The sequence below is a fragment of the Rhinoraja longicauda genome, unplaced genomic scaffold, assembly GCF_053455715.1.
Source record: "Rhinoraja longicauda isolate Sanriku21f unplaced genomic scaffold, sRhiLon1.1 Scf000439, whole genome shotgun sequence".
Classification (NCBI taxonomy): Eukaryota; Metazoa; Chordata; class Chondrichthyes; order Rajiformes; family Arhynchobatidae; genus Rhinoraja; species Rhinoraja longicauda.
The window spans coordinates 5,432-77,520 of record NW_027601656.1 but is presented as its reverse complement, the minus strand read 5'-3'; the positions used below and the strand labels follow the sequence as shown (position 1 = coordinate 77,520).

Here is a 72,089-nt window from a genome sequence, read left to right as displayed (position 1 = left end):
GACCGTCCTGTTTGTACTGGTCCCACCTCCCCCAGAACTGGTTCCAATGTCCTAGAAATTTGAATCCCTCCCCCTTGCACCATTTTTCTAGCCACGTATTCATCTGTAATATCCTCCTATTTCTACTCTGACCAGCACGTGGCACTGGTAGTAATCCAGAGATTATTACCTTTAGGGTCCTACTTTTAAGTTTATCGCCTAGCTCCTAAATTCACCTTGTAGGACCTCATCCCGCTGTTCACCCTCCCCCTCCAGAATGTTCTGCAGCCGGGCTGAGACATCCCTGACCATTGCACCAGGGAGGCAACATACCATCCTGGAGTCTCGTTTGCGACCGCCGAAACACATATCTATTCCCCTTACAATTGAATCCCCTATCACTATAGCCCTTCCACTCTTTTTCCTCCCCTCTTTTGCTGCAGAGCCACCCACGTGCCATGAACTTGGCTGCTGCTGCCTTCCCCTGATGAGCCATCTCCCCCAACAGTATCCAACATGGTATATTTGTTTAGGAGGGAGATGACTGCAGGGGACTCCTGCACTACCTTCTTAATGCTACGCTGGCTGGTGGCCACCCGTTCCCTTTTTGTCTGCTTAACCTTTACCTGTCGTGTGGCCAACTCACTGTACGTGCTATTCACGACTTTCTCAGCATCGTGGATGCTCCAGAATGAATCCAACCACAGCTCCAACCGTTCAATGCGGTCTACCATGAGCTGCAGCTGGACACATTTCCTGCACACGTAGTCATCAGGGACACCAACAATATCCCTGATCTCCCACATGCTACAGGATGAGCACTCCACGGGGCCGATCTCAGCTGACATGGCTTACCCTTTATTTAAATCAATCCCTTAAATTAAATCAAATCAAATCAGCACACTCCCTATTTAAAAACCGTGATCCTTTGAAGCTGTACCTTTAACTAAAAAACTAAAAAGAAAACCCAGAACCCTTAACTCAAAGTGCTATCAGAAAGCAGAAATACAAACCTGGGGTTACTCACCAATCAGCTGCTCCCTCCAGTCCGCGTTACTTTTTCAAGTGTGACGCGCTAATGGAACGTTGCAGAGTGGTACGTTCCCACCTCTCCAACGGCTCCTGGGCCTCTGTTAAACAAAAGCCTCGCGCTTGGTTTTAAACTCACCGCACGGACGCTGTACCAGTCGCTCCCACCTCTCCAACGGCTCCTAAGATCTCTCTTCATCCTCCTGCGCTCCAGGGAATAGAATCCGAGCCTGTTCAACCTCTCCCTATTGTCTGAAGAAGGGTCTCGACCCGAAATGTCACCATTCCTTCTCTCCAGAGATGCTGCCTGTCCCGCTAAGTTACTCCAGCTTTTTGTGTCTACACAATTACAATAGTGCCGTCCACAGTGTACGCATACAAGATAAGGGAATAACGTTGAGTGCAAGAAAAAGCCAGTAAAGTCCGATCAAAGATAGTAAAATAGTAGTTCAGGACTGCTCTCTGGGTAGTGGTAGGATCATTCAGTTGCCTGTTAACAACTGGGAAAGAAACTGTCCCTGAATCTGGAGGTGTGCGTTTTCAAACTTCTGTACCTCTTGCCTGATGGGAGAGGGGAGAAGAGGGAGTGACCGGGGGTGAGACTGGTCCTTGATTATGCTGCTGGCCTTGCCAAGGCAGCGTGAGGTGTAGATGGAGTCAACCGGCCAACATGCCCCATCTACACAAGTCCCATCTGCCCGCGTTTGGCCCATATCCCTCCAAACCTGTCCTATCCATGTACCTGTCCAAATGTTCCTTAAACGTTGGGATAGTCCCAGACTCAACCACCTCCTCCGGCAGCTCGTTCCATACACCCACCACCCTCTGTGTGGGAAAAAGTAACCCATCAGGTTCCATTAAATCTTTTCACCTTCAGCCTCTGTCCTCTGGTCCTCAATTCCCCTACTCTGGGCAAGAATCTCTGTACGTCTACCCGATCAATTCCCACCATGATTTTGTACAGCTCTGTAAGATCACCCCTCATTCTCCTGCACTCCAAGGAATAGAATCCCAGCCTGCCCAGAAAGACTGGGCTTGTATTCACTGGAGTTTAGAAGGATGAGAGGGGATCTTATAGAGACGTATAAAATTATGAAAGGACTAGATGCAGGAAAAATGTTCCCAATGTTGGGGTCCAGAACCAGGGGCCACACACACAGTCTAAGAATAAAGGGGAGGCCATTTAAAACTGAGGTGAAAAGAAACCTTTTCACCCAAAGAGTTGTGAATTTGTGGAATTCTCTGCCACAGAGGGCAGTGGAGGCCAAATCACTGGATGGATTTAAGAGAGAGTTGGATAGAGCTCTGGGGTCTAGTGGAATCAAGGGATATGGGGAGAAGGCAGGCACGGGTTACTGATTGTGGACGATCAGCTGTGATCACAATGAATGGCGGTGCTGGCTCGAAGGGCCAAATGGCCTCCTGCACCTATTTTCTATGTTTCTATGCCCCAACCTCTCCCTGTAGCTCAGGCTTTCAATCCTGAAAGACAAGGGAAGGTGACGTTTCAGGTGAGGGACGTCTTTTATTTACTGTCGTCCTCATGATTATCATTGCCTGTATAGCTCGTTATCACCTACCCCAGAGCCAACAATGGACCATTGTGCGCTTCACATTTTACCTGATCAACGTTGCTTTCGCATATCTTTCATTCATTTGTGCCGTCTATATCTCTCGTTTCCCAGTCCCCGGCTCTCAGTTTGAAGAAGGGTCTCGACCCGAAACGCCACCTATTCCTTTTCTCCGGAGACCCTGACTGACCCGCTGGGTTACTCCAGCACTTTGTACCTGTCCACGTTCTCCAGAGACGCTGACTGACCCGCTGAGATACTCCAGCACTTTGTACCTGTCCACGTTCTCCAGAGACGCTGACTGACCCGCTGAGTTACTCCAGCATTTTGTACCTGTCCACGTTCTCCAGAGATGCTGACTGATCCGCTGAGTTACTCCAGCACTTTGTACCTGTCCACATTCTCCAGAGACGCTGACTGACCCGCTGAGTTACTCCAGCACTTTGTACCTGTCCACGTTCTCCAGAGACGCTGACTGACCCGTTGAGTTACTGCAGCACTTTGTACTCAGCCCATCTGGCCAATCGATCAAGATCCTGCTGCAATCTTTCACAAGATTGCAGTTCTGCCACATCCTGCTCCCTCTCTGTGATGCCTCCTGCTCTCCGATCTGACATTCATTGTTCTTTATCTCTCTACACCATCGTCTTTATCTCTCGTTTACCTTCTCCCTCACCAGTCTAAAGAAGGGCCTCGACCCGAAACGTCCTCTGGTCCTCGATTCCCCTACTCTGGGCAAGAGTTTAATACAGAGAAATGTGAGGTGTTGCATTTTGGGACGTCTAACAAGAGCAGGACTTACACAGTGAATGTTAGGCCTCTGGGGAGTGTTGTGGAGCAGAGGGATCTGGGAGTGCAGGTGCGTGGTTCCTTGAAGGTTGAGTTGCAGGCAGATAAGGTGGCCACAAAGGCTTTTGTCACATTGGCCTTCATCAATCAGAGTATTGAGTAGAGAAGTTGGCAGATCATGTTGCAGTTGTACAAGACGTTGGTGAGATCGCATTTAGAATATTGTGTAAAGTTCTGGGCACCATGTTGTAGGAAAGATATTGTCAAGCTTGAAAGGGTTCAGAGAATATTTACGAGGATGTTGCCAGCACTTGAGGGTGTGAGCTATAGGGAGTGGTTGAGTCGGCTGGGTCACTATTCCTTGGAGCGCAGATGAGGGGGGATCTTATAGAGGCATATAAGATCACGAGGGGAATAGATCACGTAGATGCACAGAGTCTCTTGCCGAGAGTAGGGGAATCGTGGACCAGAGGACATAGGAACAAGGTGAAGGGGAAAAGATTGAATAGGAATCTGAGGGGTGACTTTTTCATACAAAGGGTAGTTGGTGTATTGAACAAGCTGCCAGAGGATGTAGTTGAGGCAGGAACTATCCCAACGTTTAAGAAACAGTTGGACAGGTACATGGATAGGACAGGTTTGGAGGGATATGGGTCAATGCGGGCAGGTGGGACGAGTGCAGATGGGGCCTGTTGGCTGTGTGGGCAAGTTGGGCAGAAGGGCCTGTTTCCAAACTATCACCCTATGACTCTAACTCTCGTCGGAAAGAGGAGGAGAACTTCCTCAAAGTAGACATTCCTTGCGGAGATTTCACAGTGGAGCAGATTAAATGTGTAGGAAGGAACTGCAGACGTGGTTTAAACCGAAGATAGACACAAAATGCTGGAGTAACTCAGCGGGTCGGGCAGCATCTCCGCAGAACATGAACAGGTACAAAGTGCCGGAGTAACTCAGCGGATCGGGCAGCATCTCTGGAGAGAAGGAATGGGTGACGTTTCGGGTCCAGACCCTTCGTCAGACTGGTTACATTTGTATTTCAATCGAGCCATTTACAGTGTATTGATACATAATAAGGGAATAACGTTTAGTGCACGGTAAAGCCAGCAAAGTCCAATCAAGGATAGTCCGAGGGTCACCAATGAGGTGGATAGTAGTTCAGGACCGCTCTCTGGTTGTGGTAGGATGGTTCAAAGTGTTCAAGGTTTATAGACACAAAGTGCTGGAGTAACTCAGCGGGTCAGGCAGATCTCTGGAGAACACGGATAGGTGCAAAGTGCTGGAGTAACTCAGCGGGTCAGACAGCATCTCTGGAGAACGTGGACAGGTACAAAGTGCTGGAGTAACTCAGCGGGTCAGACAGCATCTCTGGAGAACGTGGACAGGTACATAGTGCTGGAGTAACTCAGTGGGCCAGGCAGCATCTGTGGAGAGAAGGAATGGGTGACTTTTAGAAACATAAAAACATGGAAAATAGGTGCAGGAGGAGGCCATTTGGCACTTTGAGCCAGCACCGCCATTCATTGTGATCATGGCTGATCATCAACAATCAGTAACCTGTGCCTGCTTTCTCCCCATATGCCTTGATTCCACTAGCCCCTAGAGCTCTATCATAAGGGCCTGTCCCACTTAGGCGATTTTAAGGCGACTACCGGTGACTAGGCTGTCGCCGACAGTTCGCCAGGGTGTCGCGTGCATGATCGTGAGGAGTCTTCCAAGAATCGTAGTGGATCTGAGCGCGTCGCTGGGAAATCATCCAGAGTGAAATTTCTCGGCCACAGCTGGCTTGTCGCCAGGTACCGTTGCTTATTGCGGGCGCTGTCGCATGCTGTCCCCAGGTTTGCTAGTTTCTCCTAGATGCATTTAGAAGCACATAATATTAAAATCATTTCAAGTAAAGTTATTTCAAGATACCATAAAATGCTTGTGTTTAACCAATTTATTTACCGTCAGGACATTTGACAGGTAGATTGGAGGCGACAGTTTGACGGTCAGGTAAGCGTGGGAATTTTCGCAATGTTTATGGCTATCAGCGATCACATTTAAAGTAGGCTCCCAACCCAGATATGCAACCCAGAAACCAGATATGCATCTCTCGTACATTTTCAAAGAATGCTCACACACTTTTCACAAAAATCCATGTAACCACTTTTAAAATTAAATTTCTTAATACCTCCATTAGTAAACTGGAAGTCAATCCAGTTTATGCCTTGTCACCGTGAAGCTTGGTTTTTAAGTAACCCATACAAGATGTTATAGTTCAAAACTCTCAAATACCTACCGACTTGTCAGTGATTTCAGCGAAAATTAGGACGCCGGAGAAGCATTGACAGCGTGGGAATTTTGCGATGTTTCCAAAGACAGTGTAATCTCGACCTGACTCGGCATTGACGTGGTCATTGTCGTCGGGTAAAATAAAATTTTGGCGATCTGCTACGACTTTCACAGTCGCCTAAAAAATTGCCTATGTGGGACATGCCCTTAACTCTCTTTTAAATTCATCCAGTGAATTGGCCCCCACTGCCTTTTGTGGCAGAGAATTCCACAAATTTCTGGGTGAAGAAAGTTTTTTCTCACCTCAGTTTTAAATGGCCTTCCCTTTGTTCTTAGACTTTGTGGCCCCTGGTTCTGGACTCCCCCAACGTTGGGAACATTTTTCCTGCATCTAGCTTGTCCAGTCCTTTTATAATTTTATACGTCTCTATATGATACCTTCTCATCCTTCTAATTTCCAGTGAATACAAGCCTAGTCTTTCCAATCTTTCCTCATATGACAGTCCCGCCATCCCGGGGATTAACCTGGGGAACCTACGCTGCACTCCCTCAATAGCAAGAAAGGTCCTTCCTCAAATTAGGAGACCAAAACTGCGCCCAATACTCCAGATGTGGTCTCACCAGGGCCCTATAAAGGTCAAGACCCTTCATCAGACTGGTTAATTTATTCACAAAATGCTGGAGTAACTCAGCAACTCAGACTGGTTACGTTCGTCCATCTTTTCTCTCCGTATTCTCCTGGTTGGCATGTGGAATTCTGCCGTGTTAACTCAAGTTTAAACCTTTGTTTGCCTTTAGACGCGCCGCAGAATCTCTCAATCACTTCCCCCAGCAACGTGAACAATTCCGGGGTCAGTGTAAAGGAAGGAAACTCTGCAGCATTCCTCTGTTCCGTCCAGAGTTTCCCAGCGTCCAACCTGACCTGGCGACATCTCGGTGTCACGCTGAACACAACACGTTCCAGCAACGAGCTGTGGATGGAGTTCCCTCAGCTGGCACTGCGGGACGCTGGGGTCTATCAGTGTGTGGCACAGAATGAACACGGGACAAGAGAGAGGGATGTGACCCTCACTGTAGAATGTGAGTACACACACACTGACACAACTCTATAACGACAGATGGATTATTGGGCCATCACAGATGATGGAGTTCAACACACACGCACGCACGCACGCACGCACGCACGCACGCACGCACGCACGCACGCACGCACACACACACACACACGGCTGGGTCTAGAATGGCCTGCTCTCTCGTTGGTTCCTCGAAATGTTGGTTTAGAAAACCATCTCGCAAACATTCCAAGAAATCCTCTTCCTCAGCACCCCTGCCAGTTTGGTTCACACAATCTATATGTAGATTGAAGTCACCCATTATAACTGCTGCACCCTTAGTGCACGCATTTCTAATTTCCTGTTTGATGCCATCCCCAACCTCACTACTGCTGTTAGGTGGCTTGTACACAACTCCCATTAGCGTTTTCTGCCCCTTAGTGTTTCGCAGCTCTACCCATATCGATTCCACATCCTCCGAGCTAATGTCCTTCCTTTACATTGCCTTAATCTCCTCTCCAACCAGTAACGCTACCCCACCTCCTTTTCCTTTCTGTCTATCCCGCCTGAATATAGAATATCCCTGGATGTTGAGCTTCCAGCCTTGGTCACCCTGGAGCCATTGTCTCCGTAATCCCAACTATATCATAATCATTAATAACTATCTCCACATTTAATTCATCCACCTTATTCCGAATACTCCTTGCATTGAGACACAAAGCCTTCAGGCTTGTTTTTATAACACTCTTGTCCCTTATATAATTATGTTGCAAAGTGGTCCTTTTTGATTTTTGCCCTGGATTTGTCTGCCTGCCACTTTTACTTTTCACCTTGTTACCTATTGCTTCTACCCTAACTTTATACCTCTCTGTCTCTCTGCTCCTGCTCCCATCCCCCTGCCACATTAGTTTAAATCCTCCCTGACAGCACTAGCAAACACTCCCCCTAGGACATTGGTTCCATTCCAGCTCAGGTGCAGACCGTCCTGTTTGTACTGGTCCCACCTCCCCCAGAACTGGTTCCAATGTCCTAGAAATTTGAATCCCTCCCCCTTGCACCATTTTTCTAGCCACGTATTCATCTGTAATATCCTCCTATTTCTACTCTGACCAGCACGTGGCACTGGTAGTAATCCAGAGATTATTACCTTTAGGGTCCTACTTTTAAGTTTATCGCCTAGCTCCTAAATTCACCTTGTAGGACCTCATCCCGCTGTTCACCCTCCCCCTCCAGAATGTTCTGCAGCCGGGCTGAGACATCCCTGACCATTGCACCAGGGAGGCAACATACCATCCTGGAGTCTCGTTTGCGACCGCCGAAACACATATCTATTCCCCTTACAATTGAATCCCCTATCACTATAGCCCTTCCACTCTTTTTCCTCCCCTCTTTTGCTGCAGAGCCACCCACGTGCCATGAACTTGGCTGCTGCTGCCTTCCCCTGATGAGCCATCTCCCCCAACAGTATCCAACATGGTATATTTGTTTAGGAGGGAGATGACCGCAGGGGACTCCTGCACTACCTTCTTAATGCTACGCTGGCTAGTGGCCACCCGTTCCCTTTTTGTCTGCTTAACCTTTACCTGTCGTGTGGCCAACTCACTGTACGTGCTATTCACGACTTTCTCAGCATCGTGGATGCTCCAGAATGAATCCAACCACAGCTCCAACCGTTCAATGCGGTCTACCATGAGCTGCAGCTGGACACATTTCCTGCACACGTAGTCATCAGGGACACCAACAATATCCCTGATCTCCCACATGCTACAGGATGAGCACTCCACGGGGCCGATCTCAGCTGACATGGCTTACCCTTTATGTTAAATCAATCCCTTAAATTAAATCAAATCAAATCAGCACACTCCCTATTTAAAAACCGTGATCCTTTTAAGCTGTACCTTTAACTAAAAAACTAAAAAGAAAACCCAGAACCCTTAACTCAAAGTGCTATCAGAAAGCAGAAATACAAACCTGGGGTTACTCACCAATCAGCTGCTCCCTCCAGTCCGCGTTACTTTTTCAAGTGTGACGCGCTAATGGAACGTTGCAGAGTGGTACGTTCCCACCTCTCCAACGGCTCCTGGGCCTCTGTTAAACAAAAGCCTCGCGCTTGGTTTTAAACTCACCGCACGGACGCTGTACCAGTCGCTCCCACCTCTCCAACGGCTCCTAAGATCTCTCTTCATCCTCCTGCGCTCCAGGGAATAGAATCCGAGCCTGTTCAACCTCTCCCTATTGTCTGAAGAAGGGTCTCGACCCGAAATGTCACCATTCCTTCTCTCCAGAGATGCTGCCTGTCCCGCTAAGTTACTCCAGCTTTTTGTGTCTACACAATTACAATAGTGCCGTCCACAGTGTACGCATACAAGATAAGGGAATAACGTTGAGTGCAAGAAAAAGCCAGTAAAGTCCGATCAAAGATAGTAAAATAGTAGTTCAGGACTGCTCTCTGGGTAGTGGTAGGATCATTCAGTTGCCTGTTAACAACTGGGAAAGAAACTGTCCCTGAATCTGGAGGTGTGCGTTTTCAAACTTCTGTACCTCTTGCCTGATGGGAGAGGGGAGAAGAGGGAGTGACCGGGGGTGAGACTGGTCCTTGATTATGCTGCTGGCCTTGCCAAGGCAGCGTGAGGTGTAGATGGAGTCAACCGGCCAACATGCCCCATCTACACAAGTCCCATCTGCCCGCGTTTGGCCCATATCCCTCCAAACCTGTCCTATCCATGTACCTGTCCAAATGTTCCTTAAACGTTGGGATAGTCCCAGACTCAACCACCTCCTCCGGCAGCTCGTTCCATACACCCACCACCCTCTGTGTGGGAAAAAGTAACCCATCAGGTTCCATTAAATCTTTTCACCTTCAGCCTCTGTCCTCTGGTCCTCAATTCCCCTACTCTGGGCAAGAATCTCTGTACGTCTACCCGATCAATTCCCACCATGATTTTGTACAGCTCTGTAAGATCACCCCTCATCCTCCTGCACTCCAAGGAATAGAATCCCAGCCTGCCCAGAAAGACTGGGCTTGTATTCACTGGAGTTTAGAAGGATGAGAGGGGATCTTATAGAGACGTATAAAATTATGAAAGGACTAGATGCAGGAAAAATGTTCCCAATGTTGGGGTCCAGAACCAGGGGCCACACACACAGTCTAAGAATAAAGGGGAGGCCATTTAAAACTGAGGTGAAAAGAAACCTTTTCACCCAAAGAGTTGTGAATTTGTGGAATTCTCTGCCACAGAGGGCAGTGGAGGCCAAATCACTGGATGGATTTAAGAGAGAGTTGGATAGAGCTCTGGGGTCTAGTGGAATCAAGGGATATGGGGAGAAGGCAGGCACGGGTTACTGATTGTGGACGATCAGCTGTGATCACAATGAATGGCGGTGCTGGCTCGAAGGGCCAAATGGCCTCCTGCACCTATTTTCTATGTTTCTATGCCCCAACCTCTCCCTGTAGCTCAGGCTTTCAATCCTGAAAGACAAGGGAAGGTGACGTTTCAGGTGAGGGACGTCTTTTATTTACTGTCGTCCTCATGATTATCATTGCCTGTATAGCTCGTTATCACCTACCCCAGAGCCAACAATGGACCATTGTGCGCTCCACATTTTACCTGATCAACGTTGCTTTCGCATATCTTTCATTCATTTGTGCCGTCTATATCTCTCGTTTCCCACTCCCCGGCTCTCAGTTTGAAGAAGGGTCTCGACCCGAAACGCCACCTATTCCTTTTCTCCGGAGACCCTGACTGACCCGCTGGGTTACTCCAGCACTTTGTACCTGTCCACGTTCTCCAGAGACGCTGACTGACCCGCTGGGTTATTCCAGCACTTTGTACCTGTCCACGTTCTCCAGAGACGCTGACTGACCCGCTGAGTTACTCCAGCATTTTGTACCTGTCCACGTTCTCCAGAGATGCTGACTGATCCGCTGAGTTACTCCAGCACTTTGTACCTGTCCACATTCTCCAGAGACGCTGACTGACCCGCTGAGTTACTCCAGCACTTTGTACCTGTCCACGTTCTCCAGAGACGCTGACTGACCCGTTGAGTTACTGCAGCACTTTGTACTCAGCCCATCTGGCCAATCGATCAAGATCCTGCTGCAATCTTTCACAAGATTGCAGTTCTGCCACATCCTGCTCCCTCTCTGTGATGCCTCCTGCTCTCCGATCTGACATTCATTGTTCTTTATCTCTCTACACCATCGTCTTTATCTCTCGTTTATCTTCTCCCCCACCAGTCTAAAGAAGGGCCTCGACCCGAAACGTCCTCTGGTCCTCGATTCCCCTACTCTGGGCAAGAGTTTAATACAGAGAAATGTGAGGTGTTGCATTTTGGGACGTCTAACAAGAGCAGGACTTACACAATGAATGTTAGGCCTCTGGGGAGTGTTGTGGAGCAGAGGGATCTAGGAGTGCAGGTGCATGGTTCCTTGAAGGTTGAGTTGCAGGTAGATAAGGTGGTCACAAAGGCTTTTGTCACATTGGCCTCCATCAGTCAGAGTATCGAGTAGAGAAGTTGGCAGATCATGTTGCAGTTGTACAAGACGTTGGTGAGATCGCATTTAGAATATTGTGTAAAGTTCTGGGCACCATGTTGTAGGAAAGATATTGTCAAGCTTGAAAGGGTTCAGAGAATATTTACGAGGATGTTGCCAGGACTAGAAGGTGTGAGCTATAGGGAGTGGTTGAGTCGGCTGGGTCACTATTCCTTGGAGCGCAGGAGGATGAGGGGGGATCTTATAGAGGCATATAAGATCACGAGGGGAATAGATCGGGTAGATGCACAGAGTCTCTTGCCGAGAGTAGGGGAATCGTGGACCAGAGGACATAGATACAAGGTGAAGGGGAAAAGATTTAATAGGAATCTGAGGGGTGACTTTTTCATACAAAGGGTAGTTGGTGTATTGAACAAGCTGCCAGAGGAGGTAGTTGAGGCAGGGACTATCCCAACGTTTAAGAAACAGTTGGACAGGTACATGGATAGGACAGGTTTGGAGGGATATGGGTCAATGCGGGCAGGTGGAACGAGTGCAGATGGGGCCTGTTGGCTGGTGTGGGCAAGTTGGGCAGAAGGGCCTGTTTCCAAACCATCACCCTATGACTCTAACTCTCGTCGGAAAGAGGAGGAGAACTTCCTCAAAGTAGACATACCTTGCGGAGATTTCACAGTGGAGCAGATTAAATGTGTAGGAAGGAACTGCAGACGTGGTTTAAACCGAAGATAGACACAAAATGCTGGAGTAACTCAGCGGGTCGGGCAGCATCTCCGCAGAACATGAACAGGTACAAAGTGCCGGAGTAACTCAGCGGATCGGGCAGCATCTCTGGAGAGAAGGAATGGGTGACGTTTCGGGTCCAGACCCTTCGTCAGACTGGTTACATTTGTATTTCAATCGAGCCATTTACAGTGTATTGATACATAATAAGGGAATAACGTTTAGTGCAAGGTAAAGCCAGCAAAGTCCAATCAAGGATAGTCCGAGGGTCACCAATGAGGTGGATAGTAGTTCAGGACCGCTCTCTGGTTGTGGTAGGATGGTTCAAAGTGTTCAAGGTTTATAGACACAAAGTGCTGGAGTAACTCAGCGGGTCAGGCAGCATCTCTGGGGAATGTGGACAGGTACAAAGTGCTGGAGTAACTCAGCGGGTCAGGCAGATCTCTGGAGAACACGGATAGGTGCAAAGTGCTGGAGTAACTCAGCGGGTCAGACAGCATCTTTGGAGAACGTGGACAGGTACATAGTGCTGGAGTAACTCAGTGGGCCAGGGAGCATCTGTGGAGAGAAGGAATGGGTGACTTTTAGAAACATGGAAAATAGGTGCAGGAGGAGGCCATTTGGCACTTTGAGCCAGCACCGCCATTCATTGTGATCATGGCTGATCATCAACAATCAGTAACCTGTGCCTGCTTTCTCCCCATATGCCTTGATTCCACTAGCCCCTAGAGCTCTATTGTAAGGGCCTGTCCCACTTAGGCAATTTTAAGGCGACTGCCGGTGACTAGGCTGTCGCCGACAGTTCGCCAGGGTGTCGCGTGCATGATCGTGAAGAGTCTTCCAAGAATCGTAGTGGATCTCAGCGCGTCGCTGGGAAATCATCCAGAGTGAAATTTCTCGGCCACAGCTGGCTTGCCGCCAGGTACCGTTGCTTATTGCGGGCGCTGTCGCATGCTGTCCCCAGGTTTGCTAGTTTCTCCTAGATGCATTTAGAAGCACATAATATTAAAATCATTTCAAGTAAAGTCATTTCAAGATACCATAAAATACTTGTGTTTAACCAATTTATTTACTGTCAGGACATTTGACAGGCAGATTGGAGGCGACAGTTTCACGGTCAGGTAAACGTGGGAATTTTCGCAATGTTTATGGCCATCAGCGATCACATTTAAAGTAGGCTCCCAACCCAGATATGCAACCCAGAAACCAGATATGCATCTCCCGTACATTTTCAAAGAATGCTCACACACTTTTCACAAAAATCCATGTAACCACTGTTAAAATTAAATTTCTTAATACCTCCATTAGTAAACTGGAAGTCAATCCAGTTTATGCCTTGTCACCGTGAAGCTTGGTTTTTAAGTAACCCATACAAGATGTTATAGTTGAAAACTCTCAAGTACTTACCGACTTGTCAGTGATTTCAGCGACAATTAGGACGCCGGAGAAGCACTAACAGCGTGGGAATTTCGCGATGTTTCCAAAGACAGTGTAATCTCGACCTGACTCGGCATTGTCGTGGTCATTGTCGGGTAAAATAAAATTTTGCCGATCTGCTACGACTTTGACAATCGCCTAAAAAATTCCCTAAGTGGGACAGGCCCTTAACTCTCTTTTAAATTCATTCTGTGAATTGGCCTCCACTGCCTTCTGTGGCAGAGAATTCCACAAATTTCTGGGTGAAGAAAGTTTTTTCTCGCCTCAGTTTTAAATGGCCACCCCTTTGTTCTTAGACTTTGTGGCCCCCGGTTCTGGACTCCCCCAACATTGGGAACATTTTTCCTGCATCTAGCTTGTCCAGTCCTTTTATAATTTTATACGTCTCTATATGATACCTTCTCATCCTTCTAAATTCCAGTGAATACAAGCCTAGTCTTTCTAATCTTTCCTCATATGACAGTCCCGCCATCCCGGGGATTAACCTGGGGAACCTACGCTGCACTCCCTCAATAGCAAGAAAGGTCCTTCCTCAAATTAGGAGACCAAAACTGCGCACAATACTCCAGATGTGGTCTCACCAGGGCCCTATAAAGGCCAAGACCCTTCTTCAGACTTCGTACTTCATCTTTTCTCTCCGTATTCTCCTGGTTGGCATGTGGAATTCTGCCGTGTTAACTCAAGTTTAAACCTTTGTTTGCCTTTAGACGCGCCGCAGAATATCTCCATCACTTCCCCCAGCAACGTGAACAATTCCGGGGTCAGTGTAAAGGAAGGAAACTCTGCAGCGATCCTCTGTTCCGTCCAGAGTTTCCCAGCGTCCAACCTGACGTGGCGACATCACGGTGTCACGCTGAGCACAACACGTTCCAGCAACGAGCTGTGGTTGAAAATCCTTCGGGTGACACAGCGGGACGCTGGGAGCTATCAGTGTGTGGCGGAGAATGAATACGGGAAAGAGGAGGGGACTGTGACCCTCGTTGTAGAATGTGAGTTGACACACGGTCATGTCTCTCTGAACATCAATGAGAAGTCAGTGGAATATATCATGTATTGCAGGGACATTATTGTACATCTGCCTCTCTCCCACACTCTCTCTCCTCTTGTAACGTAGAAACATAGAAAACAGGTGCAGGAGGAGGCCATTTGGCCCTTTGAGCCAGCACCGCCATTCATTGTGATCGCGGCTGATCGTCCACAATCAGTAACCCGTGCCTGCCTTCTCCCCATATCCCTTGATTCCGCTAGCCCCTGGAGCTCTATCTAACTCTCTTTTAAATTCATCCAGTGAATCGGCCTCCACTGCCCTCTGTGGCAGAGAATCCCACACATTCACAGCTCTCCAAGTAGAAATGTTTCTTCTCACCTCCATTATAAACGGCCTCCCCTTTATTCTTAGACCGTGTGTGGCCCCTGGTTCTGGACTCCCCCAACATTGCGAATATTTTTTCCGGCATCTAGCTTGTCCAGTCCTTTTACAATTTTATACGTCTCTATAAGATCCCCTCTCATCCTTCTGAACTCCAGTGAATACAAGCCCAGTCTTTCCAATCTTTCCTCGTACGACAATAGACAATAAGTGCAGGAGGAGGCCATTCGGTCCTTCGAGCGAGCACCACCATTCACCATGATCATGGCTGATCATTCACAATCAGTACCCTGTTCCTGCCTTCTCCCCATACCCCCTGACTCCGCTATCATTAAGAGCTCTAACTCGCTCTTGAAAGCATCCAGAGAATTGGCCTCCACTGCCTTCTGAGGCGGAAAATTCCACAGATTTACAACTCTCTGACTGAAAAGGATTTTCCTCATGACAGCCCTGCCATCCCGGGGATTAAACTGGTAAACCTACGCTGCGCTGCCTCAATATTGAGCAAGAATGTCCTTCCTCAAATTAGGAGACCAAAATTAGGAGACCAAATACATTTTGCAGTGTAGGAAAATAACTGCAGATGCTGGTACAAATCGAAGGTATCGCAAAATGCTGGAGTAACTCAGCAGGTCAGGCAGCATCTAGGAGAGATGGAATGGGTGACGTTTCGGGTCGAGACCGTTCTTCAGACTCATAGCTATGCCTCTGGTTTGGAGGAAGTGGGAGGAGTCAAAGGAGAAGTTGTTGAGGGTAAGAACCAGCTCTGCTCGGTGGAGGTGAGCGTTGGTAGATGGGGATTGGCTGGTTCTACAGTCGAGGAAGAAACGGAGGGCTTCGAGACCATCCTTGTGGGGGGTGGAAGTGTAGAGTGACTGGATATCCATGGTAAAGATGAGGGCGTGGGGGCCTGGGAACCGGAAGTTATCGAGGAGATGGAGAGCGTGTGAGGTGTCTTGGACGTAGGTGGGGAGGAATTTGACCAGGGGGGATAGGATGGAGTCGAGGTAGGTGGAAATAAGTTTGGTGGGACATGAACAGGCAGAAACAATGGGTCTGCCGGGACAGTTCTGTTTATGGAGGTAAAATTGGGCCGTGCGGGGCTGGGGAACGATAAGGTTGGAGCGCCGGAATTGATGAGGTCAGTGATGGTGTTGATGATTAAGGTCTGGTGCTCGTCGGTGGGGTCCAAGGATAAGTAGGAAGAGGTATCTGAGAGTTGTCGTCTGGCCTCGAGCACACCAGACTACCACAGCACCTCCCTTGTAAGTGGGTTTGATGACTAAGTCAGGGTGGTTGCAGAGTGAGTGGAGGGCTGAACGTTCAGGAGGGGAGAGGTTAGAGTGAGTTCCAAGGATAAGTAGGAGAAGGTGTCCGAGAATTGTCGGCCAAGGATAAGTAGGAGGAAGAAGGGTCTCGACCCGAAACGTCACCCATTCCCTCTCCTTGATGCTGCCTGACCTGCTGAAATACATTTTGCAGGGACATTAGTGGAGTCAGGGGGTACGGGGAGAGGGCAAGAACGGGGTACTGATTGTGGATGATCAGCCATGATCACATTGAATGGCGGTGCTGGCTCGAAGGGCCGAATGGCCTACTCCTGCACCAATTGTCTATCGTCTATTGTCTATTATTGTATGTGCCTCTCTCCCACACTCCACGTGTAAGATGAAGTGGATTAGCTAGGTTTAGACACAAAATGCTGGAGTAATTCAGCGGGACAGGCAGCATCTCTGGAGAGCAGGAATGGGCGACGTTTCTGGACAAGACCCTTCTTCAGACTGACATCAGGGGAGAGTGGGGTACAGAGATAAGTAAGTCCAAGGTGTGCACACGAGACGAGGAGATGGAGATTGAGGAAAATGGAGAATAGATCAAGATGGCAACGGAGCAAACAGATAAAAAGTGATCGAGGACAGTCAGACTGGTCGGAAAACTGGGAAGAGGGGAGGGGATGAAGAGAGAAGGAGAGGAGGGAAACTCTGCAGCGATCCTCTGTTCCGTCCACAGTTTATCAGCGTCTAACCTGACATGGGGGACATCTCGGTGTCACGCTGAACACAACACGTTCCAGCAACGAGCTGTAGATGGAGTTCCCTCGCGTGACACCGCGGCACGCTGGGATCTATCAGTGTGTGGCGGAGAATGAACACGGGACGGGAGAGGCATGTGACCCTCACTGTAGAATGGGGGTACACACACACTGACACGTCCCTCGAAACGTCATCAGGTCATAAGTGATAGGAGCAGTATTAGCTGGCCGAATGGTCGGGTTGCCAACTTCCTCAGTCCCAAATAAGGGACAAACCTTGACATCACGGCCCCCGCGCCCCTCGTGACCTCACCCAGCCAGTGGCCACGTGCACCCGCTCCACCAATGGCGGCCTTCCAGGCCTTGAGGTGGGTTGCTATGCAACCGCCATTAGGCGGCGCCCGGGCCTACAGTGTCTGGGCATATACTGTCCGGGACTACAGCGTCCGGGCCTACACAGTCCGGGCCTACAGCGTCCAGGCCTACAGTGCCGTCCGGGCCTAATACAGGACAAGGGCGGTCCCGTAAGGGACAAACCAATTTAGCTCAAATTACAGAATGTCCCAGTTAATACGGGACAGTTGGCAACCCTACCGAATGGCCAAGTCTACCCCGCCATTCAATCATGGCTGGTCTATCTCTCCCTCCTAACCCGATTCTCCTGCCTTCTCATAGAGAGCCATAAAGTCATAGTCATATAGAGTCATAGAGTGATACAGCGTGGAAACTGGCCCTTCAGCTCAACTTGCTTTCAACGACCTACGTGTCCCAGCTACATTAGTCCCACCTGCCCACGTTTAGCCCATATCCCTCCAAACCTGTCCCATCCATGTACCTGTCTGTTTCTTAAACGCTGGGATAGTCCCAGCCTCAACCACCTCCTCCGGCAGCTCGTTCCATACATCTACATCCTTTTGTGTGAAAATGTTACCCCTCAGATTCCTATTGAATCTTTGCCGCTTCACCTTGAACCCATGTCCTCTGGTCCTCGATTCCCCTACTCTGGGCAAGAGACTCTGTGCGTCTACCCAATCTATTCCCTTCATGATTTTGTACACCTCTATAAGATCGCCCCTCATCTTCCTGCGCACCAAGGAATAGAGTCCCAGCCTGCCCCAACCTCTCCCTGTAGCTCAGGCCCCTCGAGTCCTGGCAACATCCTCGTAAATCTTCTCTGTACTCTTTCCTGCTTGACGACACCTTTCCTCTATTTCCCCTCTCCCTTTCAAAGATGAGGAAAGTCAGATAAAATTATTTGAAGCATTGTGTGCAGTTCTGGTCACCCCGTTACAGGAAGGATGTGGCGAGGATACAGAATGTTGCCAGGATTAGAAAGTACTAGACCAAGTGGACCGGTTGGGCGCAAACCTCTTCTGCATTGGTGCAGCACCCTCTCCTCCCCCACTCCCACTCCCCCTTCCCCTCTCTCCCCTCCCCCTCCCTTCCTCCCTAGGAGATAGATTTAAACTTTAAAATGTGAATAACTTTAAAAATATAACACCGATTTCAATGAAACCTCTTCCATTAACACCAAAGGGACGAAGGTGAATAAGGTGGGCCTAAAATTGTTGTGCTATCGTGTACCGTTTTGGCTGTAGTTCAGGAACAAACAAACAAACAAACGAGAGTTTTGTTATATAGATTAGCAATAAGGAGTTTTAAGGGCGGCACAGTGGTGCAGCGGGTAGAGTTGCAGCCTCACAGCACCAGAGAGCCTGGTTCGATCCTGACCACGGGTGCTTGTCTGTACGGAGTTTGTAAGTTCACCCCATGACCTACGTGCGTTTGCTCCCGTTTCCTCCCACACTCCAAAGACGCACAGGTGTGCAGGCTAATTGGCTTGGTATATTTGTAAATCGTCCCTAATGTGTACAGAATTCTGTTCGTGTGCGGGGATCGCTGGTCGGCGCGGGCAAGTAGGCCAAAGGGCCTGTTTCCGTGCTGTCTCTAAACTAAACTAAAGAAGAGGTTGGAAAGTTTTGGATTGTTTTCCATTGATAGGTCATGTGATAGGAGCAGAATTTGGCCATTTGGCCCATCAAGTCTACTCCACCATTCAATCACGGCTGATCTATCTCTCCCTCCTAACCCCATTCTCCTGCTTTCTCCCCATAACCCCTGACACCCATACTAATCAAGAATCTATCTGTCTCTACCTATCCACTTGGCCTCCACAGCCATCTGTGGCAAAGAATTCCACAGATTCACCACCCAGTTGAGAGGCTGAGGGGAAACCTGATAGAAATATTATGTGCAGTTTTGGTCTCCTAATTTGAGAAAGGACATCCTTGCTATTAAGGCAGTGCAGCGTAGGTTCACCAGGTTAATCCCTGGGATGGCGGGACTGTCATATGAGGAAAGATTGGAAAGACTGGGCTTGTATTCACTGGAATTTAGGATAGAGGGGATCTTGTAGAAACATATAAAATTATAAAAGGACTGGACAAGCTAGATGCAGGAAAAATGTTCCCAATGTTGGGGGAGTCCAGAACCAGGGGCCACACAGTCCAAGAATAAAGGGGAGGCCATTTAAAACTGAGGTGAGAAAAAACTTTTTCACCCTGAGTTGTGAATTTGTGGAATTCTCTGCCACAGAAGGCAGTGGAGGCCGATTCACTGGATGGATTAAAAGAGAGTTAGATAGAGCCGGAGGGGCTTGCAGAATCAAGGGATATGGGGAGAAGGCAGGCACGGGCTACTGATAGTGGATGATCGGCCGTGATCACATTGAATGGCGGTGTTGGCTCGAAGGGTCAATTGGCTTTCTCCTGCACCTATTTTCTATGTTTCTAAATATGTAAAACTATGAGATGCATAGATAATTTATTCACAAAATGCTGGAGTAACTCAGCAGGTCAGGCAGCATCTCAGGAGAGAAGGAATGGGTGATGTTTCGGGTCGAGACCCTTCTTCAGACTGATGTCAGGGGGGCTGGACAAAGGAAGGATATAGGTGGAGACGGGAAGTTAGAGGGAACTGGGAAGGAGGGGGGGGGGGGAAGAAGAGAGAGGAACTATCTAAAGTTGGAGAAATCAATGTTCATACCGCTGGGCTGCAAGCTGCCCAAGCGAAATATGAGGTGCTGTTCCTCCAATTTCCGGTGGGCCTCACTATGGCACTGGAGGAGGCCCATGACAGAAAGGTCAGACTGGGAATGGGAGGGGGAGTTGAAGTGCTCAACCACCGGGAGATCAGGTTGGTTAAGGCGGACTGAACGAATGTGTTGAGCGAAACGATCGCCGAGCCTGCGTTTGGATTCGCCGATGTAAAGAAGTTGACATCTAGAGCAGCGGATACAATAGATGAGGTTGGAGAAGGTGCAGGTGAACCTCTGTCTCACCTGGAAAGACTGTTTGGGTCCTTGGATGGAGTTGAGGGGGGAGGTAAAGGGACAGGTGTTGCATCTCCTGCGGTTGCAGGGGAAAGTGCCCGGGGTTGGGGTGGTTTGGGTAGGAAGGGACGAGTGGACCAGGGAGTTACGGAGGGAATGGTCTCTGCGGAACGCAAAAAGGGGAGGGGATGGGAAGATATAGCCAGTGGTGGGGTCCCGTTGGAGGTGACGGAAATGTTGGAGGATGATTTGTTGGATACGCTGGCTGATGGGGTGGAAGGTGAGAATGAGGGGGATTCTGTCCTTGTTACGAATGGGGGGAGGGGGAGCAAGAGCGGAGCTGCGGGATATAGAAGAGACCCTAGTGAGAGCCTCATCTATAATGGAAGAGGGGAAGCCCCGTTTCCTGAAGAATGAGGACATCTCTGATGCCCTAGTGTGAAACACCTCATCCCGGGCGCAGATGCAGAATAGATGGAGGAATTGGGAGTAGGGGATAGACCTTTTGCAGGAGACCGGGTGGGATGAAGTGTAGTCCAGATAGCTGTGCGAGTCAGTGGGTTTGTAGTAGATGTCAGTGTCAGGGTTGTTGCGGAGTGAGTGGAGGGCTGCACGTTCAGGAGGGGAGAGGTTAGAGTTAGTCAGGGGAGTGGAGAATTTGAGGCGGTTAATGTCACGCCGGCAGTTGGAGATGAAAAGTTCTAGTGAGGGTAGTTGGCCAACCGGGGGGATGCATAGAGAAGGTAGACGGTCAGAATCTTTATCACATGGTGAAAATGTCAAGATTGAGTGGGCATAGCTTGAAGGTGAAAGGGAAAAATCGTAAAGGAAATGTGTGGGGCGACTTTTACAATACGATACGATATGATAGAACTTTATTTATCCCAGGAGGGAAATTGATCGGCCAACAGTCATAAAAACACAAAATACACAACATACATCTATATACTAAAACTCAAAACACAAAATACATGAAACCTAAAATTAAAGTGACTGGTGGAAAGGCTTGGGGGGATGTGCAAAGATTACATGAGAGACAATAGACAATAGGTGCAGGAGGAGGCCATTCAACCCTTTGAGCCAGCACCGCCATTCAATGTGATCATGGCTGATCATCTAAAATCAGTAACCCGTACCTGCCTTCTCCCCATATCTCTTGACCAGGGTGGTGGGTGGATGGAGCAAGCTGCCGGAGGAGGTAGTTGAGGCTGGGACTATCCCATCGTTTAAGAAACAGTTGGACAGGTACATGGATAGGACAGGTTTGGAGGGTTATGGGCCAAGCGCAGGCAAGTGGGACCAATGTAGCTGGGACATTGTTGTTCAGTGTGGGCAACCTGGGCCGACGGGCCTGATTCCACACTGTATCACTACCCGAAGCGCTAAATCTAACTCTCTTGAATACATCCAGTCAATCGTCCTCCGCTGCCTTCTGTCGCAGAGAATTCCACAGATTCACAACTCTGGGTAAAAACGTTTCTCCTCATCTCAGTCCTAAATGGCCGACCCCTTATGATGATGATAATAATTCCACAGATTCACACTCTCTCGTGTCTTGTTCCTCCCTCCCCAGATGGGCCGGTGATTTTGCCGGATTCGGGGTGCTCCCGCACACCTGAGAGCGTCACCTGTGTGTGTGCGGCCTGGTGCAACCCACCCGGAGAGCTCACCTGGCGCCTGCCCCAGGCCAACTTCAGCGGGAACCAGACCTTCGGACATTTCCAAACCTGGCAGGTGGCAGGCGGGCACCTGGTGAACAGCACCCTCACCCTGAGAGGGCGCGAGGGAGTGGACGTGACGGCCTTGTGTACTGTCCGGAGCCGGCACGGCGAAGCCATGTTAATGGTGTACCTGTCGATGGAAAGTGAGCACACCTCTGGCGGGAGGGATGTCATCAGGGGTTGCCAACTGTCTCACTCCTAAATACAGGACGAAAGGTGACGACACCACCACGCGCCCCACGTGACCTCACCCAACCAGCGGCCACGTGCTCCCGCTCCAACAATGGCGGCCGCCCGTGCCGGGAGGCGGGTTGCTATGCAACCTTCGTCAAGCGGGGCCCGCACCTCCGGGCCTGCACTGTCTGGGTGTAGAGTGTCCCCGCCTACACTGTCCGGGCCTGCAATGTCCGGGCCTACAGTGTTCGGGCTACAGCGCCCCCTGGGCCTAATACGGGACAATGACGGTCCCCTATGGGACAAACCAATTTAGCCCAATATACGGGATGTCCCGGCTAATACGGGACAGTTGGCAACCTTAGAAGTCATAGTCATTGTCATAGTGTGTTGGAAACAACCTTAGTTGTTAAGGAAACAACCTAGTTTAAATCGAAGGTAGACCCAAAATGCTTGAGTAACTCAGCGGGACAGGCAGCATAGAAACATAGACAATAGGTGCAGGAGGGGTCCACTTGGCCCTTCAAGCCAGCAGCGCCATTCATTATGATCATGGCTGATCATCCACAATCAGTAACCTGTGCCTGCCTTCTCCCCATATCCCTTGATTCCACTAACCCCGAGAGCTCTATCTAACTCTTTTAAATTCATCCAGTGAATTGGCCTCCACTGCCCTCTGTGCCAGAGAATTCCACAAATTCACAACTCGGGGTGAAAAAGTTCTTTCTCATATCAGTTTTAAATGGCCTCCCCTTTTTACTTAGACAGTGGCCCCTGGTTCTGGACTCCCCCAACATTGGGAACATTTTTCTAACATCTAGTTTGTCCAGCCCTTTTATATTAATGTTATACCTTTCTATAAGATCCCCTCTCATCCTTTTAAATCCCAGTGAATACAAGCCCAGTCTTTCCAATCTTTCCTCATATGACATTCCTGCCACCCCGGGGATTAACCTGGTGAACCTACGCTGCACTGTCTCAACAGCAAGGATGTCCTTCCTCAAATTAGGAGACCAAAACTGCGCACAGTACTCCAGGTGTGGTCTCACCAGGGCCCTGTACAACCGCAGAAGGACCTCTTTGCTCCTGTACTCAAATCCTCTCGTTATGAAGACCAACATGCCATTAGCTTTCTTCACTTCCGGACCATTCTTCAGACTGATCAGTCTGAAGAAGGGTGTTGTCCCGAAACGTCACCCATTCCTTCTCTCCAGAGATGCTGCCTGTCCCGCTGAGTTACTCCAGCATTTTGTGTCTGCCATAGTCATAGTCATCAAGTCATACAGTGTGGAAACAGGCTCTTCGGCCCGACTTGTCCACACTGGTCAACATGTCCCATCTACACTAGTCCAACTTGCCTGCATTTGGCCCATATCCCTCCAAACCTGTCCTGTCCATGTACCTGTCTATTTCTCGAGTGCTGGCAACATACTCGTGAATCTTCTCTGCCCTCTTTCCAGCTTAACGACGTCCTTCTGAAAGCAGGGTGACTAAAACTGAATGCAATACTCCAAATGCGGCCTCACCACCGTCTTGCACAACAACTAGTTTCTCACCTCTGCGGCACCATTGTCATCGAGTCACATAGCATGCAAGCAGGCTGATACCCCTCTACACATGTCCTCTCATAGTGTCAGAGTGATACAGTGTGGAAACAGGCTCTTCCTCCCAACTTGCCCGCACCGGCCAACATGCCCCATCTACACTAGTCCCACCTGCCCACACCGGCCAACATGCCCCATTTACACTAGTCCCACCTGCCCACACTGGCCAACATGCCCCATCTACACTAGTCCCACCTGCCCACACCGACCAACATGCCCCATCAACACTAGTCCCACCTGCCCGCACCGACCAACATGCCCCATCTACACTAGTCCCACCTCCCCACACCGGCCAACATGCCCCATCAACACTAGTCCCACCTGCCCACACTGGCCAACATGCCCCATCAACACTAGTCCCACCTGCCCACACCGGCCAACATGCCCCAGCTACACTAGTCCCACCTGCCCGCACTGGCCAACATGCCCCATCTACACTAGTCCCACCTGCCCACACCGACCAACATGCCCCAGCTACACTAGTCCCACCTGCCCACACCGACCAACATGCCCCAGCTACCCCCAGCTACACTAGTCCCACCTGCCCACACCGGCCAACATGCCCCAGCTACACTAGTCCCATCTGCCTGCGTTTGGCCCATATCCCTCCAAACCTGCCCTATCCATGTACCTGTCTAACTGTTTCGGAAATATTGGGATAGTCCCAGCCTCATCTACCTCCTCCAGCAGCTCATTCCATACACCTACCACCCTCTGTGTGAAAAAGTTACCCCTCAGGTTCCTATTAAATCTTTTACCCCTCACCTTAAACCTATGTTCTCTGGTCCTCGATTCCCCTACTCTGGGCAAGAGACTCTACCCGATCTAATCTTCTCATGATTTTATACACCACTACAAGACCACGTTACAGTTTAGTTTATTGTCATGTGTACTGAGGTACAGTGAAAAGTTTTTGTTGCGTGCTAACCAGTCAGTGGAAAGGCTACACATGATTACAATCGAGCCATTTACAGTGTTTAGCCACATGTTAAGGGAATAATGTTTAGTGCAAGGTAAAGCCAGCAAAGTCCGGTCAAGGATAGACCGAGGGTCAGCAATAAGGAAAAGCGTAGTTCAGCACTGCTCTCTGGTTGTGGTAGGATGGTTCAAAGTGTAACTGTGGTTAGTTTAGTTCACTTGAGTTTATTGTCACGTGTACCCGAGATACGGTGAAAAGCTTTTGTCGTATGCTAACCGCAAGAAATTGCAGAGAGTTGTGGACACAGCCCAGACCATCACACAAACCAACCTCCCTTCCGTCGATTCCGTCTACACCTCATGCTGCCTCGGCAAGGCCAGCAGCCCAGACTGTCACGCACGCACAAACAAACAAACCGTCGCTCCCCTTCCACCGCCCCCGTCTACACCTCACGCTGCCTCGGCAAGGCCAGCAGCGTAATCAAGGACCAGTCTCACCCCCGGTCACCCCCTCTCCTCCCCTCTCCCATCGGGGCAAGAGGTACAGAAGTGTGGAGACGCATACCTCCAGATTCAGGGGCAGTTTCTTTCCGGCTGTTATCAGGCATCTGAACCATCCTCCCACAACCAGAGAGTGGTCCTGACCTCCTATCTACCTGATTGGTCAAGATCAAGATCAAAGTCAAAGATCAAAGTCAACTTTATTGTCAATTTTCAGTTAGTTTACACAGACAGAAAATCGAAATACCGTTTCCCACATTCCCGAGGAATAAAGTGCATTAAATTAAGTTAAAATTAAAAAGGCACAGCAAACAACAATCAATATGAAATATAGTCACTTCAATGAAAAAAAAGATGAAGTTGAATATATTACAATAAAAAATAATGAACAGTAGTGCAAAGCCTGTCCATAGCAGCGTTAAAAAAAGTGTCTGGTGCTGGATGTGCGTGTGTGTGGGGTGTTAAAGTCCAGGTCCAATGGGGGCAGGGGAGAGAGGAGGGAGGGAGGGGAGAGAGTTCAGCATCCTGACAGCCTGGTGGAACAAACTGTTCTTTAGTCGGGTGGTGCTCGACCTCAGGTTGCGAAACCTTCTCCCTGAAGGCAGGAGGGTGAAGAGGCTATTGGAGGGGTGGGAGGGGTCACCCACAATGCTCAATGCTTTGCGGGTGAGGCGGGTGGTGTAAAGGACCAGGAGTGTTGGGAGTGAGGCGCCAGTGATCCTCTCAGCAGTGTTCACTATGCGCTGCAGGGTCTTACGGCTGGAGGCTGTGCAGCTGCCGAACCACACAGTGATGCAGCTGCTGAGGATACTCTCAATGGCGCCTCAGTAAAAAGTGTACATGATGGGTGTGGGGGCTCCCGCTCTCTTCAGTTTGCGGAGGAAGTAGAGGCGCTGCTGGGCTTTCTTGGTGATGGACGTGGTGTTGTTGCTCCAGGAGAGATCCTCGGTGATGTTCACCCCCAGGAATTTGGTGCTGCTCACCTGCTCCACAGCAGCACCATTGATGGTCAGTGGGTGGGGGTGTTGGGTGTGCATTCTCCTGAAGTCGACAACAATCTCCTTTGTTTTCTCCACATTCAGGAAGAGATTGTTGTCTGTGCACCACGCGGCCAGCTGGTCCACCTCCTTCCTGTAGTGGGTCTCGTCGTTGTTGCTGATGAGACCCACCACTGTTGTGTCATCCGCAAACTTGACGAAGTGGTTGGAGCTGTGGGTGGGTGTGCAGTCGTGGGTCAGCAAGGTGAAGAGCAGGGGGCTTAGCACACATCCTTGTGGGGCCCCCGTACTCAACGTGATGGTGTCCGATGTGTTGCTGCCGACCCGTACAGACTGGGGTCTGGCAGTGAGGAAGTCCAGCAGCCAGTTGCAGAGAAGGGGGCTGAGGCCCAGATTTGTTAGTTTACAAACCAGCTGCCGGGGGATGATGGTGTTGAATGCTGAGCTAAAGTCTATGAACAGCATCCTAACATATGAGTTTTTAGTGTCCAAGTGGGTGAGGGCTGGGTGTAGAGCAGAGGAGATGGCATCCTCAGTGGACCGCTTAGCTCGATATGCAAACTGAAACGGGTCCAGGGAGGGGGGGCGGTTGGATCTGATCTGCTTCATGACCAGTCTCTCGAAGCACTTCATGATGGTTGAAGTCAGCGCTACAGGGCGGTAGTCGTTGAAGCAGGATGGAGAAGACTTCTTGGGCACAGGTATGATGGTGGTTTCTTTGAAGCACGAGGGAACAACAGCCTGGCTCAGGGAGATGTTGAAGATGTTTGTGAGGACATCTGTGAGCTCAGCTGCGCAGAGCTGGAGTAACTCAGTGGGGCAGGCAGCATCTCTAGAGAAGGAATAGGTGACTTTTCAGATCGAGACCCTTCTTCAGACTGAAAGTCACAGGGAAGGGAAACTAGAGATATAGACGATGATGTGGAGAGATAAAGAACAATGAATGAAAGATATGCAAAAAAGCAACGATGAGTTAGATAGAGCTCTGGAGGCTAGCAGAATCAAGGGATATGGGGAGAAGTTGGGCACATGTTACTGATTGTGGATGATCTGCCATGATCACAATGAATGGCGGTGCTGGCTCAAAGGGCCAAATGGCCTGCTCCTGCACCTATTTTCTTTGTTTCTATGTTTCTATAAAGGAACAGCAGGCAGTGAAGAAAGCTAATGGCATGCTGGCCTTCATAACGAGAGAATTTCAGTATAGGTTCTTCTGCAGTTGTATAGGGCCCTGGTAAGACCGGACCTGGAGTATTGTGTACAACTTTGGTATCCTAATTTCAGGAAGGACATCCTTGTAATTGAGACAGTGCAGCGTAGGTTCACGAGATTGATCCCTGGGATGGCGGGACTGTCATATGAGGAAAGATTGAAAAGACTAGGCTTGTATTCACTGGAGTTTAGAAGGATGAGAGGGGACCTTATAGAGACATAAAATTATAAAATGACTGCACAAGCTAGATGCAGGAAAAATGTTCCCAATGTTGGGATCCAGAACCCGGGGCCACTGTCTTAGAATAAAGGGGAGGCCATTTAAAACTGAGGTGAGAAGGAACCGTTTCACCCAGAGAGTTGTAAATTTGTGGAATTCTCTGCCACAGAGGGCAGTGGAGGCCAAATCACTGGATGGATTTAAGAGAGAGTTAGATAGAGCTCTGGGGGCTAGTGGAATCAAAGGATATGGGGAGAAGTTGGGCACATGTTACTGATTGTGGATGATCAGCCATGATCACAACGAATGGCGAGCTGGCTTGAAAGGCTGAATGGCCTCCTCCTGCACCTATTTTTATGTTTCTATGTTCTAGGCCATTGTTAGTTGTTTGTTGGGTGAAAATGAGAAGCTTGTGCGACATGGGTGGGAGAGGGATAGAGAGAGAGAGGGAATGCCGGGGCTACCTGAGGTGAGAGAAATCAATATTCATACCACTGGGCTGTACGCTGCCCAAGTGAAATTATGAGATGCTGATCCTCCAATTTGCATTTTGCCTGTTCAGTTGTAGTCACCCTGCTACAGGAAAGACATCATTAAGCTGGAAAGAGAGCAGAGAAGATTTTCTCTGGAGCACAGGAGACTGAGGGGTGGGTGATCTTAGAGAGGAGAATTAGGATAGGGTGATCGAGAACTAGAAGGTAGAAGGGAATAAATTAATAGGAACCTGAGGGGCAACTTTTTAACAGAAAGGGTGGTTGGTATCTGGGAACGAACTGCCAGAGGATGTAGTTAAAGTTGATACAATAACAACATTTGGACAGATATATGGATAGGAGAGGTTCAGAGATAAATGGACCAAATGGGACTTGCTTAGATGAGATGGGCCGTGCTGTGCCACTGCACGACTCTGAAACAATGAAGGGTTAGGATGGAATGGATGTGGGTGGAGTGTGGGGAAGTGCAGAACTGGAGGCCATCAGCAGTAAACAGCCGTTGGGACCTCAGAGGGAAATGGCTTTGCTCAGGGAGAGGTGAGTGGTGGACTCACTGCTCTCGGTGCGGGTTGAGGGCACAGTAGAAGTAGAATTAGAGGGAGGTGGGACATTCTGAGAGATGAGGAGAGTAGGGACAGCAGGCCAAGATGGGCCGAATGGCCTGTTATGTAATTCCAGTGTAATCCAGTGGAGAGCTGCATGCTGGAGAATCTCTTTCCCTGCTTGGTCTGGGGTTAAGTTGTGGTGTCTGTGTCTCGGAGCTGGGCTTTCACCGACTCCTTTCTCCACCCCTCAGTATGTGGCTGTGACAGGACTGGGAAATACGTCATGGCCGTGATTGTTCTTGCCGTCGTCATCACCGCCGCAATCTTCTGGGCAGCGCGATGTCGCGGCAAACGAGGTCAGAGACGATCTGGAAAATGTCCGAATGTCTTCACTGGCATTTACTCATGAGAGAGAGAGAGAGAGAGAGGGAGGGGAGGTACCCACTGCGTCAGCCTGAAATCAGGGCCCTCTCCAACTAGGGGTGCCAACTATCTCACTCCCAAATAAGGGACAAGGTGACGTCACCGCCCCGCGCCACGCGTGACCTCACCCAGCCAGTGGCCACGTGCTCCCGCTCCATCAATAGCGGCCGTCCGTGACGGAAGGCGGGTTGCTATGGAACCATCGTTAGGTGGCGCCTGGGCCTCCGGACCTACACTGTCCGGACCTACACTGTCCGGACCTATAGCGGCCCAGGCGCCTACACTGTCCGGGGCTACACTGTCCGGACCTACACTGTCCAGACCTATAGCGGCCCAGGCGCCTACACTGTCCGGGCCTACACTGTCCAGGCATACAGTGTCCGGGCCTACACTGTCCAGGCATACAGTGTCCGGGCCTACAGCGTCCGGGCCTACAGCGTCCGGGCCTACAGTTTCCGGGCCTACAGCGCCCCCCGGTCCTAACACGGGACAAGGGCGGTCCCGTACGGGACAAACCAATTTTGCCCAAAATACGGGATGTCCCTGCTAATACAGGACAGTTGGCAACCCTACACATAACCCCCCTCCCCATTGCTACCACTGTGTTTGGAAGAGGGGCAGCACAGATTGCCCAAGTATCCTGGAGCTGATATTTATACCTCATCCACATCAGCATAAACAACATCATCCGGGAACAATCTCAGTGCTGCCCACAATCCCATTCACTCTCATTGTCCACAAGCCCCATGGGCACAAACCCATCCCCATTCACTCCACACTCCCCATGGTAACAAACCCATTCCCATTCACTCCACACTCCCCATGGTAACAAACCCATCCCCATTCACTCCACACTCCCCAAGGTAACAAACCCATCCCCATTCACCCCACACTCCCCATGGTAACAAACCCATCCCCATTCACTCCACACTTCCCACAAACGCAAACCCATCCCCATTCCCTCCCTCCACACTCCCCATGGACACAAACCCCTCCCCATTCACTCCCCACTCCCCATGGACTGAAAATGCCACCCCATTCCCTCTCACTATCCACACTCCCAAGGGACCCATCTCCTCCCCATTCCCTCCCACTACACTGCACATGGACTGAAACTCTCTCCCGCTCCCCACACTCCCAATGGACCCAACCTCCTTCCCATTCCCTCCCACCACCCACAACTTCCCATTCTCTCCCTCTGCCCACACACTCCACAGACCCGAACCCTTCTCTATTCCCTCCCCCACACTCCCCAAGCACCGGCGGTCACGGTGGCTTAGCGGTAGAGTTGCTGCCTTACAGCGAATGCAGCGCCGGAGACCCGGGTTCAATCCCAACTGTAGGTACTCTCTGTGCGGAGTTTGTACGTTCTCCCCGTGACCTGCGTGGGTTCGCTCCGTGATCTTCGGTTTCTTCCCACACTCCAAAGACGTGCAGGTTTGTGGGTAAATTGGTTTGGTAAATGTAAAAATTTGTCACTAGTGTGTATAGGATAGTGTTAATGTGTGGGGATCGCTGGTCGTTAATGGACCCGATGGGCCGAAGGGCCTGTTTCTGCGCTGTATCTCTAAACTAAACCCAAACTCCTCCCCAAACTCTAGCCACTGCTCATCAAACCAAACTCATCAGGAATTTTCTCACTCTGAATAATTACAGTGGGAGAAAAGGTGAATTCGGTCATGTGATAGGAGTAGAAATAGGCCATTTGGCCCATCAAGTCTACTCTGCCATTCAATCATGGCTGATCTATCCCTCCTAACCCCATTTTCCTGCCTTCTCCCCGTAACCTCTGACACCCGCACTGATCAATGGGAAGAGACATGGAAAGGAGGAGAAATAGGGAAATGGAAGGTGTGTGTCAGAGAATTAATGTGGGAGGGAGGGAGGGGATGAGGGAGGGAGGGAGGGAGGGAGGGATTGAGGCGCGATGGTGTGAAAGAGGTTGAATGAGGAAGATGGATACGGGGAAAGAATAATGAAAAGAATGAGGAAGAGTGAGAGGGAGAGAGAAGGATGAATGAAGGAATTCCAGAAGAAAGAGAGATCGGAGACAGGCAAAGAGGAAAGTGAGCGGTCTGAATGAAATTTTGTCTTCCAGAAAGTTCCGTGGCGCAGCCGAAGGAGCAGAAAGTTGAAGATGGGCCGGTGGAGTCGCCCTATCAGGTTGGCACTGTTGTGGCAAAGAGGCAGGTCGGCGTTTGTCTCCTTGTTGTCCCTCCACACCAGCACTGCCCCTCAGATACTAACTCCATGACCGCGGCCATCTGCACCTCACGCTGCCTCGGCAAGGCCAGCAGCATAATCAAGGACCAGTCTCACCCCGGCCACTCCCTCTTCTCCCCTCTCCCATCAGGCAAGAGGTACAGAAGTGTGAAAACGCACACCTCCAGATTCAGGGACAGTTTCTTCCCGGCTGTTATCAGGCAACTGAACCATCCCACCACAACCAGAGAGCAGTGCTGAACTACTATCTACCTCATTGGTGACCCTCGGAGTATCCTTGCTGGCTTTACCTTGCACTAAACGTTATTCCCTTATCATGCGTCTATACACAGTAAATGGCTCGATTGTCATCATGCATTGTCTTTCCGCTGACTGGTTAGCACGAAACAAAAGCCTTTCACCGTACCTCAGTACTCGTGACAATAAACTAAACTGAACTAAATTCTCTCCCCCCTCCCAGTGTCGGGCACCAACCACCTCCCCCACTCCTGCCCACCGAACCCACGCCTCCCAAATCACCGTCCCCACCCCCCCGTCACCGTCTGCCCCAGGATACTGACCCCCGCACCCACCACCACCACACTGAATCCTTACGTCACATCCCACTCTGCCCACTGAGACTGGCCCACGGTGTTCATAAGTGATGGGAGCAGAATTAGTCCATTCGGCCCATCAAGTCCACTCTGCCGTTCAGTCATGGCTGATCTATGTCTCACTCCTAACCCCATTCTCCTGCCTTCTCCCCGTAACCCCTGACACCCGCACTAGTCAAGAAATAATTTATTATGTCCACTTACTTGGCCTCCACAGCCGTCTGAGGCAATTATTCCCACAGATTCACCACCCTCTGACAAAAGAAATTCCTCCTCATCTCGTTCCTGAAGGAACGTCCTTTAATTTTGAGGCTGTGGCCTCTGGTCCCAGACTCCCCCACTAGTGGAAACATCCTCGTACCCCACTCCCCCGCTCCGTCCCGTTCCACGTACTGAACATCACCAACCCTGTCCCTGCCCCACTCCCCCGCAGCTAGAACATTATCCTGTGCCTCCACACCCCAACATTCACTCCTCTGTAAACCTCCCCCCCCCCTTAGCTCAGTGAAAGTCCATCCACCCCCAGACTGTGTAACCAACTCTGTCCCCTACACCCCTCCCTGTCTCTGTAACCCCCTCCCCTCCGGCCCCTACACCCCTCCCTGTCTCTGTAACCCCCTCCCCTCCGGCCCCTACACCCCTCCCTGTCTCTGTAACCCCTTCCCCTCCGTCCCCGACACCGTGGGCTGTTTATTCTGTTCCTGTAACCGGTGTTTCTCTCCTCACAGGAGCTGCTTCTCGGCGAGCGGGATCTGTACAGCGACCTCAACCTCAGACACAAATGAGCCGCTGCTCAACCCCTCTCAGTGTGTACCCTGCCTCCGCCCACTTTTTCTGTTGTTTCTCTCTGCCCATCTCTCTCTCTCTCTCGATTTATTCACAAAATGCTGGAGTAACTCAGCAGGTCAGGCAGCATCTCGGGAGAGAAGGAATGGGTGACGTTTCGGGTCGAGACCCTTCTTCAGTCTGAAGAAGGGTCTCGACCCGAAACGTCACCCATTCCTTCTCTCCCGAGATGCTGCCTGACCTGCTGAGTTACTCCAGCATTTTGTGAATAAATCGATTTGTACCAGCATCTGCAGTTATTTTCTTATATCTCTCTCTCTCTCTCTGTCTCTCTCTCTCTCTCTTCCCTCACTTTCTCCAACCAACCTCCCTTCCATTGACTTAAGGAGACGAACAGGGAAAGTTTTCTTTACACAGAGAGTGGGTGTCCAGAACGTGCTGTCAGGGGGGCATGGTGACGCAGCGGTAGAGTCGCTGCCTTACAGCGAATGCAGCGCCGGAGACCCGGCTTCGATCACAACTAAGGGGGCTGTCTGTATGGAGTTTGTACGTTCTCCCCGTGACCTGTGTAGGTTCTCTCCGGTTTACTCCGACACTCCAAAGACGTACAGGTTTGTAGGTTAATTGCTTGGTAAATGTAAAAAGTGTCCCTAGCGTGTGTATGATAGTGTTAGTGTGTGGGGATCGCTGGTCGGCGCGAACTCGGTGGGCCGAAGGGCCTGTTTCTGCGCTGTATCTATAAACTAAATTAAGCTAAAAGGTGGTGGTGGAAGCAGACACCAGTAGTGACATTTAAGAAGCTTTTTACGTGGATATGGAGGGATACGAGTTGTTCAGGTAGAGATTAGTTTAACTTGGTATCATGTTCAGCACGGGCATTGTGGGCCAAAGGGCCTGTTCCTGTGCGGCACTGTTTTACGTTCTATGAGTGCATGCGTCTCCACAGACGCTGCCTGACCCGCTGAGAGTTGCAGCATTTAGTGTTTTTATTTCAGATTTCCAGAGTCTGCAGTTTGTTGATGTCTGATTTGCATCTTATTCAGAGTTTAATCCCCAGCTGGGCTACACAAGTGGCCCACAGACCGTACCCCATCCAGCAGCGCTCCCTGTTCACACACGGGACGCCAGCCAACACCGCAGAGCCTCAGTGACCCAGATACTGACCCGTCAGGGTGACCGAGAAATCCGTGCCGGGTTATCGCAGTTTCACTGTGAGTGGGAGGGGAAAGGGGCAAGTCAAGAATTTAGGGCCAGAATGATCTGCAAAGTGGCACAGAGTCAGAGAGCATCGTTACTGCTCCCTCCCCGTCTTCCCCCTCTCCCCCGTGTACTGTCACTCCCACTCCCCCTCTCTCTGTGCACTGTTACCCCCACTCGCCCTGTTCTGTTACTCTCACTCCCCCTCTCCCCCTGTACTGTTATTGTGGGAAGAACTGACCTGTTGTGTCTTGTGATGAACATGGGCAGCACGGTACTGTGGGAATAGAGCGGCACGGTGGCTCGGCGGTAGAGTTGCTGCCTCACAGCTTACTTCTGCGGTGAGGAAGAGACCGTGTACCATTTGTACTTACGGTGTGAGAGGTTGCAGCCCGTGTTCGAGTGTCTAAAGGGGCTGCTCCCCAAGTTTTGGCTCCATTTTAGTCCTGTGCTCCTGATTTTTGGGCACCCGGTACAGAGGGGGGGAGGGTCGGGAGGGACGGTAGGGTCTCCCTGTCGGTCTGCACCTGGGCCTGGCCAAGATGGCCATTTGCGGGTCCAGGCAGCGGGTAGTCGACGGCCGCACCGGGGTCGACTGCCTGCCCCTCTTCCGCGCCATCGTCCGTGCCCGCGTGTCCATGGAGAGGGAACACCTGGTGTCCATGGGGCCACTGGAGGCTTTCCGTGAACGCTGGTCGCCAAGGGACGTCGAGTGTATTATTGATAAAGTTGGCGATGTATTAGTTTGATGTTTGTTTGTTTGTAAACTGCCAATATCGGCAGCCTTTGATCGTGTTACCCTTTTGTATGTTTGTTTTGTTTTCTGAATAAAAGCTTTCGTATATATTTTTAAAAAGAGACCCGGGTTTGATCCTGACTACGGGTGCTGTCTGTGCGGGGTTTATACGCTAACTCCGTGACCGCGTGGGTTTTCTCCGGGTGCTCCGGTTTCCTCCCACACTCCAAAAACGTGCAGGTTTGTAGGTTAATTGGCTGCAGTAAATTGTCCCTCATGGTGTAGGATAGTGCTTGTGTGTGGGGTGATACATGGTGATCCCTGGTCCCTGCCTCAACTACCTCCTCTGGCAGCTTGTTCCATCCGTGGGCTGAATGGCCTAATTCTGCTCCTATCACTTATGACCTTTGTCAGCTTGACGGCAGCTGAATCCAATCCCCTCCATTAGAGTCGGAAGACAGGTCCCGACCCCAACCGTCGTCTATCCATGTCCCCCACAGATGCTGCCTGACCCGCTGAGTTACTCCAACGCTGTGTATTTTATTTGTAATCCAGCATCTGCAGTTCCTTGTGTCTCCGCTCCATTTCCTGACGCTGCCCTCGCCCTTCCTCCCGCCCGCACTCACCGGGGTCCCACACACACACACACACGCACTCGTCGCCTAAAGCGGGAACCTCACGGCGGCCGGAGGAGCAGGGACCATGTCACAAGAGCATCGGACACAGACTGGGGAAACAGCTTGTATGAGCCGCGTGTGTATTGATGCAGCGCTGCAGAGGGTGAAGCCGGCCGGCTGAACAAAGAGCATAAATACTGGACGGTGCATGTGTGCAGGCGCTGCAGCGGCAGGGGTGGAGCGCCGAGCGCTGGGAAGCTTTGGTGATGAGGCAGGAGGGGATTACACAGTGACCAGCGCCGTGCGTCCACTGAGCTGCTGCACTTCCCATCAGCAACAACAGGGAACGTGATGCACGGAGCTCCCAGGAGTTGATGCAACCGCCATTAAAAATACTCCAATCACATTGATTCACAACACAATTACTTTAATAACATTAGAATAACATGAACAGATTTAGCTGGGACAACGCGGGTGCTGGTCAATCGCCTCACACAGAAATATTTTAAATACAACGCCGAATAATACAAATTAAAACACATTTCGGGTCTCAAACCTCCGTTAAATAAATTACATCAACCAACACAACCAACGATTCAATTTACAAACTCACCTTCTGTTTATACTTCGAACAACACTTCAAACGTTCAAACTCCAGTGTCAGCATTTTAGGAATCATAGGAATAAAGTGAAACCTGCAGGGACCAGCAGTTTGATCAAAGTAACCGGAGCAATGAGCCCACGGCACAGAACGGTTCTCCTGACTTGCGGCAACAATAAAAGTGGCTGGTTTATCAATCGCAGTGTTGATGAACTCAGTGCGAGAACCAGACTGCATCACAACAGCACAGTCAGAATATCCCAGTGGGGGCAGTCTATCCCAGTCAGAAGATGCAGTCTGGAGGGGGTCGGACATGCGGCAATGATACCTGTCCCTGGTCCCCAATTCACACAGGGAGTGGGAACCACGGACCCATCCCTGACACCCCAGACTTCTCCACACAAAGTATCACCATAAAGAGGGAAATACAGCAAGTGCCAATATTGATACTGACTGGAAACATAAATAATTACTCAACGTAATTCAAAAGGAAATAATTGAAATAATATAAAATAAAATAATATAAAGGAAATGATAACACTGACAATTGGTGAACTTTTACTGTTCTACACAGGCTCTCAGGTGAACAGTGAAAGCTGCTGTGTCCTTAAAAACATTCCCACACACGGGGCACGTTTCACGGCAGGTGTGAGCTTTCTGCTGAGAGAGATTAAAAAAGCTCTTCCCACAGACAGAAGAACATGTGTATGGCCTCTCTCCGGTGTGGGTCCGCTGGTGTCGGTGGAGAGTCCCTGCCCGTGCAAAGCCCTTCCCACAGACAGAACATGTGTATGGCCTCTCTCCGGTGTGGGTCCGCTGGTGTAGGTGGAGAGTCCCTGCCCGTGCAAAGCCCTTCCCACAGACAGAACATGTGTATGGCCTCTCTCCGGTGTGGGTCCGCTGGTGTAGATGGAGAGTCCCTGCCTGTGCAAAGCCCTTCCCACAGACAGAACATGTGTATGGCCTCTCTCCGGTGTGGGTCCGTTGGTGCAGGTGGAGGTTCCCTGAGTATGCAAAGCCCTTCCCACAGACAGAACATGTGAACGGCCTCTCTCCGGTGTGGGTCCGCTGGTGTTGGTGGAGGTTCCCTGCCCACGTGAAACACTTCCCACATTCAGCACATTCATGCCGTCTCTCCGTTATTCGTCCTGGAATATCACCTGACTTCCCTATTGCCCTCCTTCCGTCAGATGGTGTCAACGGACTCTGCTCACGTTTACTTTGTGGATCTGCGTCCACTCTGGGAGTAGAAGGTTGACCAGCTGGCGTTGGTATGGAGGCTTCAGGATGCCTTTTTAAGTGCCTTGTAAGGTACTCCGCCGTGGTGAATGCTATAGTGCAGTGAGGGCAGGGATGACAGTCTCCTTGGGTCACGCCGTCTACCGCTGGAGAAGGAAACAGAAATGATCACATTCAGCAAAAAATCCACGCTCTGATTTGGAAGACAGATTAGTAAATGCTTCAGTGTTAATGGAGCTGCTCGGAGATGTTAATTGAAATAATTTACAGGCGTGACTAGTGAAAGATTGTGGGGAGGAGGGATTTATCAATCACCAGATGATTCTGATAAAGACTCGAGGGGGATGGATTCTGTCTTTGATATCCCCCAAGGAACAAGGTACACGTCAGTAAGTTTTTAAGAATTCTTCTAACCCAGTGTGATAACTGGTTTGTTAAAATGGGCAAGTGAAAAGCAAAGTGCAGATGTCAAATAACATCATGAGCTGGGAGTTGCGGAGGACGACAGCAGGGCAAAGGGGCTGACTGCATCTTTGTAAATGCTCAGTGATTCAGCGTGAGTTGCTCCAAGGATGTTTTGAATAAAATCAGTGCATCCACAAAGTTTTTGTGCTTCTGACACCTGCGACATCATTCAGCACAATTCTCTGCACTTCACTATTCTGCAAATTTCTCATCCTTACTACGACTGCTGCTTTGTTTTTGATCATAGTTTCTGACGTGCCACTTTAAACATCCGTAATTATTTTACAGTAAATTAGTTAAAGTTTGATTGTGTTGAACAATCCCTGTTCCAGGCGTACACTGGCCCTATCCCTGACCTCTATCTCCGTCACATTGACAAGTGCATCGGTACTACCTCCTGCACCCATCCAGAACTCATGGACTTCATTAACTTCACCACCAATTTCCATCCTGCACTCAAATTCACTTGGACCATCTTTGACACCACCCTCGCCTTTCTTGATCTCAGTCTCCATCACAGGCTGACATCTATTACAAACCCACTGACAGTCCACAACTACCTTGTCTACACTTCTTCCCACCCTGCTTACTGCAAAGACTCCATCCCCTATTCCTAATTCCTCCGTCTACGCCACATCAAGATGAGGGGTTCCCTACCAGGACATCTGACATGTCCTCATTCTTTAGGGAATGGAGGTTCCCCTCTCCCATCAGAGATGAGGCCTCACTCCTGTTTCCTCGGTACCCCACAGCTCTGCCTTCCTCCCCCTCTCCCTATTCGTAACAGAGACAGAGTCCGCTAGTCCTTACCTTTCACCCCATCAGCCCTCACATACAACACATAATCCTCCGACATTTTCGCCACCTCCAACGGTATCCCACCACTAGTCACGTCTTCCCATCTCCACCCCTTTCCGCCTTCCACAGAAACCGTTCCCTCCGCAACTCCCTGGTTAATTGGGCCCTTCCCACCCAAACCACCCCCTCCCCAGGTACCTTCCCTTGCAGGAGATGCAACATCTGCCCCAATACCTCCTCCTTCAAATCTGTCCAGGCACCCCAACAGTCCTTTCAGGTTGGGCAGAGGTTCACTTGCACCTCCTCCAACCTCATCTACTGTGTTCAAGATGTGGACTCTTACACATTGGCAAGACCAAACATCGTTTTGCTGAACACCTTCACGCAGTCCGCCTGAACCTACCTGATCTCCTGGTTGCTAAACACTTTAATTCTCCTACCCATTCCCACACTGACCTTTCTGTCCTAAGTCGCCACCATTGCCAGAGTGAGGTTAAACGCAAATTGGAGGAACAGCATCTCATATTTTGCTTGGGCAGCTTGCAGCCCAGTGGTATGAATATTGATTTCTCTAACTTCAAGTAACCTCGGTATTCCCTTTCTCTCTCTCCCTCCCCCACCCAAGTCACACCAGCTTCTTATTTTCACATAAACAAACAGATAACAAAGACCTGTTTCCCTTATTCACAAAATTCTGAAGTAACTCAACAGGTCAGGCAGCATCTCAGGAGAGAAGGAATGGGTGACGTTTCGGGTCGAGACCCTTCTTCAGACTGATGTCAGGGGGGCTGGACAGAGGAAGGATATAAGTGGAGACAGGAAGATAGAGGAAGAACTGGGAAGGGGAAGGGGAAGAGAGGGACAGAGGAATTATCTAAAGTTGAGGTCAATGTTCATTCCGCTGGGCTGCAAGCTGCCCAAGCCAAATATGAGGTCCTGTTCCTCCAATTTCCGGTGGGCCTCACTATGGCATTGGAGGAGGCCCATGACAGAAAGGTCATACTGGAAGTGGAAGGGGAAGTTGAAGTGCTCAGCCACCGGGAGATCAGGTTGGTTAAGGCGGACTGAGTGAAGGTGTTGAACGAAACGATCGCCGAGCCTGCGTTCGGTTTCGCCAATGTAAAGAAATTGACATTTAGAGCAGCGGATGCAATGGATGAGGTTGGAGGAAGTGCAGGTGAACCTCTGTCTCACCTGGAAAGACTGTTTCGGTCCTTGGATGGAGTTGAGGGGGGAGGTAAAGGGATAGGTGTTGCATCTCCTGCGGTTGCAGGGGACAATGCGTGGGGATGGGGTGGTTTGGGTAGGAAGGGACGAGTGGACCAGGGAGTTACGGAGGGAACGGTCTCTGTGGAACGCAGAAAGGGGAGGGGATGGGAAGATGTGGCCAGTAGTGGGGTCCCGTTGGAGGTGACGGAAATGTTGGAGGATGATTTGTTGGATACTCTGGCTGATGGGGTGGGACATCTCTGATGTCCTAGTGTGAAACACCTCATCCCGGGCGCAGATGCAGCGAAGACGGAAGAATTGGGAGTAGGGGATAGACTTTTTGCAGGAGACAGGGTGGGATGAAGTGTAGTCCAGATAGCTGTGCGAGTCAGTGGGTTTATAGTAGATGTCAGTCACTAGTCTGTCTCCTGTGATGGAGATGGTGAGGTCCAGAAACGGTAGGGAGATGTCGGAGATAGTCCAGAAATGGTAGGTTTCCTTTATTATTTTTACTTTTTTGCATATCTTTCATTCATTGTTCTTTATCTCTCCACATTGTTGTTTAATATCTCTCGTTTCCCTCTTCCCTAACTAGTCGGAAGTGTCTCGACCCAAAACATCACCCATCCCTTCTCTCACGAGATGCTGCCTGTCCCCCTGAGTAAATCCAGCATTTTGTGTCTATCTGCAGCATCTGCAGTTCCTTCCCACACAATTAAAGTTGCCTGCAGTTCCCCGATTTGTGCAGAATCCTCACGTTTTGGGTCTTGGTTTGACATCCACATTGTGGTCCATGTGATTCCCAGCTCCTTGGCATAGTCATCACCGTACCAGACCAGCAACTCGCAGTGAGGACGAACCGGCTTGCAGGTCCTGTAGTAAATGTTGCCCCGGTGCTGGAAGGCAACAAGGTTCTGTTCCTCCTCCTTTCTGGCACAGTTCACAAATCTGCAACACAACAAGCACAGATAGAAGGTACAACAGTCACTTAAAATTATAAGTGAACACAGAACGTAAAGTGTATCAGCAAAGTCTGTTGAATGGGAGATGTCCCCAGCCATGGTCCAAATTCAACCTGAAATATTGTACACCCTTTGTCAGCACACTGCTGAAGGAAACTTGAACTTTGTTTCCCTTCCCACAGATGCGGCCTGACCTACGCAGTATTTCCAGTCTTTTCTGTTTTTATGTCTACCTGGTATTACTGTTGTTGGTATTGTATTGATTACTTTCTATTTATCTGCATGTTATTGCGTTAACAGACTTGTTAAGCTGCAGGAAGTTAGAATTTCATTGTGGAACAATTAAACACTGTTGACCCTGGCTGTGTTATTTACAGGGAGGCAAAGACAGAGCAGCTGTGATGCAGCGTGGCGTGAATTGAGTTATTCTTCTCTTGGAATATTGGCTTCACGGAGATACCCCAGATTTTAACATCAAGACCTGATTTTAAACTGTGGCATCAGTCTCCCAGTCACAGATCAAGACATGACAGGCTGAATATTTGATGCAAAGTTTTGCAGCATCAGGTGACATTCCAAGAGCACGAGGCTTGAGATAGGAGTTGTGGGTCATGGAGTGATTCAAGGAGAAAGGCTGGTTTAGGCAAGGAAAGCATCGCCCAGACAGAATGCTGATTCTTTCTGGATTGATGAGTAAAATGGACCATTTCCCTTCCCCGAGTCATGTATTTCCCATTCATCCCCTCTTTTAAACTAAATAGTGGGGGGAGGGGGGATGTCAAATGGGATAAACAAAGATGGAGTTGAAGGGAAAGAGAGTATAGGAAAAGTTAAGACCCCAGAATTAACGGGACAGAAAGCTCACGAAAGGATAGGAGAGAATGGCCAAGTGTAATAGGAATCGATGTGAAAGGTGAGATGAGTAATGGATTAAAAGTGTTATATATGAATGTGCAAAGTATAAGAAGTAAAGAGGATGAGCTTGAGGCTCAGTTAGAGATTGGTAGATATGACATTGTGGGGATTACAGAGACATGGCTGCAGTAGGATCGCGACTGGGAACTGAATATTCAGGGTTATACGTCCTATAGAAAGGACAGGCAGGTGGGCAGAGGAGGTGGGGTAGCTCTGTTGGGAAGGGATGAAATTGAGTCCTTTGTGAGAGATGACATAGGGTCTGACGATATAGAGTCACTGTGGATAGAGTTGAGGAATTGTAAAGGTAAGAAGACACTAATGGGAGTTATCTACAGACCCCCAAACAATAGCGTATAGGGTTTAAGTTGCAGCAGGTGTTAAAACTGGCATGTAACAAAGGTTTGTGGTTATGGGAGATTTCAATATGCAGGCAGACAATAGACAATAGGTGCAGGATGAGGCCATTCGGCCCTTCGAGCCAGCACCGCCATTCAATGTGATCATGGTTGATTATTCTCAATCAGTACCCCATTCTGATTATTCTCAATCAGTACCCCGTTCCTGCCCGTTCCTGCCTTCTCCCCATACCCCCTGACTCTGCTATCCTTAAGAGCTCTATCTAGCTCTCTCTTGAATGCATTCAGAGCATTGGCGTCCACTGCCTTCTGAGGCAGAGAATTCCACAGATTTACAACTCTGACTGATTTTTTTTTTTCCTCATCTCAGTTCTAAATGGCCTACCCCTTATTCTTAAACTGTGGCCCCTTGTTCTGGACTCCCCCAACATTGGGAACATGTTTCCTGCCTCTAACGTGTCCAACCCCTTAATAATCTTATACGTTTCGATAAGACCTCCTCTCATCCTTCTAAATTCCAGTGTATACAAGCCTAGTCGATCCAGTCTTTCAACATACGACAGTCCCGCCATTCCGGGAATTAACCTAGCAATTAAATACCAATAATATCCTTCCTCAAATTTGGAGACCAAAACTGCACACAGTACTCCAGGTGCGGTCTCACTAGGGCTCTGTACAACTGCAGAAGGACCTCTTTGCTCCTATACTCAACTCCTCTTGTTATGAAGGCCAACATTCCATTGGCTTTCTTCACTGCCTGCTGTACCTGCATGCTTCCTTTCAGTGACTGATGCACTAGGACACCCAGATCTCGTAGTACGTCCCCTTTTCCTAACTTGACACCATTCAGATAATACTCTGCCTTCCTATTCTTACCACCAACGTGGATAACCTCACACTTATCCACATTAAACTACATCTGCCATGCATCCACCCACTCACACAACCTGTCCAAGTCACCCTGCAACCTCATTGCACCTTCCTCACAGTTCACAGGGAGACAGGGAAAATCAGGTTGGTTCTGGACCCCAAGAAAAGGAGTTTGCAGTGTGCCTTCGAGATGGATTCTTAGAGCAGTTTGTACTCCAGCCTACCAGAGAGATGGCAATTCTGGATTCAGTGTTGTCCAACAAACCAGATTTAATAAGGGAACTCGAGGAAAAGGAACCGCTTGGAGGTAGTGACCATAATATGAATAGTTTTAATCTGCAATTTGAGAGGGAGAAGGTTAAATCAGAAATGTCAGTGTTGCAGTTGAACAAAGGGGACTATGAAGGCATGATAGAGGAGCTGGCCAAGGTCGAATGGAAAAGGATCCTAGCAGGAATGTCGGTGGAACAGCAATGGCAGGAATTTCTGGGCATAATCCGGGAGCAGAGCAAGGACGCCCGTTGGCTGAGCAGTAAAGTAAGTGCTAATCACAGTTGAACAGGCAGTTTAAAAAGAGCGCCAAAAGGAAGCTAGTAGTCAATTTGAAAAGTCCGGGAGCAGAGCAAGGACGCCCGTTGGCTGAGCAGTAAAGTAAGTGCTAATCACAGTTGAACAGGCAGTTTAAAAAGAGCGCCAAAAGGAAGCTAGTAGTCAATTTGAAAAGTCCGGGAGCAGAGCAAGGACGCCCGTTGGCTGAGCAGTAAAGTAAGTGCTAGAGCAAGGACGCCCGTTGGCTGAGCAGTAAAGTAAGTGCTAGTTTAAGTGAGAAGTCAGGTAAATTGGACAATCAGGCAATTTAATTGGTGATATAAGCAATACTTGCAAAAGGGTGCAGCCCTGTTCAGGTGCAGCCCAGTGAGAAAAGTGCGAGTCTTTGGCTGCGAGTCTTCGGCGAGGAGGCTGAGGTGAGGAGGATACGATTGTTTTAAGCCAGAGCTGGTTATAGGCACAAGGTGATGGCGGAAAAGTTGGTGCGGTGTGTTTCCTGCAGGATGTGGGAAGACAGGGACGTCGCTGGAGCTTCTGGGAGCTACACCTGCAAGAACTGTGTCCAGGTGCAGCTCCTGAAGGGACGTGTGGTGGAGTTGGAGAGGCAGTTGGATGACCTCAGGGCCATCCGAGAATGCGAGAGTTTCCTCGACAGGACCTATTGTGAGGCTGTCACGCCAAGGGTCCAGGTCGAGCGAAGGTGGGAGACTGTTTCAGGGGGGAGTGGACGTGGACTACGGGAGACCCCAGTGGCTGTGCCTATTGCAAATAGGTATACCCTCTTGGGAACTGTCGGGGCAGAAGACGTTTCCAGTCCGAGTGGCGGACCTGTTGGCAAGGATACTCGACAGGGGAGACCGAAGTCTGGAAGAGCCGTAGTGGTCGGTGACTCCATAGTCCGAGGGACGGACAGAAGATTCTGTGGCAGCAGGAGGGACTTGAGGATGGTCTGTTGCCTCCCTGGTGCCAGGGTTCAACACATCACAGACCGGCTTCAGAAAATCCTAGTGAGGGAAGGCGATCAACCTGAAGTCGTTGTGCACGTGGGCACGAATGACGTCGGGCGGAAGAGGAAGGAGGTGCTACAGCGGGAGTTTAGAGAGTTGGGAAAAGCACTGAGAAGTAGGACGTCGAAGGTAGTTATCTCTGGACTGCTACCGGTACCTCGTGCTGGTGAGGCCAGGAACAGAGAGATAGAGGGTATGAATTTATGGCTGAGGGGCTGGTGCAGAGAGCAGGGATTTAGATTTCTGGACCACTGGGATCTCTTCTGGGCTAGGGGTGACTTGTACAAAAGGGACGGGTTGCATCTTAACAGCAGGGGGACAAACATTCTGGCAGGCAGGTTTGCTAGTGTGACACCTGTGGCTTTAAACTAAGTAGTGGGGGGGAGGGGTTAACAAATTGTGAATATGAAGATGAGGTAAAAGGGAATACAGGAGATATTGCAAAAGACTCTCGGAAGAATGGGAACAGAAGTTCTAGAGCGGAAAAGAAATTAAGGGCAGGGCCAATTGTGAACGATGTGAGAGGGGAGGTAAATACAGAAGTTAAAGTGTTGTACTTAAATGCGCGTAGTATAAAAAATAAAGTGGATGAGCTTGAGGCTCAGTTAGTCATGGGCAAGTATGATGTTGTAGGGATCACTGAGACATGGCTACAAGAGGACCAGGGCTGGGAACTGAATATTCAGGGGTACACAACGTATAGAAAAGACAGACAGGTGGGCAGAGGGGGTGGGGTTGCTCTGATGGTAAGGAATGATATTCATTCCCTTGCAAGGGGTGACATAGAATCAGGAGATGTTGAATCAGTATGGATAGAAATGAGAAATTGTAAGGGTAAAAAGACCCTAATGGGAGTTATCTATAGGCCCCCAAACAGTAGCCTCGACATAGGGTGCAAGTTGAATCAGGAGATAAAATTGGCGTGTCAAAAATGTAATGCTACGGTGGTTATGGGAGATTTCAACATGCAGGTAGACTGGGAAAATCAGGTTGGAAATGGACCCCAGGAAAGAGAGTTTGTAGAGTGCCTTCGAGATGGATTCTTAGAACAGCTTGTACTGGAGCCTACCAGGGAGAAGGCAATTCTGGATTTAGTGTTGTGTAATGATCCTGATCTGATAAGGGGACTAGAGGTAAAAGAGCCATTAGGAGGCAGTGATTACAACATGATAAGTTTTACTCTGCAAATGGAAAGGCAGAAGGGAAAATCGGAAGTGTCGGTATTACAGTATAGCAAAGGGGATTACAGAGGCATGAGGCAGGAGCTGGCCAAAATTGATTGGAAGGAGGCCCTAGCAGGGAAGACGGTAGAACAGCAATGGCAGGTATTCCTGGGAATAATGCAGAGGTTGCAGGATCGATTTATTCCAAAGAGGTGGAAAGACTCTAAGGGGAGTAAGAGACACCTGTGGCTGACGAGGGAAGTCAGGGACAGCATAAAAATTAAGGAGAGGAAGTATAACATAGCAAAGAAGAGTGGGAAGACAGAGGATTGGGACTCTTTTAAAGAGCAACAAAAGTTAACTAAAAAGGCAATACGGGGAGAAAAGATGAGGTACGAGGGTAAACTAGCCAATAATATAAAGGAGGATAGCAAAAGTTTTTTTAGGTACGTGAAGAGGAAAAAAATAGTCAAGGCAAATGTGGGTCCCTTGAAGACAGAAGCAGGGGAATTTATTATGGGGAACAAAGAAATGGCAGACGAGTTAAACCGTTACTTTGGATCTGTCTTCACTGAGGAAGATACACACAATCTCCCAAATGTTCTAGGGGCCGGAGAACCTAGGGTGATGGAGGAACTGAAGGAAATCCACATTAGGCAGGAAATGGTTTTGGGTAGACTGATGGGACTGAAGGCTGATAAATCCCCAGGGCCTGATGGTCTGCATCCCAGAGTACTTAAGGAGGTGGCTCTAGAAATAGTGGAAGCATTGGAGATCATTTTTCAATGTTCTATAGATTCAGGATCAGTTCCTGTGGATTGGAGGATAGCAAATGTTATCCCACTTTTTAAGAAAGGAGGGAGAGAGAAAACGGGTAATTATAGACCAGTTAGTCTGACATCAGTGGTGGGGAAGATGCTGGAGTCAATTATAAAAGACGAAATTGCTGAGCATTTGGATAGCAGTAACGGGATCATTCCGAGTCAGCATGGATTTACGAAGGGGAAATCATGCTTGACAAATCTACTGGAATTTTTTGAGGATGTAACTAGGAAAATTGACAAGGGAGAGTCAGTGGATGTGGTGTACCTCGACTTTCAGAAAGCCTTCGACAAGGTCCCACATAGGAGATTAGTGGGCAAAATTAGGGCACATGGTATTGGGGGTAGGGTACTGACATGGATAGAAAATTGGTTGACAGACAGAAGGCAAAGAGTGGGGATAAATGGGTCCCTTTCGGAATGGCAGGCAGTGACCAGTGGGGTACCGCAAGGTTCGGTGCTGGGACCCCAGCTATTTACGATATACATTAATGACTTAGACGAAGGGATTAAAAGTACCATTAGCAAATTTGCAGATGATACTAAGTTGGGGGGTAGTGTGAATTGTGAGGAAGATGCAATAAGGCTGCAGGGTGACTTGGACAGGTTGTGTGAGTGGGCGGATACATGGCAGATGCAGTTTAATGTAGATAAGTGTGAGGTTATTCACTTTGGAAGTAAGAATAGAAAGGCAGATTATTATCTGAATGGTGTCAAGTTAGGAGGAGGGGGAGTTCAACGAGATCTGGGTGTCCTAGTGCATCAGTCAATGAAAGGAAGCATGCAGGTTCAGCAGGCAGTGAAGAAAGCCAATGGAATGTTGGCCTTCGTAACAAGAGGAGTTGAGTATAGGAGCAAAGAGGTCCTTCTACAGTTGTACCGGGCCCTGGTGAGACCGCACCTGGAGTACTGTGTGCAGTTTTGGTCTCCAAATTTGAGGAAGGATATTCTTGCTATGGAGGGCGTGCAGCGTAGGTTCACTAGGTTAATTCCCGGAATGGCGGGACTGTCGTATGTTGAAAGGCTGGAGCGATTGGGCTTGTATACACTGGAATTTAGAAGGATGAGGGGGGATCTTATTGAAACATATAAGATAATTAGGGGATTGGACACATTAGAGGCAGATAACACGTTCCCAATGTTGGGGGAGTCCAGAACAAGGGGCCACAGTTTGAGAATAAGGGGTAGGCCATTTAGAACGGAGATGAGGAAGAACTTTTTCAGTCAGAGGGTGGTGAAGGTGTGGAATTCTCTGCCTCAGAAGGCAGTGGAGGCCAGTTCGTTGGATGCTTTCAAGAGAGAGCTGGATAGAGCTCTTAAGGATAGCGGAGTGAGGGGGTATGGGGAGAAGGCAGGAACGGGGTACTGATTGAGAGTGATCAGCCATGATCGCATTGAATGGCGGTGCTGGCTCGAAGGGCTGAATGGCCTACTCCTGCACCTATTGTCTATTGTCTATTGTCTAAGATGCAGGATCATTTCTTTCCAAAGAAGAAGAAAGATTCTAAGGGGAGTAAGCCAAAGGTTTGGGGAACTTTCAAAGGATAACAGAAGGTAACAAAAAGGGCAATACGGGCTGAAAAGATGAAGTACGAGGGGAAGCTGGCCAGGAATATAAAGAAGGCCAGTAAAAGCTTCTTTCAGTATGTTAAGAGAAAGAGATTAGTTGGGACAAATGTGGGTCCGTTGAAGGCAGAAACGGGTGAAATTATTGTGGGTAACAAGGAAATGGTGGAAGAGTTGAACAGGTACTTCGGATCTGTCTTCACTAAGGAAGACGTAAACAATCTCCCACGTGTACTAGAGGACAGAGGATCTAGGGAGACAGAGGAATTGAAAGAAATTTGCATTAGGCGAGAAATAGTATTGCGTAGACTGATGGGACTGAAGGTTGATAAATCCCCAGGGCATGATGGTCTGCAACCCAGGGTATTCAAGGAGGCGGCTCGAGAAATCGTGGACGTATTGGTGATCATTTTCCAATGTTCAATAGATTCACGATCAGTTCCTGTGGATTGGAGGGTCGCTAATGTTATCCCACTTTTCAAGAAAGGAGCGGGAGAGAAAACGGGGAATTGTAGACCAGTTAGCCTGAGTCAATTATTAAAATGCTTGAGTCAATTATTAAAGAGGCAATAACGGCACATTTGACAATAATGGCAGTAAAAGGATAAGTCCAAGTCAGCATGGATTTATGAAGGGGAAATCTTGCTTGACTAATCTTCTGGAATTCTTTGATGTGACAAGTAAAATGGATGAAGGAGAGCCAGTGGATGTAGTGTATGTAGACTTTCAGAAAGCTTTTGATAAGGTCCCACACGGGAGGTTGGTGAGCAAAATTAGAGCACACAGTATTGGGGGTAGGGTACTGACATGGATAGAGAATTGGAAGGCAGACAGGAAGCAAAGAGTAGGAATAAACGGGTCCTTTTCGGAATGGCAGGCAGTTGCGAGTGGAGTGCCGCAAGGCTCAGTGTTGGGGCCGCAACTATTCACCATATAAATTAATGGTTTGGATGATGGAATTACAAGTAACACTAGCAAGTTTACAGATGACACAAAGCATGAGGTTATCCACTTTGGTGGCAAAAACAAGGCGGCAGATTATTATCTCAATGGTGTCAGATTAGGTAAAGGGGAAGTGCAGCGAGACCTGGGTGTCTTTGTACACCAGGCACTGAAAGTAAGTGTGCAGGTACAGCAAGCAGTGAAGAAACCCAATGGCATGTTGGTCTTCATAACGAGAAGATTTAAGTATAGGAGCAAAGAGGTCCTTTTGCAGTTGTATAGGGCCCTGGTAAAACCACACTGGAGTGTTATGTGCAGTTTTGGTCTCCTAATTTGAGGAAGGACGTCCTTGCTATTGAGGCAGCGCAGCGTAGATTCACCAGGTTAATCCCTGGGATGGCGGGACTGTCATATGAGGAAAGATTGGAAAGATTGGACCTGTATTCACTGGAGTTTAGAAAGATGAGAGGGGATCTTATAGAGACGTATAAAATTATAAAAGGACTGTACAAGTTAGATACAGGAAAAATGTTCCCAATGTTGGGGATGTCCAGAACCAGGGACTACAATCTAAGAATAAAGGAGAGGCCATTTAAAACTGAGGTGAGAAGAAGCATTTTCACCCTGAGAGTTGTGAATTTGTGGAATTCTCCGACACAGAAGGCAGTGGAGGCCAATTCACTGGATGGATTTAAAAGAGTCAGATAGAGCTCTTGGGGCTAGTGGAATCAAGGGATATGGGGAGAAGGCAGGCACAGGTTACTGATTGTGGATGATCAGCCATGATCACAGTGCATGGCGGTGCCGGCTCAAAGGGCCAAATGGCCTCCTCCTGCACCTATTTTCTATGTTTCTTTCCCCTCACTTGCCCACCTTTGTCCCACCCCACCTCTCGTTTCCAGCTTTATTCCCTTGTACTCCATCAGTCTGAAAAAAGTCCCACCCGAAACGTTGTCTGTCGATTCCCTGCACAGATGCTGCCTGACCCACTGAATTCCTCTCACACTTTGCTTTTACTCCAAGAATCCAGCATCTGCAGTCTCTTGTGTCTCCTTTCTTAAATAACCCAGTTATTGCTTATTATTATGATAAGCATTAGTCTTTCCTTACCTCATCCAGTTCGATTTAGATTCATCCTGTGCATCAATGTATTCAGTGTCATTGTTTGCCTTACAGATCTATAAAAGAGATATTTGGTTAAAAAAAACCACATTGATAAAGAAAACAAACGTGAAGCTTACAGTTCCCAGTTCCCTTCAACTAACTACCACTTCACCTATTTTACTTGATTACACTTTTATATCAGAGCACTCGAAAATCCCTGCGAATTAAATCACATGGCAAAGAAACCCCAAGAATATAATAAACATTTTGCACAATTTTAAGGAGCTTTGTCGGGTTGTAATAGTTTCTTTAATTTTGGTAATGTCACTGTGCTAATGATTTCTGATTAGTCAGAAACATTCAATGTATTCTCAAACAAGGAGGTCGGACATCAGGGTGAAAGTCAAGTCAAGTCAATTTTATTTGTATAGCACATTTAAAAACAACCCACGTTGACCAAAATGCTGTACATCTGATTAGGTACTAAGGAAAAAAATTTTTTTTTAAATGAAACATACAGTAGCACGCAAGCAGTTCACAGCGCCTCCTCAGGGGCAGCAGAGCAGGAAGGAGATGGGGCACTGAGTCAGCTCAGAGATTGGGTGAGGGAGAGGGATGCCAGTCTGAGCAGTGAAGTGGGAATCACTGGAACAGAAGAGAAAGACAAAGAGCACAGACCCTTCAGTCTCTATTCACATTGACAACCAAATTAAAATGGAAACATGTAATTAAGAATCTAAGTTACAGAAATTATTTTCAGTTAGCTTAAAACTGTTTCTTTATTGGTAAGAAACTTGATGACTTTGATTAGAATATAAAATAATTCAGCTACAAAAAAATTGTAATAAAAACAAGAGAATTCAGGACATACCCAGCAAGGCAGGCAGCATTCGTGGAGAATAAAACACAGCTCACATTTCAGGATGATGATCTTTCTTCAACAAATGTTATCAAACCTGCTGAGCATTTTCCATGATGAACTATTGGAACCACTTACCGCCCATGAATAACCACTGATAGCAGCTTCTTCTTCATTTGAAACTTCTCCTTCATAGGGTCCAAAATGAATGCCCCTGGGAATAACCTTCCCTTCATTCCAGACACCAAGACCGGCTTTACGAATTTTGGACGTGGCAATGCTGAGGCCCTCTGGTAGAGTTAAATGAGCTCTATCGGTGCGATTGCAATCAATGACAGTGTCCTTCATGAAGATTGGTGGGCCATGCACAGGGCATTCTTCAATAAAAAATGTCTCACAGGCTTCACAAACTATAACGGAAAATATAAAATTAAGAAATGATCAGGGTGTTGGCGTTATTGAAAATGGCTGCACTTGGTACTGAAAATGCTTGTTGATCCACAAAAGATGTTATCTTATTAAAAGTATTTCAGAATATAATACGACCATGATGTAGATGTTGTGCAGAAGATCTTGGAAAAATCACTCTTTCCAAAATTACTCTTCTGAGGAAGCATTGAAAATGTGAAAGATTAATAGTGGCCGATTTGTGAAGAATCCCTTCGTGATGTTTGTCGGTCACCATGAATATCTTCGGGGTAAGATGCCGCTATTTAATTCAAAATGGCTGCCGTGTTGAACTGTATGGATATTTATAAACATCAAGAGAAAAATCATGACCATGGAATATAATTTTGCATTTAGTAATACCAAGCATGATGTAATACAGAGTATGTTTAACGGTAACAGTGCTGTAGTGCATGGAGTCAACTCCAAGAAAAGTGTTTTGAAGGATAAAAGTAACAGTCTATTATGTGAACTTATGAAGCATTTGTAACAAGGCAGATGAATTAAGACCATTGACATAGGTGCAGGAGTAAGCCATTCGGCCCTTCAAGCCAGCACCACCATTCGATGTGATCATGGCTAATCATCCACAATCAGTTCCCTGTTCCTGCCTTCTCCCCATATCCCTCGATTCCGCTAGCCCCAAGAGCTCTATCTAACTCTCTTTTGAATGCAGCCAGTGAATTGGCCTCCACTGCCTTCTGAGGCAGAGAATTACACAAATTCACAACTCTCTGGGTGAAAATGTTTTTCCTCATCTCGGTTCTAAATGGCCTACCCCTTATTCTTAAACTGTGGTCCCTGGTTTTGGACTCCCCCAACATCATAGAAACATCTAAAATAGGTGCAGGAGGAGGCCATTTGGCCCTTCGAGCCATTTGGCCCTTCACAGTGCTCATGGCTGATCATCCACAATCAGTAACCTGTACCTGCCATCTCCCCATATCTCTGGATTCCACTAGCTCCAAGAGCTCTACCGAACTCTTAAATTCATTCAGTGAATTGGCCTCCATTGCCTGCTGTGGCAGAGAATTCTACAAATTCACAATTCTGGGTGAAAAAGTTACTTCTCACCTCAGTTTTAAATGGCCTCCCCTTTATTCTTAGAATGTGTCCCCTGGTTCTGGACTCCCCCAACATTTGGAATATTTTTCCTGCATCTGCCTTGTCCAGTCCCTTTATAATTTTATGTCTCTATAAGATCCCCTCTCATCATTCTAAACTCCAGTGAATATAACCATAGTCTTTCCAATCTTTCCTCATATGACAGTCCCTTCATCCCAGGGATTAACCTCGTGAATCTACACTGCACTGCCTAAATAGCAAGGTCGTCCTACCTCACATTAGGAGACAAAAACGGCACACAATACTCCAAATGTGGTCTCACCAGGGCCTTATACAACTGCATAAAGACCTCTTTACTCTTATACTCAAATCCTGTTGTTATGAAGGCTTTCTTCACAGCCTGCTGTACCTGCACGCTTACTTTCAGTGACTGGTGTACAAGGATACCAAGGTCTCGTTGCACTTCCCCTTTACCTAATCTGACACCATTGATATAATAATCTGCTTCCTTATTTTTGCCGCCAAAGTGGATAACCTCAGTTATCTACATTATACTGCATCTGCCATGCACCTGCCCACTCACTCAACCTGTCCAATTCACCTAGCAACCTCCTAACATTATCCTCACAGTTCCCACTGCCACCCAGCTTTGTGTCATCCTCAAACGTGCTAGTGTTACTTCTACTTCCATCATCCAAATCACTTATATCGTAAATAGTTGCGGCCCCAGCACTGAGCCTTGCGGCACTCCACTCTCCACTGCCTGCCATTCTGAAAAGGACCCGTTTATTCGTACTCTTTGCTTCCTGTCTGCCAACCAATTCTCTATCCATGTCCATACCCTACCATGTGATTTAATTTTGCTCACCAACCTCCCGTGTGGTACCTAATCAAACAACGGCTTTCTGAAAGTCTAGAAACACTACATCCACTTGCTCTCCTTCATCCATTTTACTTGTCATGTCCTCAAAAAATTCCAGATGATTAGTCAAGCAGGATTTCCCCTTCATAAATCCATGCTGACTTGGACCAATCCTTTTACCACTATCCAGATGTGCCGTTATTACCTATTTAATAATTGACTCCAGCATCTTCCCCACCACCAGGCTAACTGGTCTATAATTCCCCGTTTCCTCTCTCGCTCCTTTCTTGAAAAGTGGGATAACATTAGCTACCCTCCAATCCACAGGAACTGATCCTGAATATATTGAACATTGGAAAATAATCACTAATGCGTCCACGATTTCTAGAGCCACCTCCTTGAGTACCCTGGGATGCAGACCATCAGGCCCTGGGGATTTATCAGCCTTCAGTCCCATCAGTTTACCCAATCCTATTTCTCGCCTAATGCAAATTTCTTTTAGTTCCTCCGACTCCCTTGATACTCTGTCCACTTGTGCATCTGGAAGATTGTTAGTGCCTTCATTAGTGAAGACAGGTCCAAAGTACCTGTTCAAATCTTCCGCCATTTCCTTGTTACCCATAATCATTTCACCCGTTTCTGCCTTCAAGGGACCCACATTTGTCTTTACTAATCTTTTTCCCTTAACATACCTAAAGAAGCTTTTACTATCCTTCTTTATATTCTTGGCCAGCTTCGCTTCCTACCTCATCTTTTCAGCCCGTATTGCCCTTTTTGCCATCTTCTGTTGTCCTTTGAAAGTTGCCCACTCCTCTGGCTTCCCGCTACTCTTTGCTATCTTATACATCTTTTCTTTTCGTTTTATTCCATCTCTAACTTCCCTTGTCAGCTACGGTTGCCTCCTACTCCCCTTAGAATCTATCTTCGCCTTTGGAATGAAATGATCCTGCATCCTCTGGATTATGCCCAGAAATTCCTGCCATTGCTGTTCCACCGTCATTCCTGCTAGGATCCCTTTCTATTTCACCTTGGCCAGCTCTTCTCTCATGCCTTCATAGTCCCCTTTGGTCAACTGTAACACTGACACTTCTGATTTAACCTTCTCCCGCTCAAATTGCATATTAAAACTAATTATATTACAGTCACTACCTCCAAGCGGTTCCTTTACCTTGAGTTCCCTTATTAAATCTGGTTCAATGGACAACACGAAATCCAGAATTGCCTTCTTCCTGGTAGGCTCCAATACAAGCTGTTCAAAAAATCCATCTTGGAGGCAATCTACAAACTCCCTTTCTTGGGGTCCTGTATCATACTGATTTTCCCAGTCTGCCTGCACATTGAAATCTCTTTAACCACCCTAGCATTACCTTTGTTACATGCCAATATTAACTCCTGATGCAACTTGCACCCTATATCCAGGCTACTGTACCTTTATTACTTGCCAATTTTAACTCCTGATGCAACTTGCACTATGCAAAGAGAGAAAAGAGATTTAATAAAGTATACAATGTAGAAAAGTAATTGCATGGTTTGTATCTAAACTGAACTTTACCAAATGCAAGACAAAATTGAGTTGGCCGGACTAATATAATTTTACATGAGTGCAACTGTGATGAACAGATTTGGCTCAGGGAATGATGTGGTGGAATAAGAGAGAAGGTTAATCAAAAATGTCAAAGAAAGAGAGCATTTCACAAAAGGGAAATCAAATATTTGTGTTGTCAAATTCAATCTTCATATAGAAAGGGAAAAAATGCTGAATTCGTGGGAAAATGAATTTGAAACTGAAATGAGTCTGGAAATGTTCTATCCAAGACAAATGCTGGTAATCCCAGCAAGTCAGAGAAGAATTATGGAAATAAAAACAGTGTTAGCATCTCACATTGAAGTTCCAACAAAGGGTCTTCCTCCTCAAACATTAGTTGTGTTTCTCTTTCCACAGATGATGCTGGATATCTTGTGCAACATGACAGAATTAACTGGTAGCTTTGCAATAAAGAATCATTTGGGACTCCTTGTTTAAATAACAGGAACATACATTGATCTTATGAGTGATGAAGTGAAAACAGAACATAGAGAATTATATTAAGCCATTTACTGATATATTAAGGTCAGATTGCTTAGATTAGGAAATTAGATGGAAAGTTATGACAGTTGGCAAATTGTAACTATTTAAAGGCAAGGATTAGTCAAAGATAATATCTTAGAACAAGGCACCTGCAATGTTTCCACGATTATTGCTGACAAGAAGGTAGATGGCAAAATAACTCACAAAATGACATAGATACCCACAAAATGACATAGATAGATAGATAGCTTTATTTGTCATCCAATATTGGACGAAATTCGGTCACCCACAGTCCAACAATAAAAGCATTAAATAGGCATTCAAATTACACAACCCCAAAAACCCCCAAAACACAGTCCAACAATAAAAGCATTAAATAGGCATTAAAATTACCCAACCCCAAAAACACACAAAAAAAGAAACATCCATCAAAGAAACATCCATCACAGTGAGTCTCCTCCAGTCCTCTCCTCACTGTGATGGAAGGCCACAATGTCTTTCCCTTCTCCTGCCGTCCTCGCCCGCAGTCAGGTTGTTGTGGTTGCAGGCCGCGCCGGACGGTCCGCAGCGGGCCGAGCCTAAGGCGAGTCGCAGCCGCTCCAGCAGACGCTCCCGCAGCCTCCGAAGACGGCCGGCTCCGCCGATGATAAGTCCGATCCGGGGCGGGCGAACACGCTGCCGCTGTTGCTGCACGTCGGGGCGGTCGTGGCTCCCGACATTGAAGCCCCCGCCCAGCAGAGAAATATCCCGCGGCATATCTTAGGCCGAGCCGGACGGTGAAATGTCCTCGACCCAAGCCCCGCGACCCGGGGCGGGCGAACCCGCTGCCGCTGCCGGAGCTCCCGATGTCGGCATCCACGCAGCCCGAGCCTAAGTCGAGTCGCAGCTGCTCCCGCAGCCTCCGAAGACGGCCGGCTCCGGTGATGGTAAGTCCGATCCGCGGGCTCTGCGAACCAGAGCCCTGGAGGCCGACAGCTCCAGGAGTTGGGCCGATGGTAGGCCGCAGCAGGAACGGAGACACGGCCCAGAACACAAAGGTCGGGTCTCCGTTCGGAAGGGATACATATTTCCCCCCCTCCCCCCCACATACACACATAGTACACAAACACAAAAACACGACATCACAACTACAATTAAGACAAAAAAAAACAACAAAAACACAAAGACAAATGGACCGCAGGTGAGCCGCAGCTGCTAGGGCAGCGCCGCCATTTTGCAAGGAAAGTTAAAAGACAAGAAGATAAAGAAAGATTAACAATTCATTGCTCTTCCCACAATGTATCACAACAGTTTGATTAATATTTTTGGTAACGTCAGTTGGTCATACTGCACATAGCCCTATATTAATAATACACAAAGCAATACTCTTACATTCACATCCTTTATGATGCCCACAGTTACCAGGAATGTGCCTACATAAATTGGACATGAACCACACTTTCTTTAAACAGTCACTGTCAGTTTACCGGGGAATCAATGTCAGATTCCAATGTCTGACAAAATTCCAGAAGTTAACATCAAATGGTACGGAAAGTACCAGTGATTAATGTTAAAATAAAAAATTTCTTCATGAGTGAACACAATTTTGTGCTCTTGAACCAAAGCCCGCATTGTTCCACCATTGCACTGGCTACCAATGCACCATGCCATCACTTCAATGCTCCTAATGAAATATGGTTGCTTTGAAGAAATAAATTGGTTCCTTTGGACATACACAGGTAATCGTCATCATGGAGCTCCTGTTCTTCCGTATAGATGATCCTCTCTTTATTTCGTAAATTATAAATTATTTTGCCTGTCTGTTTGGTCGGTTCCTCGCTTGTAGATCCCAAAACTGAAAATAGAAAGCCAAAAATAACCTAATTACATTGTTTCAAGTCAGGTAAGTGGTTGAACTGTAAAATATAGAAGTTAGTTACATAATATGCAACATGTTCTATGAATTGAATTTACATGGTGGTAGTCAGATGGTCATTATATCATCTCCATCATTTACTGGAATGCACAGGAGTTACCCATTTTGAGTTTTACTTTTACAAACAGAATTACCTGTTGCTCTTTTGATTCTTTTCACCAACACTGTGCCTTCCTTCGTTTCCTCAGTGGCTCCTCCCAAATCTCTTTTGCCCTCCCCTGTATATGACATGACCTGTAATGAGACATTTTGGTGCAAACTGTGATTCATAAGGACACAAATAGATTGGCTCTACTTCTTCTCGATTATTTCTTCCATCGCATTATTAACTGGGATACTCAACTAAGCTACTAATAAAAGCAGTAACTGCCTTGTGTGCAATATTTCAGTGAAATCTCGTCTTTCGTACTCTACTCTAAAAGGAAGTATGATATTGTCAGCAAATATGGGAAAATGTGGGAACAATTGTTCCTCTTTCAACAATAAAAACTTATTTGCGAATGTTAGCACCTGACTCCAACAGCAGTGACGAAGATTTGTCTAAAAAGCAGTAATTTCTATCTTGTAGAAAATAAAATGCCAATGTAGAGCCACTCTGTTAATTCTCACTTGTCCTTTATCCTGGGAATAATTTCTGTTCTTACCTTTACGACGGGCTTTCTTTTCGTATTCTTGCCATTTTCATTCTTAAAAGGAGGCCTAAAGATTTTGACTCCTTCGGGAAAAAAGTGCCACATCAGTGCTGCTTTGGAAAAGCACAGACTGTATCTCAATAGTTTGGCAATTCTGGATATATCTAATGTTTTTGAGTTAAAAATGGAAGCAACATATCACAAAAGTAAAAATTAGGAAAAGTAAATTTACACTTCATAAATAACACATTGGGAAAAACATTTCCATTTTAACGAGTATCCTACCATTCCAAAGATAAGAATAAAATCACCCTTGCACCAGATTCCATAGGCTAATGGCCCAATTGATTAGAATCAATTATAGTTGAAAAACTGCATTTAATATTTCAAACAGATTTAAATTACGTTTTGCATTTTTTGTCAGAAGTTTAGGTGTCCAATCCTCATCTGATTCGCTAGATTCGTAGACTTGGGTTTGACGCCTTCTCCTCCGATTTGTCATGAATTCTGGCTTTGGTACATCCAATCCTGTGAAAAATAAAAATGCTCATCATCTGTTATGGCCAACCTCAAGTATTTATCTTCACTGAACTTAACTGCAAATATCTGTGGAAATATCACTTTGCAATGTTATCATTATTTCCTCCAGAGTATTCATGCTATTATTCAATTGTCACGTCTATTTGACAAAGACAGCAACGAACCTTACAATTATTTTTCAGTTAAAGAAAAATCAACCAGCATGAAGAATATGACGGATGAGAATGTGTATATTTCCAGGTCATAAATCGCAAGGACCACTCGTCCATGTGGTAAGTGAAATCGATCAGAATTCTTCTTTCCATTCCTCCAGGTTTAAAGTAATGGCTTATTCTAGCTGCCTGTACTCACAGTGACACTTTGTGCCATGGTTGAGTAAATGGATTGAATAATGAACAACTAGGGCAACCCACCTCTTCATTAATGGGAACATTGACCTTTGCCCAATTTCTGATTTCAGGACTGTGACAAGTTGCAACATCAAAAAGCATAACTGTGCCCCAATGTCTATGGGTTTCTGCTATCCATGGTCACCATCTTCTAAATGACATAAAGCTTTGGTATTGATTGTAAAGTTAGTTCAATTTGAAATCACTGATGGAATTTTTGAATGTTGGTAAGGAACCTCTCCTGGAGGAAATAGTCATTAAAAGCAAAACTGTACATATCCTGCTGCCAATAATCTGGGACTAATCACAAGTCTGCTGGGTGTACTCATTTCATCAAAAGTCATAAGACAAATCTTACGGTTTGGCACACGTAACCTGCCTGATATATTATTATTAACTCCTGCCTGATATATTAATGCCTTGCAAAGTCAATAAATTTGCAAGGCATTAATATATCAGGCAGGAGTTTCTCCCTTGGGACCTTTCAAATTTTCCAATGACCAGTGGGCACAGCGGTTAAGTTGCTGCCTTACAGCGAATGCAGCGCCGGAGACTCGGGTTCGATCCTGACTACAGGTGGTGTCTGTACGGAATTTGTACGTTCTCCCCGTGACCTGCGTGGGTTTTCTCCAAGATCTTCAGTTTCCTCCCACACTCCAAAGATGTCCAGGTATGTAGGTTAACTGGCTTGGTAAATGTAAAAAGAAATTGTTCCTAGAAGTGTATAGGATAGTGTTAATGCGGGGATCGCTGGTCGGCACGGACCCAGTGGGCCGAAAGGGCCTGTTTCCGCACTGTATCTCAAAAACTAACTAAAAAAGTGTGTGTGCACATAAAAATGAGGGCAGGAACAGATTCCGCAACATTTAATTCTAAACATTATCTTTCAGACATTTGTTTATTGATTGAAAGAATGAGGGCATCACAGGCAGAGCTGGCATTTCTTGTTCTTTGCAAATTGCCCCTTGTGTGACATGGTGCAGAATGTGGAGGTTGTGGTGCTCCCAAGCACCCATTGCCCTCAACCTTTATGATGTAGAGGCTGCAGGTTTGGGACATGTTGTTATAGAAGTCTTACACGACTTCCGGTGGCGCTATGCTCTGATAAAGCCACGCGTCAACTAGCTCCGAAGAAAATCCGATCTTAAAAGGGGAAAGAACGGGACGGGTCCACTGAAATTTGCCGATAATTTTCAACGAAGGGTGAGTGAAGTAATCAGACCGTGACTCCTACCGTTTATATGTCGATAAGTCGCACTCCCCCATTAAAAATTGCTGCAAAACGAGCTGGCAAGCCCAGGCTGCCGGAAGAGGAATCAGGCCCGATGGAAGCATCAGCCTCAGCCTCAATTCCAGTGTCGACCCAAGAAGAAATTCCCAAACAGTCCCAAAAGCCACAGCCTAAAAAAATTGGATTGGAGGAATTTCGAACCATAGTTGGTGAGGAGCTTTCAAGTATGAAGGACGATTTTCAGGAAATGAAAGATGAATTAATATCGTTGAAAGGATTGAAGGGAGAAATATCATCTATCATCAGTGAGAAGTTATCATCAGCAAAGAAACGAATATGTGATAGTATGAACGAACATATGGTGGAAGTAAACTCTAAACTACAAAAGCTGGATTGCGACTTTACCAGTAAGTTGGAGCATATTACTACTACGGTACATCAACATGACGAGGCTATACGCGAGTTGGAAGTTCTAGCTGAGACAAGCATTGAAACAACAAAAAGGGTATTAACGCCTATCTGATCTACTAGCGAAAGTAACCAAAAAATGCATTGACTTAGAGGGTCGCTCTAAACGTCAGAACCTAAGGATTGTTGGAGTTAAAGAAGGCCAAGAGAAAGATAAAAACCTCTGTGATTTCACTGCTGAACTCCTACGTGATGTTTTGAAACTGGACACAAAACCTTTGCTGGATCGAGCCCACAGAGCACTGAGAGCTCGGCCAGCTGCTGGCGCTCCCCCAAGGCATCTGATATTAAAGGTACACTACTCTCACGTCTTAGAAGATATTTTGTCGAGAATCGCTATCAACAGAAACTTATCATTCCAAGACGACAATATCCGTATTTTTAGAGATTATCCTGCTGAGGTGGTTAAGAAAAGAGCACTTTTTAATGAGATAAGATCAATTTTGAGGAAGATCCCATCGCTCAGATTCAGAATGTTGTACCCGGCCAAAATGCGAGTCACCTACAAGCAGACAGAAACCTTTTATACTGATCACAATAAAGCATTCGAATTCGCACAAGAGATTGAAAACTCGCTGAAAGGATGAATACCACTCCACGGCTGTAATCATATCATCATATCATATATATACAGCCGGAAACAGGCCTTTTCGGCCCTCCAAGTCCGTGCCGCCCAGCGATCCCCGTACATTAACACTATCCTACACCCACTAGGGACAATTTTTTACATTTACCCAGCCAATTAACCTACATACCTGTACGTCTTTGGAGTGTCACTGGCAGAGAACTGATTGGGCTATAGGGCGTTATAATTTAATGTTCCAAGACCAGTGAATAAGCTATATGACTATTAATCTTTACTACTACTAATAAAAAATATTATTAATCACTACCAATAAGAAGTTCAAGTAACACCTGACTCATGTAAATTTTACTTTTAACATTTAACTAATAAACCCTAGGGGGGAAAACTGGCCTATTTTGGATTAAATTGATTTGGGCTTCCCCTGTTTATTTCCCCTTGCTTCTAAAAATATATATATTTAAAAACTGGAGCTAGTATTAATTTTGTCACAAGCTACGGAAGTCCTTCATTTTTTTGCCACCATAGGGTGGCTTTCACTAACTGCACTAATTGTAGTTGTAGTTTTAGATGTTTCTTTTCTTTTCCTGCACTCTTTTAACTCTCTACGTTCTTATCTTACTTCTAATTTTTTTCACTATGTTATTATTAAGTATTTATATCATTTTGGGAGATACTTTCGGGTGAAAGGCAAATGGATTGACAAATTATTTCATTCATCATTCTCCTTTAAATCAAGAGGTGTAGCCATTTTAATCCGTAAGTATACCATTCAAACATACCTCAAAATTTTTCAAAAAAATTGATTCAATTATTACTAATTTTATTTGGGATTATAATACCCATAGAATAAATAAAAGACATTGATGCAAGTCTAAAACTAATGGAGGATTCGCTTTACCAAACTTCCTATTTTATTACTGGGCGGTTAATATAAAAAATATAACCTTCTGGCTGGACGACATTGATCGGCAACCAGATTGGTTAAGGTTGGAGGAGGATTGCTTACCATTTGACATTGGTGCGATCTTATTCGCCCCAATAACTTTGAATAAAAAAACATATGGAGGAAAACCGATTATACATAGTGTTATCCGTATTTGGAAACAATTAAAACTCACTTTAAAATTGAGTAATTTATCGTTCTTCCTACCCATTGCAAATAACCCTTCTTTCAAACCGTCTGTCTCAGATAGAGGATTCATTCAATGGAAAAGTTATGGAATTAAAATGGTGGAAGACCTCTATCATAAGGGAACTTTTCTCTCTTTTCAGGAATTACAACAGAAGTATGGATTACATGCTAATAATTTTTTTAGATATTTACAACTCAGAGATTATGTAAAATCACATACGCAGGAATATAGATTTAGAGGCCCAGGAATTCTTGATGAATGCTTGAACCGTCACTACAATACAAATAAATTAATATCTTATATTTATAACACTCTTTTAGATACTGACATTCCGTCATCAGAATCATATAGACGAGGACCAATTGGCTCAACCCATAACGCAAGACATATGGGACGAAAGTTTACAACACATACATCAATGCTCGTTAAACACTAGACCAGTGGTTCCCAACCTTTCAAATATAGCGACCCATTTTAGAACAAGCAATCATGAAGCGACCCCAACCCTTAAAATATCTTATATATACATTCGGTTTTTGTACAACAAACTGCCATATATTGCGATTATTGAATTATAGATTATTTATTCATAAAAAATTCCAAAGCTCCTACAAACATTAATTAATTGCAAATCAATTCAAAATTGTTCGAACACACAAATTTCCACCGTTATGTAAAATATGTTTATGAACTGACTTTAATGAGACGGCTGGTATTGCAGTTTTTTAGCTAGCAATTCTATCCTGGGCTCCGTTGTCGATATGGCACACCTCAAGTCGTCTTCCAGATTTAATTTATTTCGGTATTTGTTTTTAAGGATGAGAAGTTGGGAGAATGCTGCTTCACATAAGTAAGTTGTTGGGAAGGGCAATAAATTCCTTATCGCGATTTCTGATATTACTGGGAATTTTTGGAAACTTTTTGCCCAAAATTCTTGTAGTTGCAATTCACCAAACCATGATTTAGCTTCAAAATTGTTTTTTAAGTCGATGAACTCTTCTTCTGCTGCTTCAGGGATATTATATACATTGGCATTGAATGGGTTGATTGTAAGGGAGAAAGATTTGCAACATTCATCAGGAAAATAACTTCTTAATCGAACAGTAAGAATTTCCAAATGCTCTTGTATCAAGCTATATAAGTCATCGATGTTAATTTCATTTGCCGCTTCTTCAACAAATTGGACAAGTGTTGGGAACATGTATAATTTCTTATGGTTAATTTTGGTGATCCAGAGTTCCAATTTCATTTTGAAAGACGATATGTTTTCAGACAAAGATATTATCGTACTTTCCTTACCCTGTAATCCTGTATTAACACTATTAAATATCTCAAAAATGTCGACCAGGTATGCCAATTTGCACAACGTAAATTCATCCGTCAACAATGATTCATATTCGCTTGCATTTTGAGAATCGAGAAATATTTGAAGCTCTCCTCTTAATTCAAAAAATCTCTTCAACGCCTTTCCTTTCGAGAGCCATCTTACCTCTGTGTGAAACAATAGTGCTTCATGCGTTGATCCCAAATCCTCACATAAAACTTTGAAGAGCCGTGTTGCAAGTGGCCTTGATTTAACGACATTTACTGCTTTAATCACTCGGTTAAGCACTTCTTTCAATGGTTCAGGTAACGTCTTGGTAGCTAATACTTGTCGATGAATCATGCAGTGAGTCCCAATTACTTCTGGAGTCACTTTTTTAACCAACGATTGGAAGCCAGACTTACAGCCGAGCATTGCAGGTGCCCCGTCAGTACAAACTCCGCATAATTTCTTCCATTCAATTGAATGTTCATTAAAGAAATCATCAATTAAATCAAAAATATCAGCAGCAGTAGTTGAAGTTTGCAGAGGCTTACAACACAAGAATTCTTCTTTAATTTTTTCATTTTTATAATAACGAACATACACAAGAAGTTGTGCAAAGTTTGTCACATCAGTAGTTTCATCAAGCTGTATGCTGAACAGCCCAGTTGGAGTTTCTTTTAATTCTTGAATAATTTGGCATAAAATATCCTCGGACATATCTGTTATCCTTCGTTTTACCGTATTGTTTGACACGGATAGAAGCGATAATTTATTTACCGCTTCAGGACCGATCATGAGACGTACAATATCTTTGGTGCATGGAAAAATAAGATTCTCAGCTATTGTGTGTGGCTTTTTAGCACGTGCTATTCTTAATGCAACCGTGTATGAAGCTTCAATGGCGGCTACATTTTTGTTTTGAAATAATCCACTGCTATCAAGCCGGCGGCTTTTGACACCAACAACTTTTGCTTTAAAAAAGTCAATACTTTTATCTTTCAAATCAGGGTGCTTAGTTTCGAGATGTCTTTGAAGTTTAGCTGGTTTCATAGACTCATGAGCAAGAACTTCCAAACATACTACACACTGTGGTCTTTCCACACCTGCATTAACTATGTCAGTGAATCCCCATTTCAAGAAATCATCACTGTACTTTCTCTTTCTTACACTCATTTTTAAAGGGTTAAGAATCACTCGAACAAAACTAACTACGTGTCACTGCAAGCGCGCGTACAACACTAGGTAAGTGGGAGGAGCGACAGCGGTGGCGCGACCAAGACAAAACAGAAACCAAACATGTTCAATACTGGCTTGAGTGACAACACGTTGTGTTGAGTGACTTAGGGAACTGTTACATTTAGTTTCATAGTATGAATTTATATAACTATCTTAATATGCATTTCACCGTGTTTTATATAATATTCATATCAGCTCAAAATCATTTAACGACCCCATGGCATTGGTGTCGCGACCCCGTTTGGGGTCGCGACCCACAGGTTGGGAACCACTGCACTAGACACTCATTAATACAATTTAAAATATTACACAGACTACATTATTCGAAGACAAAATGAAACAGGATCTTCCCAAGTATCTCTCCTATTTGTGATAAATGTCAATTTTAAGAAGCCAATTTAACTCACACTTTTGTGACTTGTACAAATATGCAAAATCTTTGGATCGATATTTTAAAAATAATTTCCAAAGTTATCGACAACCAACTGGATTTAGATCCAAAATTAATAATTTTAGGATTATCAGAACACATTACAAACTTTACGTTAAGTCAGAGACGCTTTCTTGACTACAGTCGAAAAAATTAATACTTAAATTTTGGGAAAAAACAGTAACCCCCACAACTAAAATGTGGATTACGGAAATGACTGAGACCTTGCATTTGGAAAAAAATAAGGTTTGCCTTAATTAACAAACCAGATCTATTTTTTTAAATATGGTCTCCATTTATTGAATTTTTAAAAAAGTAAATGGGTTTGTCACAAAACTAAAATTAAAACTTGAGTTTAGGGTTGGATATACAACTATACTCACTAACTCCCAGATCTATCCCCATAATTTTTATGTTTGTAATTCTCTTTTTTCTTTGCTTTCTCTCTATTAGTTTAGTCTTTTTTTTTCAGTCTCTTTTCATCTTTATTTTTTCTTTAAAAATTTAAAATTGAAGTTATGCAAGAACTCTATAACCAGTTTGTCGTTTATTATTATTTGTACATATGCTTTAAAATTTTTAAAAATTAAAATTAAAAAAAATAAAAAGAAGTCTTACCACAAAGACTCCAGTGCATTATGGAGAGTAAACAGTGCATTTCAGGTTAGGAAACCAAAACTGCACACAATACTCCAGGTGCGGTCTCACCAAGGCCCTGTACAACTGCAGCAGAACCTCCCTGCTGCTAAACTCAAATCCTCTTGCTATGAATGCCAAAATACCATTCGCTTTCTTCACTGCCTGCTGCACCTGCATGCTTGCTTTCAATGACTGGTGCACCATGACACCCAGGTCTCGTTGCATCTCCCCTTCTCCCAATCGGTCACCATTCAGGTAATACTCTGCTTTCCTGTTCTTGCCACCAAAGTGGATAACCTCACATTTATCCACATTATATTGCATCTGCCATGCATTTGCCCACTCGCCTAATCTATCCAAGTCACACGTGTTGTTATAGAAGTCTTACCACAAAGACTCCAGTGCATTATGGAGAGAGTAAACAGTGCATTTCAGGTTGGAGAAACCAGTGTACTTTGGAATGAAGAGTGCCAGGCTTCTTGAGTGTTGTGGATGATCTCTTCCAGGGATGTTGAGATATATTTCAATGTCCACATTGATATCCCTTGTTTATTGGCAATCCCTTGTTGTAGAGGATCACTACTCCCATTCCAGCTCTGTCAGTTTTGAGAGAATTGATTCTGTAGGTCTTTGAGTAAGCTAAAGATTCTGCTGCTGATGTCTATATGAGTGAATGGCTTATGAGGTTGGGATCATGATATTTTTGAGACTCTTTGATTTCCTGAAGAGGTCAAAAGGCCTTCCAGGTTGTTCTCCTCCATCTTGAACAGCCACATATCAAGGATTCCCACAAATTAATTATGCTGTTACATTTTCACAAAGGGCAGCCATAAAGCATTTTCTGCATTCTGCAAGATCTGGAGCCTTGATGCCACTTTGTTCATCTGGGAGAAACCAATGCCTATGGTTTACGTAATCCTGTCAATTAATTTGCAGAATTTTACAAAGAGAGCAGTTGGTTTATGTTTATTGTTGTCACGTGTTTGCAATACTGGGAAAAGCTTTAACTTGCATGCTATCCAATCAAATCACATAATACATCACAAGTAGAAAAGGTAGAGTGAAGGGAAAGATGGCAGACTGCAAAATATATTTCTCAGTATTGTCATGCAACAGTTCCAGAGAAAATGAACTAGGTTGGAGAATCGGGACTGTATCTAGCTTATCGAAGGACCATTCAGTAGTCTGTTAACTGTGGGAAATAGTGGCTGTTGTTTCAATGAGATTGGTCCACAAAGAATTGTTGGTAATCTTACGCCCAAGAATCATTTGAACTTTGGCACTATTGATGATGATTGGGGCATGTATTCTATCCTGAAGTCGAGAACTAGCTTTTCATCTTGTGACATTGAAGGGGATGTTGTTAATTTGACACTAAGTTACAAGGTACTCTTTCTCCTTCCTGTACTCTGTCTCCTCATTGTTCATGACCAGACAGCGGTGTCATCTGCAAACTTATAGATGCGTCATTAATGACACATTTGATTAAGCATCTACAAACTTGTGGAGCCTGTTGCAAGTAGTACCTGTCTCTGAGACATTAAGGAGAGCAGGAATTACTGTTGCACAGTGGACCAAACAGTTAGTCTCAGATTGGAGTTTGTATCTTCAATTACTCATTCCTTCACACAACAGAAATCACTGCCTGTGTTTTCCTCCAATGGGTTTTTCCACATATGGAAATATATTCCCATTTTTCAAGGCTCATTATGGAAATGTTTTGCAGGAGTGTGCTGTACTTGAGGGAGTACATGTTAAGAGAGGAACTTCAAGGATAAAACACAAAGTGTTGGAATAACTCAGTCTCTGGCATGCACAAGTGATGACACAGGTTTGTTTGATCCCTATCCCAATTTTTCCAAATTATGTCAAGTTTATTGTTGTATGCATGTACGATGTAGATACAATGAAAGGCTACTTTGCAGAAGCATAACAGGTTTAGAGACGGATATACACAAAACTAATTATGTAGAAATTCTGTAAGACTGCTGTGAGAAGACTGTGCAACTCTACAAGACATCAGTCAAATTACATTGTTATGAAAAGTCTATGGTTGTGCAATAGGAATCACGGTTGCATTAGGATTGCACATATGGTTTCAAGAATATAGTTGTCAGAAAGTAGCAGATCCTGATCCTGGTGGTGAGACTTCAGGCTTCAGTGTCTCCTACCTGATTGTAGCAGCAAGATGAGAGAACAGCCCGGATGAATGGGAACCTTGATGACCGATGCCGCCTTCTTGAGGTGGGTTCTCATGTAGATGCTATTGATGGTGGGGAGGTGTGTGCCTGTGATGGACTGGGTCGAGTCCACCACACCATGCAGCCTCTTGCATTCCTCTGCATTGGATTGCCTTAGCAGGCCATGATGCAACCAGTCAGGATACTTTCTACAGTACATCTGCACAAGTTTGTTAAGAGTTCAGCTAGAGGTTATTGTTGCAGCACCACTCAACCAATTTCCCTCTCTCTCACATCCAGTTGCAAAGGAAGGCACAGAGAACCAGGTACTGGGCCTTACTGGTAATTTGGAGGGGATGATAGTGTTGAATGCCAAGCTGTAGTTGATGAATAACTGTCTGACATGTATTCCCGATGGTCTACAGCAGAGTGCAGAGCCAGTGAGATAGCATCTACTGTTGACCAGCTTTGACAGTTCACAAAGGAAAAAAAAAGTAGACAAAATTTTGTACAAACCAACAGCAAGCATGGCTTCATAATTCCGCTTCACATTCTTATAACGGAGCTTCTCCCAGTAACTTATTTCTTGAAACTCTTCCTTGGAAAAATAGCCAGCAATGTCTTTGAACTTGTCAGCATCCTGGAAAAACAAACATTGTATCTGAGACACTTTGGTGCATAATCTGTAATCATCAGATATTAATTCCAAAACAGATTTGAAAATATAATTTTTTTACTTATTACAGGACAATTCCAGGATAAAGAATCACAACTTAAAATTAAACGGTAACTTCTTCAGGATAGAAGTGATATATTTCTTCACTCAGAATATAGTGAGTTTTATTCTACAGTTGAAAGAAATCAGCTGTTAATTACATTCCAGCAAGATCAACACATTATTTATTCAAAGAAGTAATAAACCATATCACAGTAAGAGAGGAAACTGCATTTAGAGTGCAGGTCTGGCGTGATCTGCCTGAAAGGTCCAGACCCAAAATGTTGCCTGTCAAGATTCAAGATTGCAGCTTCCAGCCAACAGACATCAGTGTCTACATTTCTGACAATGAAGACATTGACAATCATGGACTTCCCCCACACTGAAATCAGGAGAAGCACACAGTGGCTCCTGTAAAAACACTATTGTAAAAAAATAAATTGCCCGAGATAATAATCAGCAAGCCAGGCAGCATCTGTGGAGGTAGAAACAGAGTGAATGTTTCAGGTTAATATTCTTTCCTCACATCTGGGGAAAGTTTGCCAGATGGAGACAGACAACTAGAAGGATGAGGGAGATGGTCTGAATGGCCTTCCAGACCAATTATTAATGTCTGTGATCCACTTCAGAGACCAAGGATCTCATCCGATTCTCATTGACACCAATTCCTGGGGTGGTGATGATCTGAGAAGGAGCAGCAGCAATTTCCCCGTTCCCAGGCTCCCGAGAGGACATTTATCCGGCATCTTCTGCCCACTCTCCATGTCAAAGCTCCCTGGAGTCTCACCTCTGAGCCCTGCATCCCAGACATGGTCTCGTCTCCTTCAACAGCGTCTCCCATCCTGAGCTCAGCCACTCACTTCACACCTAACCTCGACTAAATCTCACCTCGGCAACACCCCACTTCGACTAAACCCCTCCTTCACTAAACCCCACCTCGACTAAACCCCGCCTTGACTAAACCCCACCTCGATGAAACCCCACCTCGACTAAACCTGACACCTCGACTAAATCCTCGCCTTGACTAAACTTTACCTCAATAAACGTCGCCCCTCAACTAAACACACCTCACTACTATATTTCACCTCACACCTAAACCCCTCACCTCCACTAAATCTCACACCTCACGACTAATCTTCTTCTCACTCTTAAACCTCGCCTCGACTAAACCTCACCTTGTCTAAACCTCGCCTCAACTAAATCTCAATTAACTAAATTTCACTAAACCTCAAAACTCACTGAATCTCACCTCACTAAACTGCACAAGACTAAACTTTACCTCAACTAAACCTCCCACCTCACGACTAAAATTTACCTCAACTAAACCTCACCTCGTCTAATCCTCACCTCAACTAAATCTCACCTCAACCCAAACCTCACCTCACCTTGACTCAACCCCACACCTCAACAAAACCCTCTCCTCCACTAAACTTTACCTCACTAAATCTCACCTCACTAAACCGCCTTGGCTAAACCCCACCTCACCTCAACTAAACCTCCCACCTCACGACTAAAATTTACCTCAACTAAACCTCGTCTAAACCTTGGCTAAACCCCACCTCATCTAATCCTCACCTCAACTAAATCTCAATTAACTAAATTTCATTAATGCGCAAAACTCACTGAATCTCACCTCACTAAATTGAGCAAGACTAAACTTTACCTCAACTAAACCTCCCACCTCACCACTAAACTCCACCTCACCACTAAACTCCGCCTCACCACTAAACTCCGCCTCACCACTAAACTCCGCCTCACCACTAAACTCCGCCTCACCACTAAACTCCGCCTCACCACTAAACTCCGCCTCACCACTAAACTCCGCCTCACCACTAAACTCCGCCTCACCACTAAACTCCACCTCACCACTAAACTCCACCTCACACCTAATCCCCGCCTCGACAAATCGCCGCCTCTCTCCCGCTCCCGCTATTTATAGCCCCCCCCCCCCCCCCCACCGGCCGTTGGCGGCGCGTCACGTGAGCGGCTCCAACCAGAGCGCGGGTCACGTGGACAGGTCGAGCCCTCGCCGGCAAAAGCCGTTGCGAGTCGCCCGCCGTCCTCGCTTTCCCGCCGCCGAGAGAGGGGGGGGGGGGGGCTGCAGCCGCGGGCGGGCGGCGCGGCAGGGGCTCGACGTCATCGTTAGCGCACTGCGCCCCTCCCCCCCGGCTCTCTCGGGGAGTGCGCCTGCGCCGCTCTCCGCGCTCGCCCCGCACCCCACTGCTCCGCCCGCGGCCGCAGCCACTCCTCCCCACCGGCGGCGGGAAAGCGAGGACAGCGGGCGACCTGCGACGGATTTTGGCGCCTTTTGCCGCCGAGGGCTCGAGCTGTCCGCGTGACCCGCGCTCTGGTTGGAGCCGCTCCGCTCACGTGACGCGCCGCCAACGGCCCGGGGGGGGGGGGGCTATAAATAGCGGGAGCGGGAGAGAGGCGGCGATTAGTGGAGAGGTTGAGTCGGGATCAAAGATACTGGAGGAACAAGATGAACCAGTCCGTTGAAATAGCCCGTACTGTAGTGTAGTGCGCAAAGGAGCCATTTTAGTGGGCAACCCCCCCCCCCCCCCCCCCCCCCGCTCTGCCTCTCGCAGTGTAATCAGTGTTGTGGGGGAACAGTGTGTGTGATGATACCATTAAAATGCAGAATATGTCATCTATCAATGCACAGATTTTTGTTATTTTTCTTTTTAAATGATTTCCGCAAGTTTCTGCCCACTAAAATGGCGTCATGACGTACTACGGTTTTTAGGGTCGAGTGGTCAACCTTGTTCCTCTAGTATCTTTGGTTGAGGTAAAGTTCAGTGGAGGCTAGGATTGGGTGTGAGGTGAACATTAGTTGAGGCTGTGGTTTAGTCGAGGTGTGGGGTTTAGTCGAGGCTGGGGTTTAGTCAAGGTGAGGGGTTTAGTCGAGGCGAGGGAATTAGTCAAGGCGAGGGGTTTAGACGAGGTTGGGGTTTAGTCGAGGCTGGGGTTTAGTCGAGGCGAGGGGTTTAGTCGAGGCGAGGGGTTTAGTCGAGGCGAGGGGTTTAGTCGAGGCGAGGGGTTTAGTCGAGGCGAGGGGTTTAGTCGAGGCGAGGGGTTTAGTCGAGGCGAGGGGCTTAATCGAGGCGAGGGGTTTAGTCAAGGCGAGGGATTTAGTCGAGGCGTGGTTTAGGTTGAGGCGAGGTTTAGTCGTGAGGAGAAGTTTAGTCGTGAAGTGTGGTTTAGTGGAGGTGAAAGGTTTAGTTGGTTTAGGTATGAGGTGTATATAGTAGTGAGGTGTGTTTAGTTGAGGGGTGACATTTAGTGAGGTAAAGTTTAGTCGAGGCGAGGATTTAGTCGAGGTGTGAGGATTTAGTCGAGGTGTGAGGTTTAGTCGAGGTGTGAGGTTTAGCTGAGGTGAGGTTTAGCTGAGGTGAGGTTTAGTCATGAGGTACGAGGTTTAGTCGAGGCGGGGATTAGATGTGAGGCGGAGTTTAGTCGAGTTTAAGTTTTAGTGGGTTGTAAAATTTAGCTGAGTTGGGAGGTTTAACTGAGGTGAGGTTTGGTCAAGGGGAAGGGTTTAGGTGTGAGGTGGTTTGGTAGTGAAGTGTGACGTTTAGTTGAGGGGCGAAGTTTAGTTGAGGGGAGGTTTAGTTGTGTGAAATTTAGCTGAGGCAAGGTTTAGTTGAGGTGAGGGGTTTAGTCAAGGCAAAGTGTTTTGTCGAGGGGAGGTTTAGTCGAGCCGAGGTTTAGTTGAGGTGAGGTTTAAGTCGTGAGGCGAAGGGTTTAGTCGAGGTGTGAGCTTTAGTCGTGGCAAAGT

The 72,089-nt window shown here is 46.8% G+C and overlaps 2 protein-coding genes across 2 annotated transcripts in view; one reads left to right on the top strand and one right to left on the bottom strand.

Moving 5' to 3' along the window:
• Positions 1-32,486, top strand: part of LOC144590971 (sialic acid-binding Ig-like lectin 10) — a gene marked incomplete at its 5' end in the record, with an annotated part of 42,986 nt that extends 10,500 nt beyond the window's left edge. Inside the window, 6 exons of the mRNA XM_078395334.1 lie at positions 6,438-6,719; positions 14,051-14,332; positions 21,649-21,939; positions 28,714-28,818; positions 30,984-31,048; positions 32,430-32,486. Coding sequence (XP_078251460.1) covers positions 6,438-6,719; positions 14,051-14,332; positions 21,649-21,939; positions 28,714-28,818; positions 30,984-31,048; positions 32,430-32,486 — 1,082 coding nt within the window. The remainder of the gene's footprint in view (positions 1-6,437; positions 6,720-14,050; positions 14,333-21,648; positions 21,940-28,713; positions 28,819-30,983; positions 31,049-32,429) is intronic.
• A 3,710-nt stretch (positions 32,487-36,196) lies between these two features.
• Positions 36,197-69,152, bottom strand: LOC144590973 (histone-lysine N-methyltransferase PRDM9-like). Its single transcript, XM_078395335.1, has 8 exons — positions 69,099-69,152; positions 68,113-68,236; positions 57,861-57,983; positions 56,623-56,742; positions 50,605-50,876; positions 49,614-49,681; positions 40,107-40,297; positions 36,197-37,023 (listed from the first exon to the last, which is right to left on the bottom strand). Exons 1-8 carry the CDS (start codon positions 69,150-69,152, stop codon positions 36,197-36,199), a joined length of 1,779 nt encoding a protein of 592 aa, XP_078251461.1.
• Between the last annotated feature and the right edge of the window lie 2,937 nt (positions 69,153-72,089).

What these genes read in the sequence shown, in the direction of transcription:
- LOC144590973 (XM_078395335.1), bottom strand. Translation starts at nt 69,152, where the DNA reads ATGGGAGACGCTGTTGAAGGAGACGAGACCATGTCTGGGATGCAGGGC. An exon ending in CCATGATGACGATTACCTGT is followed by an intron (nt 50,877 to 56,622) that starts GTATGTCCAAAG and finishes TTTCCGTTATAG; the next exon opens with TTTGTGAAGCCTGTGAGACA. An exon ending in GTCAAACCAAGACCCAAAAC is followed by an intron (nt 37,024 to 40,106) that starts GTGAGGATTCTG and finishes TTCCTTCTCCAG; the next exon opens with CGGTAGACGGCGTGACCCAA.